Source organism: Apium graveolens, chromosome 5 (genome assembly GCF_009905375.1).
Source record: "Apium graveolens cultivar Ventura chromosome 5, ASM990537v1, whole genome shotgun sequence".
Taxonomy (NCBI): Eukaryota; Viridiplantae; Streptophyta; class Magnoliopsida; order Apiales; family Apiaceae; genus Apium; species Apium graveolens.
The window spans coordinates 208,725,189-208,797,277 of NC_133651.1; the positions used below are offsets into that span (position 1 = coordinate 208,725,189).

A 72,089-nucleotide genomic window follows, 5' to 3' on the forward strand; every position below is an offset into this window, starting at 1 on the left:
TTATTAGCTTTCTTCTTTGGTTTCTTAGGTTTGATCTCATTTGACTTGGGAATTTCTGATTCATCCTTAGTATTTGAGCTGGACCTTTAAAACCAGTCATTAAAACAGAATTATCATGCACATTTTGATTAGCAGAAAAATGCATGTTGTTTGCAAACATGTTATTCCAGTAAGGCATGCTAAATGACATTTGAGGCATACTAAATGCAGCATAATAAGGATTAGGTGCAAATGGCATATTAGCAAATTGTGCATTCATATTTTGAGTAGACATAGCATTCATAGACATGGTAGGCATAAAAGTCATGTTGGGAAAAGTGGGACGCACAAACATAAGAGTAGGCATGGCAAGTTTGCAATTAACAGACATGTGATTTACACAGATTTATTTCTTTGTGATTGATTTTCATATCTTTATCATTCCGCAATATAGAAAAATATGCATAGTTATATTATTAAGTAAGAACAACTTTAAAAACAGAAAAAGAAACTAGAATTACATTCAACCCCCTCTTCTGTAATTCTTGTTGCATTGTTGGGAATAACAATTGGTATCAGAGCAAGCTCTTGGAAAATAAAGAGTTTAAAGATCACCACAATCAACAAGATGAACATAAAAGATGTTGGAGTAAAGATTCCATTTCTGGACAAAGACAACTATGTTATTCCCTAATAATACAACAAGAATTACAGAAGGGGGTTGAATGTAATTCTGGCTTCTTTTTCAAGATTTTAAAAAAAATAGTTCTTAACTCGACAAATATAAATGTGTTTTGATTTGTAAAGTGCAGAATGAAAAGATTAAATAAATCAAACACAAAGTAATAAAAATACAAGTCTTTAAAACTTTCTGGTGGATTTGAATGTATCCACCAGATATATATATTGTAACGTTTGGGAAATTTACGTCTGTACTATATCATATTTATAATAAATTATGTGTGTTAATGTGTCATTTATGTGGAATTATCTTTTAAACCCTAATTGCTATGTGTTACGTGCATTTTGTGTCGTCCCGGTATTTTTAAGATATTTTTCAGGTATTTTATTTTTCACTTATAGCTTTCATTTCAAACGTTTTACGACCCGGATCATGATTTTAAAGCAGGTATTTCAAATAAAACAATGGGACTTATTTACCATCGCATTATTCTGAACATCTATGTATTTTATAAATTTTCTCATTTTGCGAAAAATGACTTTTCCGGGCCCCATTGTGTGTTAAAACCCCCACAAAAATCACATTTTTATTTTTGTAAAATTATAGGACTTTTATTTATACTATTTCTTTGTATTTTTGCATTATTCACAATTTTTGGGAAATTTTGGCATATATATTGCATATATAAAATATTTATAAATTAAATTTTAATACTCAAAAATTATAAAATTAGGGGCTTATTAATTTTAAAAAGTGTAGAATTATGGCCTTAATTTTAATTAGGAGTATTAATTTTACTACTATAAATAGCCTAATTTTTATTTAATTAATTATAAATAATCATTAAAAATCTGCAAAATTCACAAAATTCTCTGAAATTGGGTCGAGAAGAACAGGGTCGGATCAGGAATTCAAGCCGTGATTTCTCACTAACTACAACATCAAATCGTGTGATTCAAGTACCCAAATTGAAGGTTTTGATCTGTTCTTTCTGTTTCTAGTATCAATTTCATGTTTTAATTCGTAGTTTGTGATTTTCGATTTCTAGGATTTATGTCGAATTAGAGCTTTTTGTTCTAGGGTTATTATGATGTTTTGATGATTGATATAACTTCCTGATGTTATTTGCAATCGATTCATGGTGTTTAATTGAACAAACGATACCTGGATAGTAATATTCGATTATTATGGTTTATGTTCAATTTTTAAAACATAGCTTCGTGATTTTTGTGAATATTTGGTTCCTGAATTATTAGGGCTTTGATTATACGTGTTGTAAGCTTTGATTTGCACTATAGAACGTTAAGTTTCACGTACAAATGAAGAAATTCAAAGTTTGGCCGGAGTTTTAAGTCAGTTTGATCGGAGAATGGTATTCAGGGATAATTCTGACGATTGAACGGTGTGGTTGTGTTGTGGAAGTGATTTGGACTCAAAAACCGTACCAAACAATGTTATTTCGGCCTGATTTTTGGTTGTCCGGAATCCTGGCCGGTGGCCGGATTCTGGGTAATTTCCGATCATGTTCTTCATGACCCGGAACCCAACCCGTTTGACCCGATTTTTGAACCCGGTTTTGATCCGTTTTGTCAGAGATTCCGTTTCTGACAAATGTTTCTGGATTTAATTTTTATTTTTATTTTTATTAATTTATAAAAATTAGATTTATTTATTTTATAAATTGATTAATTAATTATTTTAATTAATTGATTTATATTATAAATAATTCTGATAATATTTTCTAAAATTCAGATTTAATTATTTTCTTAATTATTTATTATTTATTAATTATTTAAAAATAATTAATTTTGATAATTAATGAAATAATTTTCAATAAATCATAATAAATTCATTTTAATTCCAAAAAATATAGAAAAATCATTTTTAATTCTGATTTTCTTAAACAATTATTTAAAAATTATCTTAGGGTTTAAAAATTATTAAAAATTATTTATATTGAATAATAAATTGAATAATCCGTGTTTAATTGAATATAAATAGACTGTTAGTCCAATTTGAGCGAAACGAAAGCCCATTGACTCAGAAAAATGAATTATTTTCATCAAAAATAATATTAAAGCCTAATTTCTTATAGAAATTTGTTGACTTTGTTATTCGTTTGATTATCAGTCGAATCGCGTGCCGAGACGAGTCCAAAATATTCCGAAAAATAGGAAACGAGTTAGATAATGATCAGTTGAGCGATCAGCTAGTCGATTTTGATTCTAAAAATTATTTTTCACTATAAAAATGATTATGTGCTTATGTGATTATGTGTATTATGTGGTTAATTAAGTCTTACTTGCTAATATGTAATATACAAGTCAGTCATAAGCGCATGGGTAGACAATAGGAACGATTGTGAAGTCGGTTCAAGACGTAATTGAAGTACGAAATGACTAAACCAGCCTATTTCTCATACAGAAGCTAAGTCAGCAAGGCAGGTTGAGTCGGTGATAGACGAAGGTGATATATTTGCAGTGAATCGTGCAGAAGGCAAGTTTTTCCCCTATTTTAATTTCAGAATAGTGACATTTCTTCATATTCTTATCACGCTTGCACTCTTTTGATTCTTGTTCATATTTAATTTTGATTCTTGATTTCTTGTTTCCATTTGAATTCATTGTTCATATTCCAATTGTTACTCATAAATATTGATATATTCTGGTGATTAGAATATATCAAAGCATACTGATTGTTCCCGTTGTTATTCCATGGATTGTATAGCGATATTTTTGGGGATTAAGTTTACTTAATCCTAAGGACCGGAACATAACCGGATCCTTGAGATGGGCCGTAGTGCCTGGGTGCCCGAAGGGATCTATATAGTGGGATATAGATTTGTACTGTATCCTGGCTGATCATCAGGGTATAGATGAGAACTTATGTCCAGTTTAGTTCGGTTGTACTCGCCGGTAATGGCCTTCTTTCTATTCTCGCGGGGTTATATCTTTGCAGATATACCCAGGTTACCGATTCACTTAAACTATTAAACACTGTTTATATTTTGTAGACTTGTTGAGCAATTTTTGGCTCACCCTTTTTTGTTATTCACCTTATTGTTTTCAGTTAAGAAGGAATATGAAACCCATCAGGACTTGAGTGGTAAAGAAGCGGGTCAAGCCTCGAGATCCTCTCATACCCAAGGTGTTGATCCCAATCCAGGAAGAAAGCTTTGAGTTGCCCGAACAGGTGGAGTGTAGATAGTTATTGTGTGTGTTTGAATAAAAGATGAAATTAGTTTAAAACTGGTTAGACAATGGTTTTTAATAAAGAGAGTTTGTAAGATTTTGAATTTGGTTTGTAATAAAGTAGTTAGTGGTTCTTGTTTTCATACTTCAACCTAAAAATATCCTGGTTAGTGTTAAGGGGGTTTAGATTCATTTCTTTATTATCTGTTAATCAGATTGTACATGTTTAATGATTAGCTAGTAACCCCAGACTTATACCCCGGGTCTGGAGGGCGTTACATATATATATATATATATATATCAATTTGAGAACTCTGTGAAGCTCAAATTGGCTCATAGTTGCTTTACAAGTTGAACAAACAAACTGCTGAGAAATTCTTGATAAATACAGCTTTTTCTATTTCTCTCTTAAAATGTGTTTGCTTAGTTGTTTGTTCTACTAGCTATACTTGGTTTATATCACCAAGTTTACATGGTAATAAGACAGGATAATAAAAAAAACCTATCAAGTCTAACTCCATGCTGTTTCATTACTCTATTCCAGCATATTTGAAAATCTTCATAACTTGCATGGAAATGGTAATGCTTCTTTGTTCTCAATTTCCTGCTAAACAGGCTGCCGCATTCCTTTTGCAAACACCCAATGCATGTGACTGTGTTGTCATTGTCAACAGATATTTGAATTGATCATCCGTCGGTTACATGCTTGTTATCCGTTGGGTAGCTTTGTTGATCATCCATCGGGTAGCTTTGTTGATCATCCGCCGGGTAGCTATTTGACACTTGATTCCATTTCACTTATGCATAATTATAGGACATCTCATATTTACAATTAATCAAACTATTCTGCATATCTACTAGTAGTCAACATGACTCATAATCTCCTACAGAATCTACACAAAGTTGTTTGCAGAAATGTGCTACAATACTTATTATTACATAAGTTACTCACTCGATGGATGTCAAATCATCATCCGTCGGGATTATATTGAATCATCCGTCGGGACTATATCTGATCATCTGTCGAGTGCTGTAACATTCACTAAGTTAAATCTACTAAGGTATTTTGTATAATATATCATCAAGTTCACAACATATTCCTAACAAACTATCACCATTGGAAGGTTAAGATGCACCTGCATCTCCTATCTCAAGATGAAGCATATGTGGACTACATTGAAATAGGTCCACATGTCCCTATGAGAGCTGCTACAGAAAATGAAGCATCAATCACAAAACCACAAACAGAATGGTCAGATTCAGACAAAGAACAAGTTCAAAAGGATAAAAAGGCCATGCATATTCTGTTTAATGGTGTTGACAGTGATATGTTTGATAACATTATAAACTGCAAGATTGCTAAGGATGTCTGGGATACAATTCAAGTTATATGTGATGGAACTGAGCAAGTAAGGGAGAATAAGATGCAACTCTTGATTCAACAATATGAACATTTCCATAGTGAAGAAGGTCAGTCACTCAATGACATTTTCAATAGATTCCAAAACTACTGAATGCTCTAAAATTGCATGAAAGGGTCTATCAAACAAAAGACTCAAACCTCAAATTCCTTAGATCTCTACCAGAGGAATGGAAGCCTATGACAGTCTCATTAAGAAATTCTTAAGATTACAAGAAGTTCACCTTGGATAAACTGTATGGTATCCTAAAAATGTATGAGCTTGCAATAGAGCAATATGAGAAGATGGAGAAAGGAAGAAAGAAGGGAGGGTTCATTGCACTAGTTACTGAGCAAGAAAAGGAGAAAGAGATAAAGGTTAAAGTTGTTGAATCTGCACCAAACTTAAGAGTTTGTGAAGGCAAAGAAAAGGGACTAGTAGCTGAACATGAAGACCAGCTTAGTCAAGATGACATGGATGACATGGATGAGCATCTTACTTTTTCTATCCAAGAGATTTGCCAAGCTCAAATTCAAGAAGAATTTTGGAGCAGCCAAGTCAAACAGAAACATGGTTGATAAGTCTAAATTCAAATGTTTCAAGTGTGGTTTGGCAGGTCATTTTGCTAGTGAGTGTAGAAAGCCTGATTCTGGTAAAAAGAAGTTTGATGCTGTTGATTATAAGCAGAAATACTTTGAGTTGATCAAGCAAAAGGAAAGGGCTTTCATTACAAAAAAAATGACTGGGCCGCATATGGATTGGAAGAGGATGAAGATACAAGCTATGTCAATCTAGAACTTATGGCTAAATTAGACGAAACAGAGACCAGTTCATCAAGAAATCAGGTAATCACAACAAACTTAGCACATTTATCTAAAGTTGAGTGTAATGATGCCATAAATGACATGTCTACTGAACTATATCACCTGCGTGTTACACTCAAGTCTCTCACTAAAGAAAACAATAAAATTAAAGAGAACAATGTGTTTTGAAGTGAAAGAAACAATGTGCTAGAGACTCAATTTGTTGAGTTTGAAAAATTGAAAATAAAATGCAAGATTGCTAAGGATGAACTAACTGAATCCTTAAAGAAAGAGGAGATTTTAAGAAAGCAACTTGAACGAGAACATGAAGTAATTAAGGCATGGAAATCATCTAGAGATGTCCATACTCAAATTACTAAATTTCAAGGTATAGAATCTTTTTGTGATGTAGCCTGGAAAAAGAACAAGGAGAAGCTTGATTCCAACCTGGTTGAAGGATTTTCAATATATGTGAATTCGACGGATGATGAAAATTATCCATCGAATAATCAAAAGGATTATCCGTCGAAAGACAGTGAGCCACATCCATTGAGTGTAAGTAAGCCAGTTAGCAAAGCTAAGCTAGCTAAGCTGAATGAAAAATATGGGTCAGTTTCTAAGAACTTTGTTCCGGGAGAAATAAGTCAAGTGAAACAGAACAAAAGAGTCAATGTAGGTCATCTGTCTATCAAGCAATTGAATGACAGATTGGAGAAAATTGAAGTGAAAGCAGAGTCAAAACAGAAAAATAATAGATAACAACTATACACCTGATAAATATGCACCAAGAAAAATCCGTGTTAAGTGTGGTAGTGTTAATCATTTGTCTGTTAGTTACAAACTTGTTATGCCTACTCCTATGTCTGTACCACCTTAATTTCCCATCATGCCTACAATGCCTGTCAATGTTATGTCTGCACACAATTTGAATGCATAGTATGCTAACATGCCATTTGCACAAAATCCGTATTATGCTACATTTAGTATGCCACAAATGCCATTTAGCATGCCTTACTGGAATAACATATTTGCACAAAGTATGCCTTTTCATGTTAATCAACCAGTGCATGATAATTCTGCAATGATGAATGGTTTCAAAGGTCCAACTCAAATGACAAAGAATGAATCTGATATACCCAAGTCAAATGAGGTCAAACCTAAGAAACCAAAGAAAAAGGCTAACAAGGCAGGACCCAAGGAAACTTGGGTACCAAAATCAACTTGATTTGATTTTGATGTGTGCAGGGAAACAGAAAGAATCTTTGGTATCTGGATAGTGGTTGCTCAAGGCACATGACTGGAGATTCTACCCTACTCACTGGTTTTAGAGAAAGAGTTGGCCCAAGTATTACTTTTGGAGATGACAACAAGGGTTATACTATGGGATATGGCTTGATTTAAAAAGATAATGTCATCATTGAGGAAGTTGCCCTAGTGGATGGTCTCAAGCACAATTTGTTGAGTATCAGCCAGCTTTGTGATAGGGGCAACTCAGTTACTTTTGATGCAGAAGCCTGTGTTGTGACTAACAAGAAGAGTAACAAAGTGGTTCTCACTGGTGTGAGAAAAGTCAATGTGTATCTAGCCGACTTCAACTCAATAAATGCAGAATCTGTAACTTGTATTCTCAGTAAAGCAAGTCAAGATGAAAGTTGGCTATGGCACAAGAAGCTATCCCATCTAAACTTCAAGACCATGAATGAGCTAGTCAAGTAAGAATTAGTTAGAGGTATTCCTCAAGTGGAGTTTTCAAAGGATGGATTATGTGATGCCTGCCAGAAAGGAAAGCAGATTAAAGCATCATTCAAAAAGAAGCTTGATTCAACAATTGAAATACCCTTACAACTATTGCACATGGATTTGTTTGGACCAGCCAATGTGTTTTCCATCTCAAGGAAAATATATTGCCTAGTTATTGTAGACGATTTATCAAACTTCTCTTGGACATATTTTCTAAAATCCAAAGATGAAGCTAGTGAAATCATCATCAATCACATAAGGCAAGTCAACAATCATCCTGATTTCAAAGTAAGAAGAATCAGGAGTGACAATGGAACTGAGTTCAAGAATTCTGTGATGAGATTATTTTGTGAAGAGAATAGGATTATGCATGAGTTTTCTGCAGCTAGAACCCCACAACAAAAGGGAGTGGTGGAAAGGAAAAATAGATCTCTTATTGAAGCTGTAAGGACAATGCTAGAAGAATCAAAGTTACCAACATATTTTTGGGCTGATGTTGTGAATACTGCATGCTACACTCAGAATATTTCTTTGGTCAATCAAGCAAAATGCATGACACCCTACCAATTGTTCAAGAATATGAAACCAACTCTAAATTTTCTTCAAGTCTTTGGATGCAAATGGTACATTCTAAGGAATCAAACTGAATAACATGGAAAGTTTGATGCTAAAGCAGATGAAGGAATTTTTGTTGGATGTGCTGTTGGAAAGGCATATAGAGTCTACAATCTAAGAACAAACATTGTTATGGAATCTGTACATGTTGTGTTTGAAGATTAGAAGATTGAAGGACTAAAAGATGAAGGTTTCCATGATAGCCTCAAATTTGACAATGTTGAGATAATCTATGATGACAATGATGTTATAGTGATCAAGAAATAATGGCTAAGGATAATGCAGAAAAGTCTATCTCCAATGATGCACAAAATTCAGCATCAGTCGAGGTACAAAATGCATCATCCGTCGGAAGACAATCAGCTTCATCCGTCGAGATACAAAGTGCATCATCCGTCGGAACAATCAGAGAAGCTGAGAGAATAGATCACTTACAGAAAGAACTCCTTCTTCAAATTAAAGATCCACAAACTCAGGGGGAGTTTCTTTTAATCAAAACTCAGTCAAACATCAAGACAACAATGATGCCTCTTCATCTACAGCTAATCTACCACAACAGAGAAAATGGACTAGAGATCACCCTTTTGAACTCATTATTGATGATGTATCTTCTAGAGTTCAAACATGAAAAGCAACTCAAGAAGATTGTATGTATTACAGCTTTCTATCTCAGGGAGAGCCTAAAAAGGTAGAAGAAGCTCTGTTGGATCCTGATTGGGTTTTAGCTATGCAAGAGGAGCTAAACCAATTTGAGAGGAATAAAGTATGAAAGCTGGTACCCAAGCCTAAAGGAAAGAATTTTATTGACACCAAGTGGGTATTCAGAAACAAGATAGATGAAAATGGCATAGTTGTTAGGAACAAAGCTAGATTGGTTGCTAAGGGCTACTGTCAACAAAAAGGAATAGATTTTGATGAAACTTTTGCTCCTGTTACAAGACTTGAAGCCATCAGAATTTTCCTAGCCTATGCTGCCCATGCCAATTTCAAAGTCTATCAAATAGATGTCAAAAGTGCCTTTCTGAATGGAGATTTGGAGGAGGAAGTCTATGTCAGTCAGCCTCCTGGTTTTGAAGATCCAAATTTTCCAGAATATGTCTACTAAATTTTGAAAGCACTCTATGGATTGAAGCAAGCACCTAGAGCCTGGTATGATACTTTGTCAAAGTTTCTTTTAGAAAATTACTTCACAAGAGGTACTGTTGACAAAACTTTATTCTTTAGAAATGTTAATGGCTCTAGCATACTTGTTCAAATTTATGTAGATGATATTATATTTGGTTCTACAGATGAAAAACTTTGCAAAAAGTTTTCCAAATTGATGCAAAGTAAGTATGGAATGAGCGTGATGGGAGAACTAACTTACTTTCTTGGTTTGCAAGTTAAGCAAGTTAGTGATGGAATATTCATTAGTCAAACTAAATACATTCATGATCTTTTAAAGAAGTTTGATCTAATGGATTGCACATCTGCAAAAACTCCCATGGCCACTGCAACTAAACTTGAATTAAACACTACTAAAAAGTCTGTGGATATTTCAAGATATAGAGGCATGGTTGGCTCACTTTTGTACTTAACAGCTAGTAGGCCAGATATAATGTTTGCCACTTGTCTCTGTGCTAGATTTCAGGCTGATCCTAGAGAATCTCATTTAATAGCTATTAAGAGAATTTTCAGATATCTCAAGGGAACACCAAAACTTGGCATTTGGTACCCTAGAGATTCTGGTTTTGATCTAACTGGTTATTCAGATTCAGATTATGCAGGTTGTAAAATTGATAGAAAAAGTATAACAGGAACTTGTCAATTTCTAGAAAACAAGCTGGTATCCTGGTTCAGTAAAAAGCAAAATTCAGTTTCTAGTTCTATAACTGAATATATTGATGTTGGCAGTTGTTGTGCACAGATTCTATGGATGAAAAACTAATTGTTGGACTATGGTCTGCAAGTGAATATATTTATTGTGCATGCTTTATTAATTCTATTAAACATAATATCTTTACAAATTAGACTGATTTGTTCACCATATCCAAATAGTTTGAAAAAGCCTAAAAATCAAGAAAACGCATTCATCCCCAGCGTTGTACTCAATATCTACCAATAGGCATAAACTAGGTTCAAGATCTATGTCTGATCTTTTCACTTCTTCAAAAGTTATCTCTACTTTTTTGCTTCTCAAATGACTTTCCAGAAAAGTCAATTGCCGATATGTGACTCTTTCCAAGCTTGCATCAGCTAGGGTTAGGTTATGCATTGTGTTTTCTCTGAAGATCTTGATCACGCATGGATTTGTAAATGCTTGAGGAGATACATTTCTGATGCACTCATAGATTTTATCTCCAAGGTACTCATTTACAAGTGTGTTAAGATGTGGAATTATCTTGGCTTGGAAAAACATCTCAACCATGTTTAATTTTTTCAGAAACCCAGAGGAGATTTTCATTAGATCATCAATTGAATGATTTACAAAAATTCTCCATCCTTTTGAATGGCGAGTCGCTGACACATTAGTGATCACCCGTTCGAACTCGTGATAAAATTCATGAATATCTTTGAATCGTTTTCTCAAGTCCTCCACATAATTTAGGGGAATATAATCTCCTCTGTCATTCTTCAGATATATCGTTGTTTTGTCCTTGATCTTTGGCACTTTTTATGATATTTTGGTACTTTATTCAATGAAACACGAGACTTCAAATTTAACAAATAACCCGTACAAATGAGTTATGAATCATCGGGTCTAAAAAATGTTTTTATTTCATTTTGAAAACGAATCACTTTAAAATAGTCCCCACGAGGTTGATTTCTGTAAAAGAGGTCAACAGTTCGAGGTATGTCGTGTGTGTAATTTTAACTATTAAAAGAAGAGTTGTGTTAGATATTGAATGCTATGAAATGTAACACCGGGGGGGGGGGGGTGAATGTGTTTCTTGATTTTTTCTTGGCTTTAAACTTTTTGGATTATGGTTTGAACAAAACAGTTAAGAGATGTAGATATTATGTTTCACAGAATTCACACACAAACACGCAATATCAAAAGCTCACTTAATTGTATTAATTAAGGCTGTCTTGTTACAAATCCGTGTTCTTAAGAAAATAAGAACTCATCTCCTATCTTGAGAGAATACAAGTAAATCTAGATCTGTTTGTTTCTTATAAACTGAGTACCCGTGCATGCTTTATAGGCTAGCAGCACGGGTTTACCAAACTTGCACAGAAATGTACTAAACCAATTTCTAAAGCAAACTTGTCTATTTTCTTTTCTGGTGTTAGCAAATTTGTGCAGAATCTTGCAGGTCTATGACCACCCTTTTTCCAATTAATTTGGCCCTTGATCTTGTATTCTTCAAGCTGTTTTGTAGACTTTCCAATTTAGTGAATGAATTGTTTGTTGACCGATAATCTTGAATCTTGAGCTTGTCTCTATTCTGAATTTGAGATAGTATGTCGAGATCTCCTTTTATTCTATTAAGAACTGACATATTGATAAGTATAATGACTTATCGATATCTCTGAGATTTCTATAGGTATATTTGACTTGTCGAGGTCTCCAGTTCTTTACATTTGAAATGACTTGTCGATAGGTCTAAGATCTCTACATGTAGAAATGACTTGTTAATATCTCTGAGATCACTATATACAAAATTTTACTTATCGATATCTCTGAGATCTCTATATGAGAAACAGACTTGTCGATATCTCCGGTTCTCTACATCTTCATTTGACTTGTCGATATCTCTGAGATCTCTACATGCAGAAATGACTTATCGATATCTCTGAGATCTCTATATGAGAAATTGACTTGTCAATATCTCCAGTTCTCTACATCTTTATTTGACTTGTCGATATCTCTGAGATCTTTACATGCAAAAATGACTTGTCAATATTTTCAGTTCTCTACATCTTTATTTAACTTGTCTATATCTTTGAGACTTCTCTATAAACCATTTTGGACTTCTCTTCAAGTCATTTTGGACTTCTCGAATGATTTCTCGATATAACTTGATCTGTGACTTGTCGATATCTTGACTTAGAACATTTTTCATAGAAAAACTTTATTCATATCCAAGCTTCTACATCTTTTCTCTGGGGCATGATCATGATTTGATCTTCTTTTAAAGTGTTTTCCTTAGCTTAAAACTGTTCACAGAAAAATCTCTCAGTCTAATCTATCAACCATTTTTACATACTCAAGAAATACAATTACAAAATATAGAATTGATTATCAAACAACTTAATCTTAGGGCTGTCAATGCGGCTTAGTCTTGTTATTATACATGCATGTTTTGTCCAACAAGTTGTGTAATTGTTATTTACACCCTCCATCCCATTTGTTTATATACAAATGGTTTGTGCACAAAATTTAAGAAAAAAATGCAATTTGGTAGAAAAAGAAAAGAAAAGTGGGTAAGGTGGCGATACGAATCAATATTTAATGTATAAATTAAGTGTAGTTGAAGAAAGTAGTTAATTTAGTTAATTTTTATATTACAAAAATTTATTACATTTGATAACTTTTGAAATGTAAAAAAATTGAGAGGAACACCAAAAAAGAAAAGTGTATATATATTTTTTGACTCAAAAGGTTTTTTTTAAATAACAATTTTTTAAACAAAATTAATAAAAATAAAATATTCCACTTTATTGGAGACATATTTTATATCCGGGATAGTTATTTGGGAGTTGGGTATTTGTGAGTTGTATCCAAATTTTAATTTTGAGCCCAATATAATATTTTTACAATACACATTTACGAATAGGTCATCTTATACAAATGTAATACCTAATTGCCAATAGAATATCCCAATTGTTAAATTTCCAAAAATTGTTATTTTTGTTAATACTCACCAAAAATGAATAATTTTAACATTCGTTGGAATTAAAATACTTAAATAATCATCAATATTAATAAAATTTTACGAGCCATCTTCTTTTTTATTTGTCCACCAACTTCTAAAAATAGGTGGGGGAAGAGAGATCGGAAAGTAACACGACACAACAAACATAAGATTCATTTCAGATTCAGATTTTCAATACTCATCATCATCATCATCAAAATGTCGTCGTTTATCAAATTGGATGATTCCCCCATGTTCCAGAAGCAGGTATTGCCCCCTCCCTTCTTATCAATCTCTCTCTCTCTCACACACACACACACACTCATATACACATATTAAATTATTAAATTTGTTTTTTGATGAGATTTTGTGTTATTGAAAAATGTAGTTTGAATATGTGAATATGTGATCCGTACTCTTGTCATATCAAATGCTTGGTATTTTTCCGTAATTGTCGATTCGAGCAACGAGCTTGATGTACACAGTACATTGATGTTGATTGATAGAAGTTAGGTCAGTTTACGAGAAGAAGGGGTTGAATGATCGTTTATAAGTTGTAGGTTAGACGGTAGCCTCGGAGTAGTAGTTATTGTCAAATGACCTTTAGAAGTACGGAATTTAGCTCCCAAGTTTGCGTTTTAGTACCATTCCGTAGTTTTGTAATGGTTTAGAAGTGATGAATTGGATGCAAGCTATGATATTTTGTGGGTATGTATAGGAAAATGCAAAGTATGAAGAGAGAATATTTATTCTTGGGAACTTGTATTAAAGTCGATGGGAGTTTGCGAGGTGTGTGTATACTAATAGATTGAGAGATGTACTGGAGGTAAGTTAATTGTGAGGATAAATTAAAATACTTGATTATGATTGGGAGGATCTGAGGCTGCAGTTGTAGTTCTGTACTATGTTGTTAAGATAGTCTGATCTAAATATTACTTATTTAAATTTCGAGAGTCAAGAGGAGAATACTTCCAGGCTTGTCATCTCACTGCCCTTGTTACCTGATCAAGTTTTATTTTAACTCGAGCATCAACTTTAGCTAAAAGGTTTTTACTTGATATCTTTATTGGCGAGTTTATCATTGGTCCTTCCTAAACAGGGTTCGAAGCCTGCGTTTCAATAAATACTTACTTCCGCATTATTTTTTTTAGAAAACCTTTTACTTTAGCTAAAAAGCTTTTGCTTGATATGTTTTGTTTTGATTCACTCCTTTCCCTTTTTGTACGCCGGAAGGAGTTGCAATCGATTACCTAATTGTCATGGACAAAGGCACAATACGGCCAGATACACATAAATATCTATATGGTTGTTTGATATCATTCAACTATGTGTGTGCTTGAGTATCTGTAGAGTGCTGTAGTGTTCTTATAGTTCTTCTGAATTTTAAAAACACATTATCTTACATTCTTGTTGTACCATCTGCCTACATTAGCACTCTGTTAATAAACCCTACTATATAACAGATGCGTTCACTTGAAAGGACAACGGATGACTTAAAAGATCGTTGTCAAAGGCTATACAAAGGATGTAGGAAATATATGTAAGTGTATCATATAATTCTATGTAGCTCAATATTTTATCTAGAGTATTTCTTCTTCTCGCAATTGTAAGCTAAGAATCTTCTCCTATAAATATGATTTTACTGTGTGGTTTTGAGTTTGTTTGCTCGATATAACCAATTACAATATTTGTGCTTGCCAACCTATTCTTGAATATAATATGCACCAAAAGAGTGACTGTTTTATTTGGTGTTTATTTTGCAAGCACAATCTAGAAGAGTGTAGCAAGTTCATATGCATGAGAGTCATTGAGTGGGCTTAGTTTTGATAGAGTGGTCATGAGTTCTTTTTATTATGTCTGGAATTAATAGGAGGTTTGTTTGTTAACTATTTTTTTCCTTTTCATATGAACAACAATAATAGTTATGTTTTTAAAAAGGTGCAGATTTTTAATAAATATATCTATTAGGAATTTGTGCAAAAATTATAGAATTTATACACATTTTCCTTAGTTCACTCTTTTTCTTCGTAAAGATTGAAGGATTTATTGCGTTTTATCTTGTTTAAAATGCAATAAACAAATAACATTTTGGTTGGAACTTAACCTGACTCTCCCTGTTTGTCAATTTCTTTTCATAGGGAAGTTCTCAGTGAAGCTTGTAATGGAGATAACATATTTGCTGAAGCATTAGAAGCCTTTGGCGGAGGCCAAGATGATCTTATTAGTGTATCTATAGGAGGTTAGTGCATGTTCTTGCCATCTGAAGTGATAGGAGCCTTTGGAGGAGGCCAAGTGGATATGGTTATGTTAATAGAGTCCATTTTAAATAGTTATATCTAACACTTAGGTTTGACTACAGGAATCAGTGTAGCATGCTCAATGATAATAATGTACTGTTACTGTAGAGAGAGAAAGAGATTGCAATCTTATTTACATTATTCTCATTTATGTCAGGTCCAGTCATCTCCAAGTTCATTACATCGTTCCGCGAGCTTGCAACTTTTAAGGAGCTTCTTCGTTCACAAGTAAGTTACTAATACCTGTCAGGCCTTGGGGAATCACGTCTATATCAATTCTCAGATATGTAATGTGAACTTGGCAGAATTTTTTCATCTTTTTTGCTTGTTTGAAAGCAAAAGAAAAAGATGTTTTGGAAGAGGCAAAGAGCGTTGTTTAAACTTTTGTACCTCCAATAATTTTATCAACACTTTGCACTTTTTAAAAAGATCAAATGAACCTTTTTCTGTCACTTGAGTTACCCAGTCTATTGTAAAGTTGTATTTGACTCTGCAGGTCATAATAAATAACTGCTTCTTGAAACCCTACTCTGGTAATTAGACTTTTAATTTGGTGTTAGAATAGCTTTGTGTCAACGACATGTCTTTATTTGTTGATATGGAAATTTTGTGCTCTAGCCTCTAGGCAACAACCTTTGATTGAGAACTGAACCTGTCGCTCTTCTATCTTAATGCGAATGCAGTTTGAAATATAAATTTGTGATTCTATTATGCTCTTTCTTACCGTTCTTATCATAGGTGGTATATGTCTAGTTCATTTATATACCGTGCACATATTATATCTAGGTAGATTGTGTCTCTCACTGAATATTTAATTACAAGCTTTCTTGTATGGCACTGATTTATATCCACAGGTTGAGCATGTGCTAGTTGATCGTCTTGCAGAGTTTTTGTCCGTTGATCTTCAAAATGCAAAGGTACATTACCTGATTAAATGATAAAAACCCATGAACATATGTGCAACTCTTGTTGAGGTCAAACTTCAAAGACAGAAATACTGTATATAATTGTATACAATCTATACATCATACATCATTCGACTTGAACAGTGAGATAGATACTAAAGATATGCTTGCATTTTAGAAGAAAAATCTTCTTGCAATTGCTTTAAGCCAAATGACTGAACTAGGGTGAGGACAAATTTAGAAGTAGATATATTCAGAGAACAAAAACAGTGGAATTTATCATGAGAGACAGAAAAGGTATTGGATTTAACTAATTAGGCACAGTGAGTTACCCTCAGCAAGGTTTATGACAACTGAAGTTAGAAAACAAGTAGTTACGATATGAGACATATGTAAAAAGTAAAAATAAGAATGGTTGATACTTCCAGAATATAAATATGTCCCACCATTGTCGTGGATTATGACAGTGAAGACGAAATTAGGTAAGATTTTAATGTGGTTCCGTGTAGCTGAACTCCACAAGCAACTCAAATATCACTAATGATAATCATGAATCTTAGTCTTAAATGTTTAGCTGAACTCCACAAGCAACTCAAATATCACTAATGATAATCATGAATCTTAGTCTTAAATTTTGTAGAGCTACAAGCTATGTTGCTCACACTCATGTACAGATGTCTGGAATTAGAACGGATCATACTGATATTCTTGAAAATTGGCGAGGATCCTGTCCCTATTTTTTGCACTATTATTGGTCAATTATTAATCTGTCTGTCTTTTTTCTCAGGATTCACGTCGTCGATTAGACAAAGCTTCACATTCCTATGATCAGGTGGTGACCTCAACTATCTACAAAAAGTTTGTTTACAAATTTCTTTGATTCTTGGTTTGCCAGAGTTCCACGTAATTTGGGTTTACTTTATAAAACTTTTTATGTTTCTCACAATTTTAATTTACTGTACATCGAAATAATAACCAGGCACGTGATAAGTTCACTTCTCTGAAGAAGAATGCCCGGGAAGAAGTTGTTGCTGAGCTCGAAGAGGTATACTATACACTCTTTTGTGATGTCATTTATGATATGGTTTCAAAAAACAATAAGAGGTTCAACTTTTTATTTCTTCCTTACCTTTTAAGTATCTCCATAGTTCTTTTCACTACCTCTAGTGGGGTACATAGTTTACTCATTAGACACCAAGGAGATGGCAATCTTGTACAATTAGCTAATTTTTTTTGACTCTTAATCTCTCAGGCGCATCCCAAATGTCTAGTCCTTGTTTTAAAGGCTATAGAGTCTATTTTTACAAAACTCTATTGCTAGTAAGCATTTAGTTATTTAGGAGTTTTTAAAGCTTACTAAAACCTTGCTCTTTTGCTGTTCTTGCTCTTACCTAGAAGAATCCAAATTTATTTTACTATTAAAAAGCTAATTATCTTTCTGACAAACCTGAATCTTCTCTCCTCTGATTCCTTTAACAAAGCATAAGTGTACAATTATTAATTATATTAACTCCAGCCAACTATCTTCCAAATATTTCAATCCCTTTGCCTAGCAAATGTACCTAGATTTTCGTTTCGTACAAATTTCAAATTCAAAATGACGGTTATGAAGCAGCAAGAGATTCTGCTAGTGTAAGAATGGTCATTCATCATATGAAGTGTAAATCTAATTAACATTTGTAATTGGGAAAATAGATTTTTTCGTCACCCAACTTATCGTGTTTTTAGGAATTTACCATTCAACTATTATTTTTTTCCTTTTACTCACTAATGTTAGGTTCGTATTTGTTTTTACTCACTAACGTTAGGTTCGGATTTGATTATTAGCATTATGTCAATTTTTGGTAACATTATTAAAATATAGTGGTAGTCTGTAATATTTTATTGATTTGATATATGTTTATTTCTTTATATATATTACTCCATATGTCCCCAGGACGTTTACCTTGGTGATGGGAGTTTGACAAACATTTTAAGGCTCCTAAAAGATGTAGTTGCATGAATTATTTTTAATTTTTTTTTCTTCTAAATAATAATTTAACGTTTAAATTTTTATATACAAAAAATCTTAAAAATAAGTTATAAAACTATGTTTGTAAGATAAATATCTTGTGAGAGTTGTTTGATTTAATACCAAATTCACATTATTACAACATTATTATATTTTTGTGTTTATATATATACTTGTTTCACAATTCTATTAGAATGGATGGGTTTATAGTTTTGATTTTGTGTCGGTAGGAGTTGCATGAAGGATTTGTGATTGGTGATTTCATTGGATTTTTGAAAGTGTCGTTTGGTAAAATATTGATATGTAATTTTTTAATTTTTTTATAAGTACTTTATGATTAGTTTGCTAATTTGATTATATTAATTTTTTTTATTTTTTTTTCCCAATAATTTTAGTACGGATTGCGATGCCTCTTCCTAATAATTTTGGTTTTGAGCTCGTAACAGACGTATATGAACTGATTTTATGCGTATATTTATAATGTATATACATCTGTTCTGACCAGATGTTTAAAATAATATGTGTCATTCCTATAACATACGTATATAATTAAGACATTATACGACTCCTCCATATGAATCTAGCAAATTCAGACACATATAAACTTTCTTATAAGACACATATGACTTTTTGTACTAGTTATCACTATATTTTAAAAATGCTATAGAAAATTGACAAATTACTAATAATCAAATCCGAACCTAACGTTAGTGACTAAAAAAAATCATAACCTAACATTAGTGAGTAAAACAATAAAAATTATAGTTCAGTGGTAAGTTTTTAAACACACAATAAGTTGGGTGACGAAAAAATTTATTTTCCCTTTGTAATTAATATAGAAATTTTAAAGCCTGGTCTTTGTTTTCATTATTCTTTTGTTGGTGGCGCGGGTTTGTGCAAACTATCCTCGTTGAATATTGTACTTCAGAATTCAGTATTTGATCTGATTTTACCACAGGACCTACAAAATTCCAAGTCTGCATTTGAGAGAAGCCGTTTCAATCTAGTATGTTTACTAAATGTGCAGTGCATTTTTTTATAATTTTCTTTATCGATATAATTTTTTTATATTCGAGATTTTTACTTATTTCCTTGGTGTTTTTAAGAAATTCAGGTAAGTTCCCTCATGAATATTGAATCCAAGAAAAAGTACGAATTCTTGGAGTCACTCAGTGCTATTATGGATGCTCATCTAAGATATTTCAAGCTGGTGCGTATTTTCAGTAAATAAAAGAAACATATTTAAGGTAAATGTAGTTCAGTCTTATAAAGTGGTATACTGGTGTATTTTTTGTAGGGCCATGACTTGTTCAACCAAATGGAACCATTCATCCACCAGGTACTTGTTGACTGCCCTTTTACTTTCCTCTGTAAAGGTGTATGCCACTTTTCCTGAAATTCAGTGTGAGTGCTTATTGTGCAGCTTCATCTTAGCCACTAAGATCTCCGATACACATTTAAATTTAGAATATGTAGTGTAATACTCGTAACTCGTTATACAATTTCCTATCACTAGTCGCTTCATCCATGTTTAATAGAGATGCAGCTTCCTAGTGCACATATTATGCACGGTAAACTAGTGTGGTAACTTTGTGTTTGTACTATTTCTAATAAGGCTCTTTAGTATACAGAATAGCTTACAAAAACTTCTAATGTTGTCTGCTGCACTGTATTAGTTTTATCATTTTGTTTATCTGAAAGATGGAAGAAATGCGGTACAGTAGTGTGAAAGGAAATCCTGAACTGCAGTAGTTTCTCGGATATTTACTCCTTAAACTGATTGTGCCCATTTGACAAATAATTGTGATTGTTAGGGGTAGTGATGTGCATACATGTCACGAATGGTGTCTAAATATAATTATAGCATAAACGGTTTTCCTTCACAATCACTGTTTTCACATCGTTTCTACCCTGCTTAATGATTCATATTCACGTCCTTTGCGGATAAATTATTTAAGCATTACATGTTCGTGTATCAGGTGTTGACGTATGCCCAACAATCTAAAGAACGGGCAACTGTTGAGCAAGACAAACTTGCTAAACGAATTCAGGAGTTCAGGACTCAAGCAGAACTGGACCAGTTACGAGCATCCAGTAATATTGGGGCCTCAACAACTGCTGTTGGTATTAATGGTGTCGGGATGAATTCTGATAAAAACATAGAAGCAATTATGCAGTCCACTGCTACAGGGAGGGTATGTAAGTTTAATGTTCAGTTTTTTTCATAGCTACACTGGGAAAGTAAAAAGTTAAAGATAAGGGAATGCAAAATAAGATGAGGGCTATAAGTATTTCCTTACCATGATTGGAATGGCTCCTTGGCACTTGAGGAACTTCAACTATATAACAAGGCGTAGATTAATAAAAAAATATTGTAACTGCTAGCTGCGTAAATGTGCGTAGAATAAACTGAAAACATTGTTACTTGAAGTTATAAGGAAACTAACAAGTCAGAACTCCTTAAAGCATAGCTAATGCATATCTTAAATAAAAAGTAGTAAATTGTGACAAAACTAAAATACAAGTAGATAGTCGGCAGAGTATCACAATCAAATAATCATCAATCACTAAATTAGCTCCAACTCCAACATCACTTCCACCTTCCTCATCGCTACCACTTTTGCGAGAAATGGATGGTGCTCAGTTATCATCTTCCACCATCATATTTTTGGGATTATTTTATTATTTTATTTTTTTGGTTCTATTTCCGGGCCTGACTCATCTTGCAACCTCGAAGATGAAGCATCTTCTTCACGAAAGTGACACTGGGTGGTATATCATATATGTTATGTGGCGTGCCGATGAGAGAATGCTTTGGTTATTTAAAATCTGCAACCCATAAACTGCAGCTTCAGTTCAGTAGGTTTGTCCTTTTCTCTTATCTTTTAGGGTGTCTGTGGAGAACACTGTAGTACATGAATCTGAGGTGAGCTGGAAACCTTATGGTTTTTGAGTGCCACGTGGTGCATTTGGCGTCCGGCGGCTGACACCATAAACAACTATGGTCCTCACTGGGCTAGTGAAGAGATGAGAAGGGAAATTATTTATTGTTTTACAGAAGTGGAATTATGAAAACATCCAACTTCTACTTTGTTTTTCCCATCTTTTCATGGTAAAGGTCTCCATAGCGTAGCATCAAAAATATGGAAATCTGCTGTATCTTAATTTAATAAATATAATAAAAGCGACTCCTTGAAACAAATTATACAAGACATTGCGATATTTCATCTATTGAGATAATGGGCCTGTACTAATTACTAGTGAACACAACTTTTTGTTTGTAATTTTCCTATTCCAGATTAGTTTGCTAGAACTCTGAGCATTGTTTGGCTTAGTTATTGCTATTTAGAAGTTCAACATTTGCATGATTTACAGGTTCAGACAATCAAACAGGGATATCTCTTGAAAAGATCTTCAAGTTTGAGAGCAGACTGGAAGAGACGTTTTTTCATCCTTGACAGTCATGGGGAGCTGTATTATCACAGACAAAATGAAAGCAGACCAGGGGTATGTATATATATATGAACTTTTGTATCTCCGTTTCGGCCTGGCTAATAGGACAATGAGGGCCTACCAATACGTAAAAAAATGGAGATGCTAATTTTGTTCAGGAACCTTTAGGAAAATTGTATAGTCATTCTATTAGGTTTGTACACATGCTTTTTAGAAACTGTATTAGAGGTTCAAATTGATCATATAAAGTGTTCACATTTCTCGCAACAATGTCAACCACAAAGCACAAAAACTAGCAGTAGAGTTTATAGATATTAAGGACAAGATTGAAAGATATCATGACTGTTAGAATTTGCTTAGATAAACAATGTTTTTAGTGGAAGATTTTTCTTTGATTATTCAACAAACCTAGATACATGTTACCATTGAAAGTATAGAGCCAAGGCTTCTCTACTGGATATACCTCTCTCCTGGCCTATATATAAATTTAAAACTTATTTTACACAAGACAATAATCACAAGTCCCAAAAGACACAGGTCTGCTAGGCTCATATTTGTCAGTGTCTGAACTGTAAAGTTTAGTTCCTCATAGCTCTCACCCATGTCCTTCATTGCAGACACTATTCATCTCAGACAAAGTCCTTTGTAATACAACCTTGAATTGCATAAGTTGTATGTCCTCCATCAAGATGCATACTGCATTTTGACATACTACTCAACATCACAAGATATATTGTGAGACTTCAAATTTTTAACATGCAACCTATATCCATCTTTCCTGTCTGCAAGCATTTATACATCCAAGGACACATTACTCTATAAGAGTCTTTGAGATTAGTACTATGACTTAAAATGCTCCACAAAATGCTACATTGGATATTTGGATTGAGTCCTGACTTCTGATCACCTGTACTCATTTTTGTCCCATTTGTTCACAGGATTCTCCATCATATCAGTCACTTGGTTCACTGGAACACCATGGTCGTGTATTTGGTAGGTTTCGAGCAAGACACCAGAGGTCAGCGTCCAATGGTGAAGAAAGTTTGGGATTACGGACTGTTGATCTTCGCACTTCAACCATAAAGCTTGATGCTGATGATACTGATTTACGACTATGTTTCAGAATCATTTCTCCCTCAAAAACTTACACACTACTGGTGAGTTCATTGGAGGGAGCATCCATGTGCAAAATGGACGGACCCTGCCTTGCTTAATCTTATGTTATTGCAGAAAAAATGGAATCATATTACTAATGACTGAGCTCATTATGCGAATTAATTATTAAATTGTGATCTTGGTACTGTGCATCTTACTTTCTCTCGGTCATGCTAGTAGAAATTTGGCAGTTTTAGATTCATGCTTTTCATCTGTTTGTAATGTTAAGATCTTGATATAAGGTAACTATATATGAAAGAAGTATGTATACTAGCTAGTAGAGGAATATATTTTTAAATTGAGTATATTGGTATTGCTTCCGTATATCCGATGCTTTGTTATAAGTATCCTATATATATTCTATGTATATATTTGTAACATATTTATCTAGTGGTATTCTTTGTAATGCAGTTACGTTTCTATAGAGGTATAACAGCACGTTTTCTGTTTTGAGCAGGCTGAAACAGAAGCAGATAGGATTGATTGGGTAAACAAAATACAAGGTGTTATTGCTTCCCTTTTGAACTCTCAGTTGCGACAGGTCAAGCTCTTTAGATCTTTTGCATGCCCTGTTTCACATTGGCATTTAAATATTTACGTCTCTGACTAACATGAATCTTCTGCAGCTGAAATCTGGGGGTAACGAGTATAACAATACCTCTTCTGGATCACATGATGAAAGCGCAGACCAGAGTTCGAATCGAGCAGATAATGTGTCTAGGATCCTTAGAGAAATTCCTGGCAATGACATATGTGCAGAATGTGGTGCCCTTGAGCCTGATTGGGCGTCCTTAAATCTTGGTGTTCTGATGTGCATTGAATGCTCTGGTGTTCATCGCAACCTTGGTGTTCATAGATCAAAGGTACAGACAAGTGCCAAAACATAATTACCTTGTGTCTGACTTGTCTTTTGTTCCTTTATGCTTTGCGAGTTGGGCTGGGATAGTTAGATTGTTTCTGACTTGCTAATCATTTTTGGCTGGGGGTTGGTGATTCTTTTTACCAAGGGACCTATTAGGCAGCCTTACGTAATCTACTTGTGTATGAACTATTTGTGCTCTTGACTTGAATATTGTGGGTTTACAGAATTACAAACAGTTGTCCAGTCCACATCAGCCTCTAGTATTCTCTTCGCTGAGTAAAGTATTTTCATTGGTAAAATACCAAGACTCTCCCACAAAAGCTCTTTTGTCATTCACTTCTTCTGGTTTCCATCTATATTAACCAACACTTAGATTTTTCTTGTATTAAGAGTTAATGAGTGCTTACGAAAGTCCTGATGCAAACCATAACATTGTCATTAATAAGTGTTGACTAAAGCATAATTTATAAACTTTTTGTGTGCCTGTTTCCTGCCTTTCTCTGAGATAGGTAATGTAGTATTCCCATTATCGCAGAAATCCTGATCTTTGTGTGCTGGTCTCCTGCGTATGTTAGAGATGTTTAAGTTGGTCATGTTCTGTCAAGTATCTCCTTTCTAGAATTTACTGCTACATAGCTTATAAAATGAACTTAAGAAACTCTACTCTGTGGCAGTGTGCTTGGCTGATATGAGCCTGTTGGGAATCTTATATGTGCTAGCTATTATTTACTGACAGGTCAGGTCCATAAATCTTGATGTCAAGGTTTGGGAACCTACGATGTTGGATTTATTTCGCACTCTGGGCAACGCTTTTTGTAATTCTATCTGGGAAAGTCTTCTTCAGGAAGACAGGTTAGCTTTAATATTAAATAAACGTCAAATTCACCATGTCATTGAACTTTCTATATATTGTAAACGTGTTGCTATCTTTTCTGTAGCTTAAGAGTTTCGTCAGGTATATCTATTTATCTGTTGCTAAACTTTAGAAGATAAGAGATTCGTCCAAAACTGTATATTTTTGCACGTGTAATTTTCTACTATTTTAAGCTTTTATTTCTTTGACATATATCAGTATATGTCTTTATGGTTTATATAGATTTTGTAGGTTTTTATTCTTTAACATCAGGGAAATAATTTTTATGCAGAACAAATGGCTCAAATGCTGCCATACCAATCAGAAAACCAAATCCCGAAGATGGAATTCAACAGAAGGAAAAATACATTTTAGCAAAGGTATTGTTGCCTAGTGAATACCCCTCTTTTCTTGGTTACAAAGATGAAAGCACGTGTGTGTTGTGTTTAAATTTGTTGTAATTGACCTCCCCTCTCCTTCCCCCACTCCCCAAAAAAAATAAAAAGGCAAATCCGAAAGAAGGTTTCTCAGTTTTGAAGTACATTCACATGTTTTGTTTTGGCCTAATTGGGAAAGAAAAAGTGTTAGTATCTACATTGCTTCTGCTGCTGGTGTCAAATATTATATATTCCCACCTTATTCTTTGCTTTTGAATGTGCTATAGGATGTTATTGGTGAGACTTTAGCATTGTATTTCTCCAAGCTGGTAGTAGCACTGAACTACCAACCCCTCAAATGTAATAACATGTTTTTTCACCGGTTACTTAAGGTCTTTATTCCCCTCTATTACTCTCCTTCAACACAACGTGTGTGTGTACGACTGTATCTGGTATATAATTGTACACACACAGTTAGCACCTCCTTCAATGTTATAATAGTTAAGTCAGGGTTCTTTATATCCCACATAAATATTTGGGAAAATTAAATGATACGTCCCTGGACTATTCCTGTTTTATTCGATAGGTCCCTGAACAAAAGATTCCGCAAATCGGATCCTTTAACTTTCAAATTTTTTTGGATCAGGTCATTCCGTTAAAAAAATTCTGACGCCGTTAGAATCTTGCTGACGTGGCAGTTAACTTTGACGTGTAAATTGAGAGAAAAACGTAATTAAATAAAAAAACAAATACTAGTTCATATACAGATGTTAATAGAATCCACTATCCATATACATACACATAACATATTATCAGTGCGAGCTACTTTTAATATTAAGATTTTATTTTTATATAACATTTATTTTTTATTATGAAACAAATAAACTATAAAAGATAATAAAATACAATATATACGTATTTATGAAGTTAATGACATAAATGGATTTCATACTATGAACGGGTTAAAAAATCTAGATAGTTATGATCTTAAATTTGAAAATAAATCTGTATAATGCGTCTAATGATATATAGTTATTTAAAATTTAATAATGACATAACACATCTATATTATATTATTAAAACAACGATTGGTAGGACGGTACTCATATTTTAATATTAATACTTTATTTCGTTTGTTTTACAATTAGAATTTTATTGTAATTTTTGGTTAATTGAACTTTGACACTTAACTGATTTATTAATCTTATTATAATTAAATGGATTCTAATTGTTTATTTAAAGATATCTCAATTGTGTAATACTATTTTTTCATTGAAATTATACATATCATTTCACTTAGAATAATATAGTATTTGAATTTTAGGTAATTGGAATAGATTCCACGCTGTATTTATGTTAGACCTAAAATTTTAGTATAAATTATATTAAATTAATTAATAAAAATAATAAATTTTTAGGTTAAAAAATTATATTGATTTGAACATTATATTGATTTTAAGTTACAATATAACGTTTTAAAAGTCATGTGATGTTATTTTTTATGTCTTAATTTCATTTTTTTGTGTCTAATTTCATTTTTTTTTAATTTTAGTCAAATTCACTGCCACATCAGCAAGATTCTGACGGCGTCAGAATCTTTTTAACGGAAGGACCTGGTCCAAAAAAATTTGAAAGTTAAAGGACCCGATTTGCGGAATCTTTTGTTCAGGGACCTATCAAATAAAATAGGAATAGTTCAAGGACTTGTCAATTTATTTTCCCTAAATATTTTGGATATGTATTGACATTTGACGTTAAAAGGGAACATGTCAGACAGGTGTTTTGGTCAGCACCTTGATCCTGTATTATATATTTCTGTCGTACTCTCAGTGGCGCTTCGATAGATACAGTCATTAGTCTGTGTAATATGTGAATGTGTAAGCTAACTTGTAATTGTTTTGGCACTTTTATTCTCACTTGAAAACTTGTGTTCACTTGAAAACTGATTTTTTTACCATATGTTTGTTTACATGGAAGCTGAAGATTTTTGTATAACTTCCCCAGGACAAAGAACTTTACTTAAGTAGTTTGCATAATATTCTTGCCCAATAGCTGTTGCTGTTTTAAATTGTAAGAATGACTAAAGTGGATCTTACTTTGTTTCATATATTCTCCAGTATGGTGAGAAGCTACTTGTCAAGAAAGAGGCTATCATTTCAGGTATTAGTTGTGCTGTCCGCATCTGGGGAGCAGTTAGCACCAACAAATTGCAGGAAGTGTATCGCCTCATCATAACGTCAGAATCAAATATTATCAATACCACCTATGATGAAGTGGCCGGTACCGGTTCTTCTCAGGATTTTTTAAACCATGATTCCAAAAAAGATTTTCATGATAAGGAAAAGGAAGTGTATGATCCCACCAATTGTCAGACACACGAAAAATCCAACGAGTCTGGGATAGGTCTTCAAGGCTGTACTCTGTTGCATGTAGCATGCAGCTCTAGAAATTTTGTGATGGTTGAGCTACTACTGCAGTTTGGTGCTGATATAAATAGATCTGATCACCGTGGAAGGACTCCTTTACACCATTGCATTTGCTCCGGAAACAACGAATTGGCAAAGTTTCTGCTTAGGAGGTAATTTTCAATGGCGGTGACGGCACTATTTGTCTAAGATATGATTATTTTGTACTGAAGCCATTAAATAAGTCCACCAATTGTTTCATATTTTGCAAATTTGCATCATGCGAACTTAACAAAGATTTTAGCTTTTGATGTGCATATCCATAGATGTCCTGGATTTAGTATTGTGATTTTGTTGCACCTATTTGTTATGTGACCGTCCTTGTCGTATGAAGCTGAGTGAGTTAACGAGCTTGTAAGTTCTGTATCTCAGGCATTGTTTGTTAGGCATAAAATATTATGTTAAATAGAATGTGTTAGGTAGAACAATTAGATGTTTGTATGATATTTCCCCAACCTTAGATGTATATATATTCCTCACTTACCTTAGTCTTTTTCCTATGAGTTGCACATTGTTTTCCTTTTACTAACTTTCTTTAGCAAACATAGGAAAATTATGAAGATAATTTTACAAGCGATGCCCAAGTTCAACTAGTGTCAAACTCTCTTCCATGTAACCTTTCTAGATTACATGTGTTCTTTTAGTTTTAAACAACATGTAATTTCTATTCATGGTTTTTAATTAAAATTATTGGACAACATGCAATGGCTACTTTTATTTTACTGCAATGTGAACCTCAATTTGATCGAGTAGTATAGTGAAATTCTTGATTACAATCCTCCAGTACTTTTAGGTTTATTTTATTTACATGTCCTTCAGTTAGTCTTACTATTAAGAATGTGTGTTCGGTATCTGTCTTGTATAAGCTGAATATATCACATACCTGCACCCATCTTTCTCCCCCGGTCTTACATTGGAAGTTCTAATCACCAAGCATTGGGATGTTTCAGAGGTGCACGAGCATCAATTAAAGATGATGAAGGTTTAGGTGCTTTGGAGAGGGCTATGGAAATGGGAGCGATAAGTGATGAAGAGCTATTTGTTTTGCTTTCAGAGAGCATGTAAAGCTAAAATGTTCAATTCATGTTTCTTCAATCACATTTAATCCGCCAAAACTTTCCAATTGTATTGTATCTGGTAAAGCCTTTTCATAGTGTATTTTATTTAATTCAGTGTACTATTTTACCACATAAATTGAAAACATATATAATAAATTCCATTTTGTGTTTGATTGTCCAATCTCTTGCATACCTCCTTACAATTATGACAAATGTTGAAACACCTCCCTGAATCCTAGAGAGTAAGTGAAGTTCTTCATTAGTTCCATAATAATATGAATGTGCCAAATTGAAGCACAAGAAACGCTTGTCATTCATGTTAGTGAATACCCTTCGCTGCAACTATTTCCGCTGTTGATCTGGACTCTTCAGTACTCTGCTTCGTGCACCAGTTGAGAGTCAAGACCGTTAAACCAGATCAGAATCGCCTAAAAGTGGAACCCTGGGAAAACAATGGTGAAAATAGAAAATAGGTGATAATAAAATAAACATTGACGGTGAAGAGTGATTCCAATTATCAATTTTCAAACAAATGCTGGTGTTTGTAGAAGCTCGTATGTGTCACCCTTACATGAAGTTTGTAGATAGGATATTAATATAGTTATCATATATAATACCATGGAAGCCACCGACTCAGCAACTGCATTTGTTATCTATAATATATCTGGGATTTTCCTTTGTGTTGAGAAATCTTTCATCTTGTGAGTGTCAAAACTTTGTAGTCGAATACAACATTGGACTTTGTAAATCAACAAGTTAGGCTGGTGGGGTTGAATTAATTAAATCAGATATTCAAGGCTATTGGGCTATTTACATCTTTTTACCAAACACCTGCAACTCTGGAATAAAAGTGCTATCATATATCAAATGTCAAGGAATCTTCTTGGATTCGGTGGCTGCACTCGTGTATTCTTCTGAGAAATAAACCATTCTAAACGATGAATTTGCCTGAAATGTCCTTGGAGCCTAACGAAAATCTTCAATATTCTTCGAAGGGGTTTTTTTTTGTGCTTATTAATATTCGAGGGTTTGCTTTTAAAAAAAATTACTGCATATGACATTGGTAGAAACTCTGATTTCTTACTGTGGCACGGGTGAGGGGGGCAAGCATGTTGTGCACTTATGTATCTGGAGACATTATTGGTATTATGGATTCTGACTAATCTAGCCAAGGTAAATTCAGTGCCTAATGTTCTAACTTTGGAACTCCGTCACCTAATTTGGTCATGTATTACTCCTTGCGTAGATACCCATGGTAAGGATAAAGTCTGTTGTCTGTTATCCGCCCAATGAATATAATCCTCCTCTATGGATAAAAATGGTGTGGCATATCTTTGCTAGTCCGAAATGGTTGATGCTACTTTTGTTAGTTATATTTGGAATGGAATGTGACTCAAGACTGTTGAATTTGAGCTTGGAATAATGAGAGTCTGTGAACATCCTTTTTCATTGGGAGGGAATGTCTCAATTATTCAAATGCATATTATTAATTAGTTAACTCCTCCTTATTCATAGCAGTTAACTTTCCACACTATTTTAGCTGAGAGGAATGCAACAATTCACATGAAAATCAGACTTGGAGAGAGACCATTTTTCACATGTCAAAGTTGTGCCAGAAGAGACATTTCATTGGGCATGTACTAGTCTAATTTTTAAACAACATTTTGGGGTTAAACATTGAACCCTTATAAATTGTGTAAAGTAATTAGTTTATAACTAAAAACTATTAAATACTGTAAAAATTTCGAAAATAAACCAAAAGGCCGCTCGAGACACAACACGGGGGGGAACAAGGCAAGGAGATGAAGCCATCACCGTTGGATGAAAATTTGAAAAATCAAAGGCAACTACTTAGATTAACACTCCTGCACATAACACCCACCACCAACATTATCCCGCCTAAAACTTTCCACTACATATAGGCAGCTACATACACCACCTAGTGTTCACTCCGATAACTTGACACACACTATTCTCATTTCAAACAAAATGGATCCACGAGATGGAAAGTTCTGGTTCGGTGTTGCTGTTGGAGCTACGATGGCGTTGGGATGGATGAAAGCTATAACCATTCAGGATTCGGTCCCTAAGAAACGTGATGACTTGAAACCGAATACGGCAATGTTTCCCAAAGGAGATTCTTCGGGACCATCGAATGCCCTACAGGCTACTTATCAACCACCTATCACCCCTGTGGACAAGAAAAAGCCTCTCGCCGACGACAGACTTCATCCATTCGCCGACGACGGACCGTTGTGAGACTACTTCCTGGTTGTTATCTTATTTGGCGGGAGGGAATGGAATGGAATGGAATGGAATGGCGGTGTTTGTTTTTTTTTTAGTTTAGTTTTATTAAGGGAGGCCAGTAGGTGGAGTCTTATGTATGTAGTATAATATGCACAAATATCATACGCACCCCCACACAACTTAAATGTAATACATGCCTACTACCCATTTAAATATATATATATATATGTGTGTTTGTGTGGATCTATTGTTATTCCGTTAATCTTACTCGCGCGAGCACGCTAGCTAATATATACGTATGCCTACTGTTTGAATCTGCTTTTGTTCATCTGATTTTGTATAATTGCAATATGATTAGAGGGGAATGGAGGACTAAGGCTCTATAATTAGATATGTGCTCTTTACATTTTTAATTTGAACTGTTTGATGTTTTTGAGAGATTATATAAGGCTTAATGTCCATTCATGTTGATAAACAATAATTAGGAGGGAGTGAAGAGGGGAGTGGGAAGGTCTATCATGTAGTGGTTGATAATCCCAGATCACCCCGGGACCTTCTCCTTGTAGGGTCCGAACTCAAACTCCTTTTAAGCTGTAACGATGGCCGTGTGCGGTGTAGCTGTAGGGTGGGAACCTGCAAAACAGAACCGGAGGGGGGTGGCGTCCCCGCGGCACCTCCGGCGTGAGGATGAGAAAGGGTTTTGAGGAGAAGAAAGGCAAAGTTGGGATTATGCAGATATGTTTGTGAGGAGGACGTGTATGCATGTAAGTATATGCGAGAGAGAGAGTATATATGCTTGTAACCTGTAACTTTCCTTCTGTTCCACCTTTTATAGGCCTCCTACTAGGGTTTAGGGGTTTGTCCCTTTTCATCTGGACCGTAGGTTGGCCTTTTGGACTGTAGGGCATCTGGACGCCTGGGATGCGTCAGAGTACTATCAGATCTGGACCGTAAGAACGTCCTGGATTCCGGGTGCCTGGAAGGTGGTGATGTTGCCACGTGTGCTGGGCTCCCCAAGGTCAACGCTGAATCCGTCAGAGTACTATCAGATCTGGACCGTAGGAACGTTCTGGATCCCGGGAACCTGGACGGTGGTGATGCCGCCACGTGTCCTGGGGTCTTATGTTTGGGCCCTGGGCCTCTTCAATTGGGCCTGACTTATTATGGGCTATCATTTGCCCCCCACTCCCTTATGCGGGTTTACCCGGATGGGGGAGTAGAGTAATTGTCCTTGTGCCGCGGCGCCTTTGTAAAATTTTGGGGGTTGTTTGATTTGCTGCCCCCAAACCCCGGGGTAAAATGGGGATGAGACTCCGGGGTTAGCTTGGTTAGTCATTTGATTTTAGTTCAAGGTGGGGTTCCTTGAAATACTTTGGAAAATTTTGGGGGTTTGATTTATTGCCCCTAAGCCCGGGGTCACATGGGGATGAGACTCCGGGGTTGACTTCGTTAGTCATCTGACTTTAGTTCAAGGTGGGGTTCCTTGAAATACTTTGGAAAATTTTGGGGGTTTGATTTATTGCCCCCTAAGCCCGGGGTCGCATGGGGATGAGACTCCGGGGTTGACTTGGTTATTTGATTTTTAAGTTCGAATTTTGGGCACGGTTTGGTGGGCAAGTACACTCCTGACATTTGATTTAACTGGACTCTGAAAAGCTGTCGCTGCAAACCCGGGATGCCAGACGGCTGTTGGGATTCCAGCCGGGGTCAGAGATATACACCTGTTATGCGTATCGTTTGAGTGTACAGTTTTTTGTTTCCCCCCCTTTTTTGCCTAAAAAGACGCGCCGTGACATGATTGCAGTAGTGGTAATAACTGCTGCGGTTATTAATTTATCGTCAATCAATTGGTGCCACGTGGCCCCGACGGTTTCTTTAACCCAAAAACCGCTTACACCTTCTTTCTTCCTTCTATAAATACCATCCTCTCCTTTTCTTTTTTCATTTACGCAAACACTTCTGCATAGAGAGATAAGAGCATTTTACAGAGATTTTTGGAGCGTTCGCTGTTGAAGCCGCATTTCCTTCTCCTGCTACTTTGTAAGCATCTTGATTTCTCACCTCTCTCCTTTACTTCTTTTCCATTCGTTATCGCCATGCATGTAACCATTTTGTGAGAGTTTTGCTTCGCTCTTTCGTATTCCTTGTTCGAATTTCATGACTGTCTTGTTCATTCGACCTTTAATCTCTGTAGTTTGTAGATTTTGCATGGCCTTTGCAATGGTTTTGTGCTTGATTTGCGTATTTAGCACGGATTTTGGTAGTATTGTATGCGAGTAAGTGGGTTTTTGTAGTGTAAATAGTTGTAGAGCCCGGGGCGTGTTCTTGGTATATGCTTTCTGTTGTATATGTATGTATATGCTGCAGATCTTGTTTTTGGGTAAGATACGTACATGATTTGTTTCTAAACTTGTTCTGTTTTTTTATCTTGTTTTGTTGTTGGGTTCGGGTTTGGCATTGACTCCGGGTTGCGTTTACATAGACACGTGTAGTATATGCCAGGTAGTCGTTTTAAGCGTATTGCTACTCTTAGGAATCGGTATCCCGAGCGTCCTGTCGGGTTAGGTGAACTTAACTCCTTCTACCCCTCTTCCTCTTCCAGCTGCAGTTCAGTAGAAATGCCTCCCCGGGTTAACCCGCCTCAACAAGTTTTAGCTCAGACCCTAGTATTAGGTCCCGGGGGTACCTTGTCGAATCCGGATGGGTCGTGGGAGGATGTAGATGAATATTTTGTCCAGTGCCGAGTGAACCCCAAGCCCCTGAGCTTTTATTACAGAGATTTATCCGAGGCATATGGGGGCCCGGATGGTTTGGGAGGCCGGGAGCCTTATAATAAGGATGAGATGGATAGGAAGTTCTTCACCGCCCCGGGTACTAGGTATGAGTGTGGGGCAGTTCATAGAGAGGTTCAGGAGAAATACACAGACGCCGAGGTAGATGGTGCCCTTAGGCTTGCCTTTAACCTTGATGACACCTACCAGTGGAGATGGCCTGAGGAGCATGAAAGGGTATACCACCGACCGGAGGGGGGATGGGTTGGAATTCCACTTGAGCATCTCCGGGGCATGCGCCTCGGACTACATCAGTTCACCAAATCCCTATGCCGGGATGTTTATGGTATCCCTTTTACTCAGCTGGCCCCGAACTCGGTGAAATGGATCAGCTGGTTTTTAGCTTGCTGTCATGCCAAAAATTACCTCCCCACCTTCAAACTTTTTCATCATATTTTTAAAATTAAGAGATCCACCGCTCGGCCGATTTACGAGTTTATGTTTAGGATAGAGGATTGTGGGTATCCCTCTGATAAGATGGTGCTCTCGGTTAGTATGTTGACGTCGCTTAAGGGATGGCACCGGGAGTTCATTTTTGTCCGGGGTGGGGATCTGGAGTTCATGCCACTCCATAAACTTGAGATTAAAACAGATAGGTTTCCGGTCCAGCGGCTCGGGCAAGCAGCTCTCGCGATGGTTTATGCCTTCTGTGGGGCACTTGGGACGCAGTGGACCCGGGACTATTTTACTAGCAATGAGAACATGCATGCTGCCGGATGTAAGTCTATTGCCTTTGCTTTATTTTGATACTGTATCTGTTTATTGATTGCTTGTATCCGGGACTGATTTCTTGCTGTTTTCCTTTTCAGGTATTCCGAAGTTGATCCCCTATCCCCCAAATATGTCTGCCCAACTTAAAGATCTGTCGGTCAAGCTGCGAAGGATTGGGGGAATGACTAGCGTGGATGTTGGGAAGAAGAAGGTTGGAGAGGGTGATGATGCGGCCCGGAAGGCGGCGCCGTCTCGCCCGGGGAGGACGACAATCGTGATTGATGAGCCCCGGTCCGAAGACGTGCAGCAGGGGGATGTGATAAGAGTTCCAATGCCTCGAAAGAGGAAGGGTGTCCCTGCAAGTTCCGGGGATAAAAGTGGCGATGTTTCTGAGGGCCCGGTTTCGAAGAAGGCTGCTATTGATCTGGCTCCGGACACTCCGGAGACTCTGAAGGCCTTGCTTGCTAGTTTTACCCCGGAGGCTCGCCGGAGGGAGTTGTTCGAGAATTATGCCAGCACGGCGGAGAGGAAGAAATACAGGAATGAGCCCCTTGATGACTTCCTGGTCGGGCTTCAGGAGGACATCACTGCTGTAAGCATTTTTCTTGTTTTCTTCTTGTACTCTTGTTTTTGTGTTGCCTAATCATGACTTTTGATGTTTTCAGGCTAACTCCCGGGTTGCTGGACTGGTTTGCATAACCCGGAGCCTTCAGGCGAAGGCTGATGCTGCCGAAGTCTATCAAGTTGAATCTGAGAGGCTATCCCGGGAGATCCAGGAGTTGAAAGAGGCCAGTGCAAGGGAGGCTGCTGCTCATAAAAAGATTATATATGAGATCCGGGAGAGGCAGAACCGGGCTGAGGCTTCTGTCCGGGAGATGAGGGCTGAAAATCAGAAGTTGAAAGATGATCTTGCCGCCCGGCCCACCCCCGAGGAGGTTCTGGCAGGGTTCCGGGGGACTCCCGCGTATTTCGAAGAGCTGAACGACAAAGCGCTGGAGAAGATCCAGATCTGCTGGAATGTTGCTTCGAAGTATCTCGGCGAGGAGCCTCAAGGTACAATAGACGTCTTCCTGGAGAAGTATATAGAAGAGGAGACCCGATTGGAGCGGGAAAAGGAAGCTGTCCGGGCAATGGAGTCTGGTGTTGGGACGTCCAGCAATGTTCCCTTCTTCTCCGGGTCGCCACTTGCTGAGCAGCCTCCTTTACCAGAGGGCCATCCGGAGCAGCCTCCTTCGCCTCCCGCCGACTCTGCCGCTGAAGCTTAAAGATTCTGCCATGTCTTGGCATGTAATTTTATTTCATTATTTTTAGCTTAAGTTATTCCGAACTAAGCCTTTTGGCTTTTTAGACGATTGTAATTTGAATCTTGGTTTGCCCCTCGGGGTATGTTTTTCCGGGGTAGTTTGATGTTATTATGCTCTGTTTCCTTCATATTGATTCGCATGTTTAGAGCTTCAGACTTGGACACATGGGCTGTGTTTTAGTGGACCCCGGGATGGGGTAAAATTTTAACTTTACTAAAGTTTTATGAATACTCATGTGGCTGAGCTTTTATAGGACCCCGGGTAGGGGTAATTTTCAACCTGATAGAAAAATATTTTATAAATACACGTTGGTTGTGTTTTGCGGTCCCCGGGATGGGGTAATTACATTTAACTCATGGGTTGAGTTTTTATAGGACCCCGGGCAGGGGTAAATCTCCATTTGATAGAAATTTTTAAAGTACACATGGGCTGTGTTTTTGTGGACCCCGGGTTGGGTTAAAAACATTTAACTTTGAGAATTTTTATAAGTACTCATGGGTTGAGTTTTTATAGGACCCCGGGCAGAGGTGAATCTCCATTTGATAGAAATTTTTAAAGTACACATGGGCTGTGTTTTTAAATCTGATTGTCAGTAAATAATCGACATAATGAAATTGATTCGAACTATGGAACGCTTAAAGCAGAGTTTTTCATTCATATTAAGAGCAAAAATTACATTCTGGGGTGAATGAGGACAGTGCTTATATCAAAATATCATAATATAGATGTAGATGTGTTTCCCGGGTGTGCACCTTTTCCTTATTGGTAGAATTTCCTTAGGCGGGTTCCATGCCAGGTGTTGGGGACCTCGGTTCCGCTGAGGTAGCTTAGCTTGTAAGTTCCTGGACGGATCACTTCTTTGACTATATAAGGGCCTTCCCAGTTTGGCTGTAGTTTTCCCTGGTTAGTTGGGTCCGAGGCTTCAGTGTCCCGGAGTACTAGATCTCCTGCCACATATTCCCGTATTCTGGCTTTCTTCGCAAAGTAAAGCTTTGTTTTTTCCGTGTAGCTTTCCATTTTTTCTACGGCCCGATCTCTTACCTCGTCCAGGAATTCGAGGTTGGTCCTGAGGCCTTCTATGTTGGAGACCTCGTCAAAGTTGGTCACTCTGTGAGAAGGGGATCCGGTCTCTATCGGTAACCGGGCTTCAGTACCGTAGGCGAGCTTGAATGGAGTCTCCCCGGTTCCCGTCCGGGGGGTAGTTCTGTATGACCATAGAACCTTCGGGAGTTCATCCGGCCAGTTCTTTTTAGAGTCTTCCAGTCTCTTTTCCAGACCTCGGAGTATAATTCTGTTTGTGACCTCAACTTGTCCATTCCCTTGTGGATGGGCAACAGATGCTTTTTTGTGTCTGATCCCGAGTTCTTTTAGATAGGTTTCAAAATCTGAACCCACGAACTGCGGACCATTGTCCGAGATTAAGACCATCGGGATCCCGAACCTCATTACAATCGTGTCTACAAACTTGATGCAGTCTTGTTGGTTAATGGTTCTCATAGCCTTGGCCTCCGCCCACTTAGTCATATAATCTATTGCTACCAGGACATAACGGAGATCCCCTTTCTCTCGAGGGAAAGGACCCATGATGTCAATTCCCCAGACAGCGAATGGGATCGGTGAGAGAACGGATCCCGGGAGGCTTGACCCCTGTTTTGGTACGTTGCTGAACTTCTGGCACTTACTGCATTTTTTGACATAGGCGAATGAATCAGCGTGGATTGTTGGCCAGTAATAGCCTTGTCTGATGACTTTGTAGGCTAGAGCTTTAGCCGCTAGGTGATCCCCGCAGATCCCTTCATGAACCTCCCGGAGGCAGTAATGCGCTTCCTCCGGATCAACGCACTTTAGAGTTGGTGCAGAGAAAGTTCTCCGGTATAACTGATTGTTTTCTAGAAAGAAGCGTGCAGCCTTATACTTGAGGTACCGGGCTTTGTTCTGATCTTCCGGCAGGGTACCGTCCTCGAGGTAGGCTATGTAGGGCGTCATCCAATTCTCGGGGCTGCTAACACAAAATACTTCTTGTCTATCGGTGCTGGGGGCTCCGAGTTCCTCGAAGTAAACCGAACTGCTTAAATCTGAAGTATTCTGGACGAGCTTGGACAGCTCGTCTGCTTTCGCATTTTCCTCTCTGTTTATCTGCAAGATGGTCGAGTCCGGGATGGTTTCCAGGATTGCTCTAACCATTTCCTGATATCGGGCCAATTTAGGATCTTTTGCGATATATTCACCATTGGTTTGTCTTACCACGATCTGAGAATCGCTGTAGACTGTTAACCTCCTTACTCCAAGGGATTTGGCTAGCCTAAGCCCGGAGAGTAGGGCTTCATATTCAGCCTGGTTGTTTGTTGCTTTGAAGGCGAAGGTGATGGCCTGCTGAATTACGAATCCATCCGGGCTGGAGAGGATCAGACCGGCTCCGCACCTTTCGGCTGTGGCCGAGCCATCAACATATAGCGTCCAAAGATCCCGGTTCTTAGACTCTTTTTTTTCTTTGGGACTGGTTTCAGGCGTTTCGGGGGTTTCTGGGAAAGTACATTCCATGACAAACTCGGCCAACGCCTGGGCTTTTATGGTTGTCCTCGGGATGAATTTGATGTTGAATTGGCTCAATTCAATTGCCCAATTGACTAATCTCCCGGAGGCGTCCGGTTTGTGGATGATTTTGCGAAGTGGTTGATTGGTGATTACTCTGATTTCCCTGCCTTGGAAGTATTGTCTTAGCTTTCTGCTCGAGTGTACGAAGGCCAGTGTGAATTTTTCCAGGTTGGGGTACCGGGTTTCGGCATCTTTCAGGACTTGGCTCGCATAATATACCGGGGTCTGTGTGCCATTCTCCTCCCTGATGAGTGCGGAGGATACTGCTCTCTCCCCGGCTGCGATGTATAGGTAAAGGGGCTCCCCGGGCTTTGCTTTTGATAAAATAGGCGGGTTCATCAAATGTCGCTTTACTTCTTCGAACGTTGTTTGACAGTCCGGGGTCCACTCTATTAGCTTTTTGTTTTGGGCCCCTTTCAACAGTTCGAAGAATGGTAGGCATTTTTCTGCCAACTTTGGAATAAATCTTCGAAGTGCCGCTAGGCATCCTGAGAGCTTTTGGATGTCTTTTTGAGTTCGGAGAACTGTCATTTCCATTATAGCTTTGATCTTCTCCGGGTTGGCCTCTATTCCTCTTTCGCTGACCAGAAAGCCTAAAAACTTCCCGGAAGGGACCCCGAACGTGCATTTTTCCGGATTCAGCTTCATGTTGTACTTTCTCAAGTTTTCGAAACACTCCCGAAGGTCCTGGATGTGTTCTGAGGTTGTGACCGACTTGGCGATCATGTCATCAACGTAAGATTCCATGTTCCTGCCCAGTTGCTCTTTAAAGATGGTATTCATCATTTTTTGGTATGTTGCCCCGGCGTTGATTAACCCAAACGGCATCATAACAAAAGCGTAGACGGCCCGGTGTGTGATGAATGCCGTTTTTGCAATGTCTACCGGATTCATCTTGACCTGGTTGTAACCCGAGAAGACATCCATAAAACTTAACATGACATGGCCCGAGGTCGCGTCTATCAGCTGGTCGATATTGGGCAGGGGGTAAGAGTCTTTAGGACATGCTGAATTGAGGTTTGTATAATCCACGCACATTCGCCACTTGCCGTTGGGTTTTTTGACCAGCACAACGTTTGCTAGCCAGTCCGGATACTTAATTTCACAGATTATGTCTGCCTTTAACAACTTCTCGACTTCTTGGTCGATTGCCTGTTGCCTTTCCGGGGCGAAGTTCCTTCGCTTTTGTTTGATTGGTTTTTGCTTTGGATCTACATCCAGACTGTGCATGGCCACAGATTCATCGATTCCTGGCATGTCTTCCGGGGACCAGGCGAATACGTCAGCGTGTTCTTTTAGTAGGCCGATAAGCTCCTTTTGGAATGTGGTTTCCAATCCTTTTCCGATTTTGATTTTTCGGGTGGGGTTCCCGGGTTCCAAATCTACCTCGATTGTCTGTTGGGCCGGTTCTACCTTCGTCTTCTCCTTGCTCTCTACAAACTTTTGAATCCGGGCGTCAGCGTTGGTTACGCTGTATCCGGAGTCTTCGATCATGTTCACATCCAAACGGGGCCTTTTACTAAGGTGTTCTCGATGCTTCTTTCTACTTTGTCCCTTGGGCAGGGACATTATTCTCTTCCGGTTTTCGGGTTCCGTTTCTGCCATGACGAGTGCTTGACCATAGCATCTACCAGCCATTTCCCTATCTCCTTTCAGTTCTCCAGTGCCTCCTGGGGTGGGGAACTTGAGTTTCAAGTGGATAGTTGAGGGGATCGCCCTGAGCTTGGTGATAGTGGGCCTACCAAGGATCATATTGTATGAGGAGGTTGCGCTTATCACATAGAATTTCATCATATGGGAGACCACTCGGGGTGCGGTTCCAAATATGATGGGAAGATAGATGATACCCCGGATTGGAATCATGGTGTTCCCGAATCCGTACAAAGGGTCTTCAAGACAGGGATCCATTCTGAGGTGTCCGAGCTCCATCCTGTTAAGCGTGTGCTCGAATACGATATTAGCAGATGAACCATTATCAACTAGGATTCTTTTTACCTCGTTGTTTGCGACGTCGAGGGTCACCACTAATGCCAAGTTGTGATCCGGATCGAGGCCCTCATAATCAGAATAAGAGAAGCAAATCGGTTCGTCCTCCTGAGTCTGGATCATCATCACATCATTCTCCCGATCCGGGCTCCGCGGTGGGGAGACTGTGCCACCGAAAACAACATTCACCACATTCTTCCCTCTTCCCGTGGCTCTGTCTTTGTCATTCGAGCCCCTTTGAAGATACTGGTTCATGTTTCCTTTCTTGATTTGGTCTTCTATGAACATCTTGAGGGAGAAACAGTTTTCAGTAGTATGGCCATGATCTTCGTGATAGCCACAATGCTTGTCCCGGGCCCTGTTTTCGGGCGGCGCTAGCAAGGGTTTTGGCGGATAATAAAATGGTTTGCCCTTGACTTCACGCAAAACATCGGCCCGGGGCCTGTTGAGGGGTGTCCACTCTGGTTCCGGCTTGGGTTCCTTCTTGGCCTTTTGTTTCCTTTCGTTTTTTCTTAATTCGGGGGACATTTCACGGGGTGGGGTTCCCCGGGACTGTTGAATGTAGTTGGCTTGTCTGTCAAGCTTGTATCTCTTGTCTCTCCGGGACGACGAGCTTCGCTCCGGAGACTCGTCATCGTCTTGTATTCTTCTGTTCATCTTCATTGATTTGAGGAAATCATTTTCCTTTATGAACTTTGATGCCAACGCGTATGCTGACGCCAGGCTTTGGGGCTCCCTGTGAATCAGGTCTTTGACATAGCCTTCACAAGATATCGGGTGCAAGTTTCTTCGAAAGATGTTTACTGCCTCCTTTTCTTCTAGGTTGGAGAGTTGGTTGATTGCTTCCTGGAATCTTTTGATGAATTCCGGAAGGGGTTCCTTGCTTCTTTGTTGGATTGTTTCTAGGTGACACATCTGCAGCTCGTTCATTCGGTTGGCCCTAAATCTTTTCAAAAATATCTCGCGGAAGTCTCTCCAGGAGTCCACGCTCCGGGATGGTATGCGGCTGAACCATTTCTGAGCGCCCCCCTTCAGTGTTGATGCGAAGAATCGGCATCTAGTCAGGTCGCTGTAATCATAAATATTGGATATTTGCTTAAAATAGTTCAGATGCTCTTCAGGGTCAGCCAGCCCGTCAAAAGAGTCAAAATTGAAATGTTTCAGCCCTGACTCTCTAGGGGTGGCTTCCAGACTCTTTGTGAACGGGGTCGCTGCTGCCCCCACTTCCATGTCGCCCTCCACTTTCCTTTTAAGGTCTTGAAGGGCCCGGGCCATTTGTTCTTGCTTGGACTCCTTCTCCGGTTCCGAGTCTGAGGAAACGTGAATCCGGTGGGCCCTTCTCTTAAGTTTGGCCTCCTCCTCCCGGATCCTCCTTTCTATAGATTCTTGGGCTTTAGCCTCTTCTTCTTTCCGGATTCTCTCCCGGAGGGCAGCTTTTCTTATTTCATCTCTGGCGTCCTCTGGTGGCTTTTTTAAATTCTTCGCAATCCGGTCGAAGACGGATCCCCGAGATTCTCCGGACTGTTCTTTAGACCGCTCTCGCTGATCCCCTGGGCGGGTCTCCGGCTCGGCGTTCTGCTTTTCCTTCCACAAGTCCATAGCCGCCTGTATCTGTTCCGGGGTCATGTTTCCCCATGGGCTTGTGGTGATCCCTGTGTGTTTGTGGGCAGCTTTTTCAATGACTATTCTCTGATCTCCTGGTTGGAGATTTTGAGAGGGAGTCCGGGTTATGGGGAACCCTTCGTCCAGGTCTTCCGTGTCTCCATCCCTGGGTTGGGGAGGAGGCGGTAGGAAAGAGGTGGAAACTGCTGCTTTGCTTTTTCTTGTAGTCATGGTTACTTGGAAATGCTATGAATTTACAATAATAAACCTTGTAGAAACGGGTCTGAGAGATGGGTATTAGGGTTCTTACTGGGAGATGGTGTTTCACGTTTCTGGGAGGTTCGCCCCTCCTTCTAGCGCCAATGATAATCCCAGATCACCTCAGGACCTTCTCCTTGTAGGGTCCGAACTCAAACTCCTTTTAAGCTGTAACGATGGCCGTGTGCGGTGTAGCTGTAGGGTGGGAACCTGCAAAACAGAACCGGAGGGGGGTGGCGTCCCCGCGGCACCTCCGGCGTGAGGATGAGAAAGGGTTTTGAGGAGAAGAAAGGCAAAGTTGGGATTATGCAGATATGTTTGTGAGGAGGACGTGTATGCATGTAAGTATATGCGAGAGAGAGAGAGTATATATGCTTGTAACCTGTAACCTTCCTTCTGTTCCACCTTTTATAGGCCTCCTACTAGGGTTTAGGGGTTTGTCCCTTTTCATCTGGACCGTAGGTTGGCCTTTTGGACTGTAGGGCATCTGGACGCCTGGGATGCGTCAGAGTACTATCAGATCTGGACCGTAAGAACGTCCTGGATCCCGGGTGCCTGGAAGGTGGTGATGTTGCCACGTGTGCTGGGCTCCCCAAGGTCAACGCTGAATCCGTCAGAGTACTATCAGATCTGGACTGTAGGAACGTTCTGGATCCCGGGAACCTGGACGGTGGTGATGCTGCCACGTGTCCTGGGGTCTTATGTTTGGGCCCTGGGCCTCTTCAATTGGGCCTGACTTATTATGGGCTATCAGTGGTGATGAAGAAATTAGGACTGTGGTTGGGAGGTGAGGAGAGATGAAAGTATATGTTTAGGTGTCTATAATGCCATGCATTGCAGAAAATACTACCTGAACATGCTTTAGTTCTTTGTTAGTAGGACATTAGAAGGTTCGACGATTGAGGAACATGCTTCATTATTTGTTATTATTATTATGATTATTATATTTGCAGCGGACTATATTCATGAGATTCCTCCATAATGATGATGTTACGGTATATGCCATTATAGGTTTTCAGTTGGTTTCGCGTCTGTGATTTACTATCAAAACAAAGTAGTTTTAGACTTGCTAAATCATGAGAATGTCTAGTGACTTTTGAAAGTTCAGTATAGAGTTATGGGAAAATGGAGCCTTTCGCTCTAGGATGTTTTACTAGGACAGTAGGACTTGACTTTTGTTGAGACAAAAATTGCCTTGATATAGCATTTCTTGATTTCTTCTACTTGAATTGTGTCCATTCTAGGCAGTAGCTTTGATGTATTCTAAATTTTATCTATAATACCATCTAAAGACACTATTACACATTATTTAATGTTATAGCCTGTGGACTACGAGCCTCATTTCTTCAGATGCTGGCATGCTGCACAGAAGATGAAGTTAACAAACCATGGAATACGAATTTTCTGAAAGTGGAGGGTGGCATTGTCAATGGCAAACATTTTGTATTAGCTCTTAAGGTAAGGCGAAGATTATGGGAATACTCAATCCCATAGATACCTGTTCTTATCATTTTGTCGGTACTTTCTTTAGGTTTAAGGTGTCCTTGATTTCTTGTGAGGATGATAATTTTTACTTTGAAAATAGTGGTGTCAGATCAGGGAATAGTTTTGCTTAATACTCTCCAGCAAGTTAAGTTTAGTTGTCCATATTCATCATACCTCTTATGAGTACAGGCCCTGTTCACGTATGTGTATGTAGCTTGAACATCTTTGACTTCAGTGTAAATGTTTTATGTAAGATTTCATCATCCCACCAGAAAAGTCATTTAAAATTTAAAATTTTGTAGTTATTGTCAACTTAATTTTTTATTTCACATTTTTATTAACCATCAACCTGGTCAAGATATAACAGCATGCATACAAGAAGCTACTTTTTGGTAACTTTGATAACTACAGCTTGCGGAGGGGTGTTTGTGAAAGCTGCAATCTCGACGAATGTGGTTTTGCAGTATGAAGATTGAAGTCATTTAATGATGTTCTTGTGAAATTAAATGGTCAGTTCGATCGATAATCCTTTACATCCCATTTATTGTCCAAATGAACAATTCAACTTCTATTATAGCCTAAAACTGCAGGTCCTCTGTTGACTTCCTGGTATTGTTTTGGAATCATAGTATAACAGTTGTGTGTGTGAATGCATCAGCAAGTATTGCACTTGTTTATCATCTAAAAGGCGGGCTAGCTGCTTAATTAGCATGGCTTTTTTTTGGGAGCAATTTTGCATACTAAGGACTTTTTTAATTACTCTACAAGTGTAGGATTATAATTATGTATATATATATAATTTGCTTTGTGTTTGTTGGCCTATGGCAGTTGTTATAAACTTTTGAAATTGATAGTTTGTGCAGAGAAACCTTTCCATCTTCTTGATGGAAATGGAAAGAGCTGGTGAAATAGTTTCTTTTCCCCGACTTTATAGTAGCAATTTAATGGTCAATTTTTTATACTAACGAGCCACAAACGCATTACACATGATAAATGACAAGGGGGAAACGAACATGAGAACATAGGATATTGCCACTACAACATTAATCAGTTGCTCTATCTAGTTTTACATCCCCAAAAGTCACAAATGAAAACAAAAGTTGCCAACAATAGGATAGTTTAACAAATTAAGAGGAAGATATCAAATGTTGGCGTAATTAGTTCCGACAATTGGAGGCTTTAACCAGAAAAATGTGTTCATGCAAGTATAATGCCCGAGTCCCAGTAGATGTCCCAACCAGGATCCATGACGTCCAAGTAAATTACCACCACTAGCAAGATAATACGTAGTTGTATTCGGGTTGGTAAAATTTGAACTAAAAAACTCATGCTCAACCAAGGCACCATTATTCAAGGAGTAGATCATGCATCCAGAAGCCGAAAAATAATATACCTTGTTGGGGAGTACTTCATTATGTCTTGCTTTGAATGTTCCAACTGCATGAAATATATTGCCAACAAAAAATGATTCATCCCCTAAACTCCTCAAGGGAATCCAAACATTATTAGACCAATCAAACCTTTTTATACAAGGATTCCCTGGAAAGTTATTGTTCGTTCCATGTGAGGAACCATAGTATATGAGCGTGAGATATCCATTAAACTCGAAAACTACGTGTCGGAGATAACAATTATAATTCTGTGCAAAATGATCATCTATTTATGGATGTTATATGATGCTATCTGACCAAGTGAAGACACAAGGTAAAAGAGTCCTCGAAAGTAAATTGGAAAGCAACTACACGGGACAAACTGCTCAACTCTATTATATTGCCTGGTAGTCCATTTTTTATCTCCGTTACGGTAAGTTAAAACCGCGATTTTCTGGGAATCAATACATCGAGCATCCGAGAGTAGATAAGCACAATCTGGAGAATTGGGGTCGGTGGAAAAGGTTCGTGCAAAGATAAAAGGAAATGGATAGTCTGATTGAGGGAGTTTGATGACTTGTTTTGTGAAAGGGGAATACAATAAAAAGTTTCTACGATAAGAGGAAAGCCGTGTAATTGGTTTCCTTGTGCAGAAAAATAACCAATTATTTATGCAGGCCGCCCCATTGTCAGTGTAACAAGGAGGAGATGGAATGCCTAATTTAGTCAAGGATATCGTGTGAGCTGATGTTGGGTCGAAAGTGGATGATGGTTCATACAGTAACATCTCTAGTGTACCGGTGAAACATGGAACAGATCGATTGTATCCCACAAACCAGGGTAATAAAGCAGGTGCTGCTGCTGTTGGCTCCACTGCTAGCCAGCTCTGACAAACTGCATGAAAACGAGCCTGGTCGGTAGGACTAGTGACTCTGCAAATTATTTCTCCTAAAAGATTTGAATCAAGTTCGGACCATAAATCCTTGATACCATCTTTTGCTTCTGCCAACGACATAACCTGATTGATTTCTTCTTGTTTTGGTTCAGGTAACGACTTGTAACGACAAACAAACACATCTCCGTTGAAGAATCGAAATATCTTTACAAGACAATATAAGCTAAACATCAGCATCTCGTGCTTCTCTTTCTAACCCTAATTGTTGAGACTGTGCAGGCATGCGTGTCAAATTAATCACACTTTTTAATCAAATATCCGATTAACCAATAATAAAGACTGCTATTTATTTTGGGATGGTATATTTTTCGAAATTTTAGTTAAATATAACATGATTCCCAATATAATTTAAACTCCATTTAACCAAGATTAAACACCAAAATCATTTACAAAGTTTATTACAAATAGAATAGAATTACAGTAAAAAAAGAATTGGAATATACATAAAATTCACGCAAACTGCAATTTTCCCAATCCGTGAGTTAGACAATTATCGATAAAAACAAATTATAAATCAAAAACTAAGCAGGTGGTAAGAAAAACTAAAAACAAAATTATTCCCTCCGTCCCTTTCAATTGTTTACATTTTTTTTAGAGAGTGTCCGACACACATTTTAAGGTGCATATAAAATATAGTTCTGTAATTTTTTTTACAATTTTGTTTTTCCATATAAAAATTAAAACATTCAATTTTTATTCATAAAAAGAAAATTGTAAAAATAAGTTAAATAATTATACTTTTTATATACCTTAAAATGCGTGTCAGATACTTTTTCAGAAATATAAACAATTGGAAGCGACTGAGGAAGTATAATTTAAAGTCAGCTATAACGGTAAAATATACTACCATAATTGTATGCACATCAGAATATAATCCCTCCTCTTTCCCTCCCCAAATTTTTCAATAAAAGTAAGTCCGAACATGTTGTCATGTCCATTTTACCCTTGCTACATTTTAATAAAAATATCAACATCTTTTATATTTTATGATTACATTACACAATTACTTTTATATTTCATTAATATAAATATTATTTGTACGCAATTTTATCACTACTTCAAATTAAATATAACACTGTTAATTCAATTTTAAATATGTTATTTTTAGATATTATATCTTACTTGAAGATAACCCTTGTTAAGCACAAATCCGAGAAAAAATATTTCATTTTTTCATAATAATATAATCGAAATAATGTATTTATAATACGGTGAAACAAGTATCGTATCGTAGGGGTGAGTATTCGGTTCAAATGTCCAATACCATTTTGGATTATCCGAAATACCCAAATTATTTGAATTATATTTTATTTTTGAATTATATGTATAACTATATATAAATAGATATAACTGCTATATCGGTACTTACTCATCATCCATATCAATCTTTTAAATTATTTAAACTTCAACTCCTAATTTGTCACTGAATACATAATACTAATCGCTTTCTATACAATTATGTATAATAATAAATTTTAAATATCATGTTTCCTTCCATTTATATTGAAAATTAGTATAATAAATCTATAAACAAGTAAATTTGATATTGAAATGATAAATGAGTAAAAGTATAAACGAGAAAATGGTTAAAAGTTAAAAATTAGTTCGAGACAAAGAGATAGAAGCAGTATACAAGTTTACGTGATTCTGTAATATAATATAATTATTCTATTTTTGACTTATTTTATATTATTTAATATTTATTGTAGATTTAGATATATTGGCAAACATTTTACTTAGTCATTTTCGTGATTATTTCAATTTTCCGAGAAAGAACTACAAAACTCTAAAGCTATTTTCATGGGAAAAAAATTGTGTTTCGGAAAATTGAATTCTGATTTAATATGTTATTAGAAGTCCAGTTTAAACTTGTTAATACAATAATTGTGTAATTTTTAGTTAATTAAACATATTTAAATTTTGGATTTTTGTTTAATTTCGTAATCAGACCGATTTTTAAAATATGGTTAGGTAACCGACCAAATATAATTCGGTTCGTTATTTTGAAAATGAAAAACTTTTTATTTGGATATTTGTATATCCGAAATAATTTTGGTTCGGATTTCAAATATCTGAATACTCACTCCTACCGTATTGTCAATAAAATAATATAAAGTTCTAAGAGAATTAGAAATATTGTAATTATAATATGAATTGTTTTTTTTTTAATGAAAAATAATCTAAAATTCTATGGGAAGTAAATTTGTTGTAATTATAATATGTTTTCAAGATTTCATTAGTTCAATTATAAGTAACATATAATTCTATGTTAAATAGAAATTTAGAGGTGAAATCAAATTACGGTAAACCAAAATACACTGAAATCAATTACCACTAAAGGGGTGGGGAGTATAGGCTTATACGGAAAATAAAGTATTGTAATCATAGTATGGTTCGAACAATTTTATTATTTTATTAAAAAATAATAAATTGTAATTATAATATGATTTCAATAATTTTTTATATTTCATTAAAAATTATCGTATATCAAATAGGAATCAACAAGTGAAACTAAAATACGGTGTAATAATGATACGATGAAATCAGGTTTCCTTTCAACAAATAATATATAGTTCTCCAGAATAGAATCATCATCATCATTTTTTTATAATAGTTGAGTTTTCAAGAATTATAAATTATTTTGGACCAATCATAAGCATTCCTAAATTTTAGACTTGTTATATTAAAACTTCTTTTAATTAGAGTTTGTCTCGGTTAGGGCCGAGCAAAAAATCGAAATGAAACCGAAATCGAATCGAAACCGGTAAAAAATTATGAAAATCAATCCGTGTAAAATTGAATTGATTCGAAATCGAAAAATTAAAAATCGAAACCGAACCCGATTGTTCGGTTTCGGTTTTAACAAATCGAATCGTAAAAATCCGAACCAATCCGAAAAATTAAACTTAATAAATTAATAATAAATTATATATGTTAACAACTAATTACTTTATAAATCATATTCATTTTTGAGTGTAAAGTCACATAATAAAGATATAACTCTAATTTAAATCCTTAAATTACATGTCATATACAGAAGGAACTACTTATGTTCTTGGCTAAATAGAGAAATTCAGAGATAATATTGACAATATACATTTGCTTAGATAAGCTGTTTACATTTATATCTGTATCTAGGTAGTTATGAAAAGCAAATATTTGTAAAATAGAAAAAGAGATCCCATGTAGGTAAATCCCGGGAGTCTGAGACATCATTGGCTCACTGCAGAGAGAAGTGCAACATCAATTATTGCCGTTAAAACACACACCAGTCATAAATTTTTTGTTACAGTTTTGTTTTGTAAAATTTTGTTTTTATAAATTTCAGCTTTCTAAACTTGGATAGTAAAGTGTTTTTTATTTGTTTTTTTATCAAATTTATAATCATTTTTAAATTTTATGTGATTTTATAACCAAAACCGAATCAATAAAACCCAAATAGAACTTTTAAAAACTGAAATCGATCCGATGGATCGGTTACGGTTTTCGATTTTAAAAATTGAGAACTTGCGGTTCCGGTTCCAATTTTACCTAAAAACCGAACAGATTCGAAGTTTGCTCTATCCTAGCCTCGATATACATGCATTTAACTAATTATGTATTCTTTTAAATCAATCAAAAAATATTCCTAAATTTTATCTTTACCATATTAAAATATACACATTCATATTTACCCATCTCTTAACCAAAGATCGACTCGACTAAAGTTAAGCCAAAAATTATTTTACTATTAATTGAAAAAACTTACACTCAAGGCACAAGTTTAAATCATCGTTCGAATTTATATGGGGCCCGTTTGAGATTTCTTAAAAAATGTAATTTTTGACTTAAAGTTGAAAAATGTAATATAAGTGATATGAACATCGTAACTTATAAGTTATTTAAGTGTTTGGATAATTTTAGGCATAAATTACTTATAAGTTGATAATGTGTTTGGTAAATCGTAACTTAAAAGTTACATTTTTTTTGAAAGAAAATAAAATGTAAATTACAAATTACAAAAATTAATAATTTTAATATATGAAAATAAAATAAAAATCTAAAATCTAAAAACAAGTATAATGATATCGGGAGAACTATATAATATACTCTATTCAACCCGACTAAAGTAAAATTATATAATGTGGGGACGCTGTAAAACATCAATATAAATCAATATGATTATATGTTTTATGAATTATGAAGACTATAAACTAAAGTTTTTTATAATAATTTTAATAAAAAAATTTCAAAGAAGTAAGTAATATCGCTCGAGAATGAAGATGGTGAACTAATCAATTTTATTTGATAGTAAAAATAAAAATATATCTTGGTGGTCAACTACCTGAACACAATATAATCTTTAGCCTGCGTGAAGTATTGATTTGTTTTGTGTGTTAAAAACGTTATCAGGATTATTTTGTGTATTTACGTTGTAAATGTGATTGACGATAAGTGACCCGACACTTAATTGTGATAATTGACTCGACACTTAATTAAGATACAAGTTTCTTGTGTGTATATATACACACAATTTAAAGTCCTTAATTTATTATTTTTATATAAATTTAAATTTATTTATATCATAAATATATAGTATTACTTTAAATTATGAAATAGGTATATATAAATATTTATTCTCTTAGAGATATAAATGGTTATGCTACACATACCATATTTAATAAGTAAGTTTTTCTGTTAATTTACTTTTTAATATTTAATTTGTTAAAGTTTATAGGGAATCTAAATATTAGTATTAACTAGCTTAAAACCCGTGCGATGCACGGATCACACACATCGGACAATTTTTTTCTAATATTATATAAATTTTTAAAAAAAAATTGAATTCAATTTTTAATTTTGTTCATTTAAAACTTTAAATGATATGACTTCATAATAATTATATTAGTAGACGTATATGTTCATAACGTTTTAGAACATTTAAACTTATTTAAAGTGATAGTATTAGTAAGAGAAACGTTATTATAACGAAATTATTATTTTATTGAATGTAAAAATATAATGTCTTCATTATGTTGGGACCTTAAAAATATTATTTTTGCATGACAATTACTTAATCAATTAAAATTGATAGTATTATTATTTTATCTTTGTCCGATTCACATGATATATCAACTAAATCTTATTAATTATATTTAGTTTGCTTAAATTTAATTTAGTCTGAAATAACAAACTAGAATAACATAGAACTCGATATGAATTAAAATATAAATTGGTAGAATTAGTTGAATTTCATATAAATTATAATGATATAGAGTTCGATATAAAATAAAATTAAAATTGATAAAGAAAAAGAGAAAGTTGACTTCAATATCAATTAGAATTAGAATATTAGTAGACGTATATATTCACAACTTTTTAGAATATTTAAACTTATTTAAAATGATATCATTGGTAAGGAGGGAAACGTTATTATAACGAAATTATTATTTCATTTAGGGTAAAAATATAATGTCTAGCATGTTGATTACTTAATCGATTAATAGTAATTCTATAAAAGATATTTAAAAAGACAATATTACTAATTGAACGATATAATTTTATTGATAATTCTATGTGTATTTAAAAAAAAAATAATATTATGTTTTAATTAAAATTTGATTTTTAGTTCATATCAATAGGATACGAATTATACTTAGTCTAATATTAATTTGATTTATCTCGGATAAGTGGTTTATATTATTTTATTTTAGCCTATGACCAATACACCGACTAAATCAAACTAATTATTTTTAGTTTAATTTTATTTTTTTAAGTGTGGATCAATAAGATAATTTTATTTTAGACTGATAGTATTATTATTATTATTTTTTTATCGTAGGTAACCCGCAGCCGCTACCCTTTGGGTGCGCACTGGGTAAACCCTACGGACTCACGTAATAGTCTGCAAATCACGTGAAACAAGGTAAACCCCATTTAAGCGACATATCAACTAAATCTTAATAATTATATTTAGTTTGCATATTAATTTAGACCGAAGTAACAAATTAAAATAACATAGAACTCGATATGAATTAAAAAATAAATTGGTAGAAGAAGTTGAATTTAATATAAATTATAATGATATAGAGTTCAATATAAAATAGAATTAAAATTGGTAAAGGAATAAAGGAAGTTGACTTTAATATCAATTAGAATTAGAATTGATTGACCCCAATAATTAGACCCCAGTAATTATAATTGAAATAATTAGGTAAGGATAATTAAGTAATTTTACCAAGTACCGACCGACCGACTACCAAACTTTTAATGTTTCGTCTATTATAATATAGTATAGGTGTGATACATGGTAAATGTCATCCAATTATCGGATGAAAAATCATTGGTATGGTGTGACGATATCGTTGAGATTGATGACGAATAATAATATTTTTCTAGTAATAAACTCTATATTAATTTAAATGTAATGTCACTTTTCATAAAATTAAATGATTCTGTACTCAAGTTTTTCACGTATAAATATTACATATGTTATTATTATTATTATTATTATTATTATTATTATTATTATTATTGTTATTGTTATTTTATTATTATTATTATTATTATTATTAATATATATGTATAGACCTACATTTCAAACGTAAATTTAATTTAAACAAAATATTTTTTAACGTTTTAACGAAATTTAAAAACATAAATAATAATATTTATTTTTACTAAATATTTATAATTTACTTATTTATATTATTAATTTATTAATTAATAATATATAAATTCTAGTTTTTAAAATTCAATTTAGGTTTAAAATAAGTACAATCATAATTTTTCATCAAAAAATTAAATCACTAACTAAAAGTATCACGCATGTACATAAAGATACACAAAAAATCCAAATCCAAAAATTCGATCCGGTCCTATTCGATTCGGAAAAAATCCGGCAAAAATCCGATCAGAAAAAAGCCCGGTCAGGTCCGATGCAGTCCGCGGGCCTAAAAGGGCCACATATTTTTTGTAAAAATCAGACCATGTCCGATCCGGTAAAAGCCCGAATTTAAACCCGATCTGGACAAAAGCCCTGCACGATCCGGATAAAGGCCCGACCCGATTGGGCCCTTTAAAAACCCGTGTTTTTATGTTGATTTTTGATAAATATTTGAATAGAATATTGGTAAAATTATTCCTTATTCAACTTTATTTTATAATTGAATATAGTTTTGAATAAAAGCCCTAAATTTATGGTAAACTCTTAAAGGAATTGATAGTTACGCGTACTTTACTTATACGTGGACACCTTTTGTTAATATTAAGATCAAATTAACGAGATGTAAATTTAAAATTCTAAACTATTCTAAGATATAAAATGAATAGTTTGTCCTGTGTACATATAAATAAAAGCCTAAACTTACAAATATTATCCAAAAAATACGAAAAAAATATGTTATTACTTAATAATAATAAAATTATTTAAAAAAATCGGTGGCTCGGCCTGGTCCGATCCGCCCGATCCGCAGGCATAGTTATTTTGTACGAAATCTAGCCCGGCCCGTCCGGATTTAAAAAAAAGTCCGGCTCGGCGCGGTTTCTAAAAATCCGGATTTGGTAAAGCCTGAACCGAATCCGAACCGATCTGGTTTTTGTACATCTCTGCATGTACGTATGCCATGTATATATAAATATGTATATTAACGATGCAAATATGTGTGTATATATGTATGTATGTATGTATGTATGTATGTATGTATGTATGTATGTTTGTATGTACATGTGACAACCCGGGTTAAATTCCGAGCCTTTTTTGAAAACGGATCAAGTCCCGATTCCGATTCTGAAATAAGCCAAAGCCTACGGTCCCAAATACAGCCAACTTGGGTAACGACTAGCCCACCAAAGGCCCCCAAAAGATCATGATTTGTTGGTGCAAGTAGTAGTAATACTTTATCTTATAAACTAAACAAAAGTCCCAAATCTCCTCGATGTGATACTGGGGTTTTATAAACTGCCCCACTTAAACTCCTGACGTCCTTGTCAGGCCAGAACATACAGCCCATAGGTCCGGATCTTTGCCTCTTTAGCCATTGTAGGATAATACCGGCTGGCTTCGTGTCCCCGCCTCCAAATCTTTATCCATTGCGGGATAATACCACCAACCTTCGTGTCCCCACCTCCGGCAACTTGACGAATCAAGCTTTCGAGAGTCGGCTCTGATACCATATGTCACAACCCGGGTCAAATTCCGAGCCTTTTTCGAAAATCGGACCAAGTCCCGATTTCGAGTCCGAAATAGGCCGAAGCTTACTATCCCAAATACAGCCAACTTGGCTAACAACTGGCCCACCACAGGCCCCAAAAGATCATGATTTGTTGTTGCAAGTAGTAGTAATACTTTGTCTTATAAACTAAACAAAAGTCCCCAATCTCCTCGATGTGGTACTGAGGTGTTATAGTATATATGTTTGTATATATGTATATACATATATACGTATGCATGCATGCATGAGATAAATATGTATATTAATGATGCAAAAATTAATAGATATTAATAAATCAATGATGAGATAACCTAAATATTATATGAATCTTAACGTTTACACTAATTTTTTTTATAATGTATATTGTGACGCCCTCAAATTCGGGGTCTAGATTTGGGAGTCACTAACCGATAAACAATACTATAATATGCACATAGGAATAAAGTAATAAATATGAACCCTTGTATGCAACTGGATCGATCACAAGTTATAGTATGGAACAGGAACTACGACAAACAAAATGTTATTACAACCCATAGTCTATTTAGTTTTACAAACAATTCATATTTTATTACAAACCACTAGACTAGTCAAGCGTCCCAAAACAGTCTACCTGGAAGACACACCAAAACTATTTACAAGCACATGACTCTTGATCAAACCTGGAACTCAGGCCTGCTCTGGCCAAGCTGAAAGATCAGAATAATAAACAAGTTGAGCGAAAGAAATACTCAGCAAGCAGTATATAACTTATGCTTGAAACAACAACATCAATAAATCTGAAGAATAAAACTGAACAATAGTATCTGAGTAAAACCTAAAGCTATTATAAGCTTTAATGATAAACAATACTTTTTAATATTTTAGATTGGAATCCTGGAACGACGGTGTGTTGCCGTCGGTGATCAGCCGCGGAGCAACACCGGTATGCGAAACATAGCCAACTAAACAAAGGGGCACCCAAGGCACACATCGGCCCAACAAGGTATTATAAGCAAGTTTAATACATAGCTCATACTGGAATGCCGCCACGGCCTCTTACACAACCATCCAATCCATAAAAACATTTTTAATTAAAGGAGTCGAATCAAACGACATTCTCAACAATATAACTCCCCATTTCACAAGGTCCAGAGTCACCACAATAACTGATGACGAGATAACTAGAATAAATAATTATTCGCTAATCTCATGACAAGGTTCCACTGTATAGAATATAGCTGGATAATATAGTTATTCATTATCTATTAAAATAAAAGATTTTCTCTAGCATAATGATTATTAGAATAAAAGGCTTTCAATAATTCACTAACTGTCTGTATGCAATAGCTCGCGAGAATATTTATAAACAATTCTAATATTTTGGATATGTAAAATAATAAACTATTCTAGAATTAGAATAGATAAAGAAGAATAACATGATTATAATTAAACAATCTGATAGGTAAAACGTTAAACTATACCGAAATTAAAATAGTGTAGGGATACTTGCATCTGGTATAAGAATAAATAAAACAATTCACTATTATGAATTTAGAATAGGGGAGAAAACTTGCCTGGTATGCTCAATAACTTCTCACTATAACCTTGACTTATAACTGCTGGCTACCAATTCAGTCTAAAACCTGATTGCGCTCCTCGCTACTCAATTCTATAAACAAAAGTACTATTTTAATTAACAAAACCAAAGTCAATCGTTGTAACTATACGTCTCAACATTTACCCGATCGTTTATATCTAATCATGACATTGAAAATTGTAAACAGATAGCATGCGGGTCACATAACGCGTAATCATATTATTCATAGTAAACATATATTTCATGTAACACATAAGCCAAATTGTCAAAAGATAGGACTCAGTACTTTTAAAATTGAAATCGGGTCAAAAATATGATTCACCGATCAATAACCGACTCAGAATGACTCGCAAAACAAGCGACCTTTCGATACAAAATGATTTAGGTCTCGAAAGTATTTTTATTGAAAGCTGAATATTTTTCTGAGTCTATACACGTTCGTTTCGTATTAAACGGACGAACGATATATTTATTATCAGTAAAATAAGAATAAATCAATTAATAATATTATTAATTGATTTTTAAATATTTAAATATATTTTTAAAAGCTTAAAATAATTTTTAGTAATTATTTGAATTAATTAAAAATAATCATATTTTATTTAACTATTTATAAATAAAATCAATTGATTAAATGAATTAATCAATTAATTAAATTCATAAACAACTAATTAAAATAAATTATGAATAATTTAAATCAAATTTAGATTTTTGAAATTAAAAAAAGAAAATAATTTTTGGAATTATATTAATTTTGTTAATTATTTAAAATATTTAACTAAATTAATTTTAAAATTTAAAATAATTTTTGGAATTTAAAATTGAATTTTGAATTTATTTTAAAACGAAAAAGGCAGAAACAGTTTTTGTTTTTCAGCTTGCCAGGGATGTGGATCAAACGGTGGGGGAGGAAGGAAGAAGAAGCCAGAATCTGGAAACGTTTCCAGAAACAGGTGAGTTCTTCGAATTCCGGTCATCCTTCGGCGAGACCAAACACCGGCCAAAACCAACCGATTCAACTCAGTTTTTATGCAAAATCAATCAGTAACAACCCTGAAACGTAGCAGAATAAAAAACAACCACAAACTATCCCTAAAAATCAAAATCCGATCAAAATCAAATAAATTTCTGGCGAAAACTTGAGCTCGACAATTTTTTAACCAAAATTCGAGTTCCAACTACCTAAAACGAAGCTCAGATAATATACAATCATTTCCTATAATAAAAATCAACCAACCTATCTTTAATAATCCATAAAATTGAAGAAAAAAACTAACAAAACCAAGAACTCGTTCATATAATTCCGAGACTCGAATAATTCGAGTAAATACATGAATCGATTCACTGAATCATTTTAAAGCTATTTCTAACATAAACAATAATCACCAATTCCCAAAATCAATTAAAGATGTTTTTATCCCTTAATAATAAAAATAATAAATAAATTTCATCTATTTATATTTTTTGGAAAAATAAATACCCCAAAATCAATTAAGGGTATTTTTATTCCTTAATTAAAATAATTATGCCCAAAAATAATAATTATGAGGAATAAATTTTAATCTAATAAATATAAAATTTATGTCAAAATTCACCAAAAATTATGAATAATCCAAAAATGCAAACATAATGGATATTTGAAATATGCATGATTTTATAAAAATAAAAATACGAATTTTATGGCCTTTGACGTCCCGGTGGGGTCCGAGTCCATTGAGAAACCGAAACATTTCCTAAATTAACAAAAAACCCCGAAAACACATATAATGCATGCAAAACGCACATAAAACAAGATAAAACATGTACCTCGATAAAAATGCTAATAAACACGCGTCCAGATTGCTGATTCTTTCATACGATTGTATTTTAAACACGTAATAAATTATCAAATTTTTTTTGGGTCCTTACAGGACCACATATAACAACTACTACATGTCAGATCCTGGCAAATTTTGTTTATAATGTGTGTAAATGATGTTTTAATTGAGGTAATAAAAGTTATATCTTATTTAATTTGTAATAATTATGTAATAATTAATGAGTATTAATGGCCGAAATAAATAGTTTATAAATATTAACTAGAGTATTTATGATTAAATTTACTCAACGAACCCCCTGTTGTTGTATTATATATATAATATAATAGATAGATAGATATCAACATTTTTTATATTTTATGATTACGTTACACAAATGCTTTAATGTTTGATTAATATGCATATTATTTATACATAATTTTATCACTACTTTAAATTAAATATAACACTATTAATTCAATTTTAAATATATAAATTTTAGATATTAAATCTCTTGTGGAATACAAACTAGAGTGCGTTAGTATTTAATACTAGGGTTTGTGAGCTTCGAGCTTTAATGGCTGCTCTTGCGTTTGGGACTATCGGTCCTTGCAAGATGCCTACGTATCTCTGTGTGGTAAAGAATCAAGCCAAAAAACGTAGTTCTAGGTTGAGGGGTAAAGCCCTTTATGTAGAGGTGAGTCTAGGGTTAGACTTGTGTTGGGAAACTTGATGAACAAGTCTCCAACTTAGATGGTGATTAAGAGTCTTATAAGGGAAGGAACTCCAGAACATTCTGTGTAGGACTTTGAGTCCGTTTAGGACACATGATTCTTCTCTTCCGGCCGTACTGGGCCTAGTCCGTGAACATCTTGTGTCGTGGACCTTGACGACCTCTGCTGGTGGGCCTTGTCTAGACGGGCCAAGGTCGTCTTGAGTCTGCTACGAGCTCGAACCAGACATGTCTTTATTGGACTTTAGACAAAAAAGCCCGAGTGCAATTAATGTGATATTTAATGTGCCTTTAGAATGTATTTTCTATCCATATCATTTTCCCCCAACTTCCGAGGATAGTACTTGAGTTTTTGTGGAAGTTATAATGGTCTTTTAGTGACTCGGGGTACTTTCGCCCTTCTCGGGTATCGGCCCTTCATCGGTATCGCCATTTTATCATAAAGTATGGAGCGACCTAAACATTTACAATGACTTATTAGTGTGAGTATACACACTTAAGGCCTTTGCACAGGCTATTTGTATAGTGTTTAACACTAAACGGTCCTGACCAGGACTAAAAAGCGAGCATTTATCGCCCCTTAACCTTCGTCAAGGTTAATTATAGGGTGAAAGCTGCTAAATGACCCTAAATCGGGGCTCATCGGCCCTAATCGGGGCTGATTTCCATTTACAAGCTGCTAACTAAGCTTAAAGAGACTAATTTAAGCTAGAATGCACTAATTGGCCTTAATCGACGCTAATCTGGCCTAAAGGGGCTAATCAGGACTAATCAATATGCATAAGACACTAAGTATCCCTAATTCACACTAATCACAAGAGTGAATAGATTAAACGGCCCTAATCTGGGCTAATTTTATCACACGAATCACTAATTCCTCATGGTTCGGGTTAATTACGCTTAATATACACTAATCGGCCCTAATCTAGGCTAAATTTCACTAATCGGCCCTAACCGGGGCTTAATCCTAAAATCCTGAAAATTTTAAAAAAATCAATTTTTTTCTAATTTTTTCCATTTTTTCAAAAAATTTTGAAAATTTTTGCAGGGGGGTCACTGGGGCCGAGCAGAACCTCCTGTTGTAGGAGACTCTGCTCAGCCACATGCCCTCACATGTGGGCTGCTCGGCCTAGGAAGGTCAGCCACCTCCTGGTCGGCCTGGAGCAGGTCCTCCTGCTCCGTGCTGAACAGGGGTGTTCGCTCCAATTTTTATTTTTTATTAGTAGAAACTCTTACTCAGAGTCAAGTCCTTTGTGCTTTTTTCTAGGCCATTCTCACTCTTAGTTACCCATGAAATTAATCCTATGGTTGTCCTAGAGTCCTCAGGGGTCTGCTACGCTTGCTTCAGTGAACGTTCCGTACTCATTCTAGCGAACATTCTGTACTCGTTCTTACTGAGCGTTCTGTGTTCTATTGAACTTGTTCTTATAGGAAGTTCTATACTTCACCAAGTTTGTCAAAAATTGCTCTATAGGATGTTCTGTACCTCAATAGACTTGTTCTCGTAGACGTTCTAGTCTTCACGAAACTTAGCTCCGCTGAGAGTTATCCTTTTTAATAAATCTTCAAAAGACTTCTCAGGGGGTATCCGGAACAACTTCAGAAGACCTCAGGGCTCTCTTACAGGAGCTCCTAGTCGGTCAAAAGGCCCCAAATATAGCCTGGTCGGCCATGAGTTATCTTAATAGGCCTTGTGGCCACTCTCAGTGAGGCCTGATCAGCCGGGAGGAAAAGTTCTCTGAACTCGTCACGATGAACGCTTTACTATTCACGAAACTTGTTTCCGTGAATCCTCTGGTCTTCACGGATCTTGTTCTCGCTGGTGTTCTGATATTTATAGAATTTGTTCTCGTGGACGTCCTGGTCTTCACGAAACTTGTTTTCGTCGGGGATCAATTCTACCAATTCGCGCAAAATTTCTTTAAGGGAGCTACCAGAACAACTTTGGAAGGCCTCAAAGCTCTTCTACAGAGGCTCCTGGTCGGCCATATGGCCTCCAATTATTGGCTGGTCGGTCAGGAGTGGTCTTAATAGACTTTGAGGCCCTCTGGGCTGTCGTACAGAGGATTATGGTCGGCCATATGGCCTCCAATTGTTGCCTGGTTGGCCAACAGTGGTCTTAGTGGACTTGGAGGCCCTCCAGGGTCTCCTACATAGGCTTCTTTTTAGATATATTTGAGATGTCATGTCTAATCTGTTGTGTTTAGTTTCAGAACTTAATATCAGGAATTACTGGAAATCAGAACTAATTGAAGTCAGAACTTATATCAGAACTTAAGGCCGTCAGGATTTATATCAGGACTTAAGTGCGGATACTTTAGATAAGGAAAGCATCTGATTTACAGGAAAGGATCGTGACTAAAACAATAGAAGATATGCATGGAGAGTTAGAAGACTAGAAGACTTGTAGAAGATAATATCTGATTGATATATTTTAGGAGACAGAATTATATTCCATATCAATTAGAAGATATCTTGTAACTGTGTACTATATAAACACAGCTTAGGGTTTATACTACATGTGTTATTATTCACGAGAAAGATTATACATTGTAACCTAGCAGCTCTTAGTGATATTATTCATCACTGAGAGAGAACAACTGTTCTATTGTAACAGAGTATATTGAATATACTTGATTACTGTTACATACTTGTGTTGATAAATCGATTTGATTGTATAAACACTATATTCAACCCCCTTCTATAGTGTTGTGTGACCTAACAAGTGGTATCAGAGCCTCTCTTTTGATATACAAACAGTGAGATCAAGTTTACAATCATGTCTGAAGAAACACAAACCCCAACTAAGCCCACCAAAACTCAAGATACTCAAAACAATCAAACCCACAGTCGATATGAAACCATTAGGGTTCCCTTACTGAGAGCATCTGAGTATCCTATATGGAAGGTAAAGATGGCTATGTTTCTGGAAGCCACATATCCAGAATACCTTGATAAAATTAATGATGGACCATATAAGCCTACCAAGCTTTCTATTGCAGTTGCTGATCAACCAGCAAATATGATACCAAAGGAGAAATGTGAGTACACAACTGAAGACATCTCATCTATTGCCAAGGATGCAAGGGTAAGGCATCTGCTGCATAGTGCAATTGACAATGTCATGTCAAACAGGTTAATTGGATGCAAGACTGCAAAGGAGATATGGGATGCTTTGGAGACAAGATGCCAGGGAACTGATGCAATAAGAAAGAACAGGAAGACAATACTCGCACAAGAGTATGAGCACTTTGACTCAAAAGCTGATGAGTCATTAACTGATTTATATGACAGGTTTGCCAAACTCTTGAATGATCTGTCACTGGTGGACAAGGAATATGATCTTGAAGATTCAAATCTTAAATTCCTTTTAGCTCTTCCTGAAAATTGGGATTTGAATTCTACTACCATAAAAGATAACTATGACCTTACTGAAACTACTCTTGATGAAATTTATGGTATGCTCAAGACTCATGAACTTGAGATGGATCAAAGGAGCAAAAGGCATGAAATAAAGTCAAAGACAGTTGCTCTTAAAGCTGAGGAGGAATCTCCTAAAGTTGTTGTCTCAAAGAGGGGCAAAGGCTCTCACCATACAGTCTGATTCAGAGTCATCATATTCTGATGATGATGATTCAGAATCTCAAAATTTATCTGAAGTTGATGTTGATGCAGAGATGATGCAACTCTGTGCTCTTATGGTGAAAGGTATCACAAAGATAGCCTACAAGAAATTCAGAAAGGGCAAGAAGTTTTCCAGGAAAGGTGGAAGTTCTGAAAAGAAAGGGTTCAGAAAGTCTGACAGAGGAGACAACTCAAATGTCAAATGCTACAATTGTGGTGAAAGATACCACATCTCTCCTGACTGCAAGAAAGGAAAAAGTGATAAAGGCCAGACACTTATCACAAAGAAGAAAAACTGGGCAGACACTTCAGATTCCGAAGATGAGGTGAACTATGCCTTGATGGCAAATGCTGATATCAATACTGATGCTGCTGAATTGAAGGTACCTCAATCAACTTCTGCTTTTCATACTAATGATATTTCTGAGCTAAGATTATATCTTAAAACCATGTTCATTAGTTTTAGAGATCAGACTTTAAAAAATGAAAGATTAACATCTGAAAGTCTTGCTCTTAGAAACAGAAATGACTATTTAGAAAAAGAGTTAGTTATGTTCCATCAAACTCAGAAAGAAAGAGATGAGGCTTTGTATGTTAGAGATGAAGTGCTAAAATTGAATAAATCTCTTAAATCTGAACTGGAAAAGGAAAAGGAGATAATCAAAACTTGGATTAACTCTGGAAGAACAACTCAGAAAATCATAGAAAATGGAAATTGGAAAGAAGGACTAGGTTATCTAGATGATAAAGAAGAAAAGAAAACTATGTCATCTAAACCAAACTTTACCAAGAAAGCTGAAAAGCCTAAAATTAATCCTGTCAAGTTTGTGTCAAATTATGATAAGTCAAAATCTGAAAAGGTGATAGACTCTAACACAGAAGTTAAAGAAAAGTCAACTTCTGACAAATTAAAACAGGATAAACCAGCTGAAGTAAACATAGGCTTAACGACAAAGAAGCAGCTTAAGCATAAGCTGAAAGAGATTAGAAATGTGAACAAGGTAAAGGAAGCTAGGAAAAATAAGAATGGAAAGGAAGGTGTGAATAAAAGCAATAATTATATGCCTGTTCCTAATGCTCCTAGAAAAAAATGCTATAACTATGGAAACTTTAACCATCTTGCTTCTTTTTGCAGGAAAAATAAAGATATAAACTCTTTACCTCCTAGATCAGGAGTTAAGAGTCGGTCTGTTAGGTTTAAACCACAAAATCCTTGTTTTCATTGTGGTAGTTTATGGCACTCTATTTATACTTGTAATGAATATCATAGTCTGTACTATGATTATTATCAAATAAAACCTTCTTTGAAGAAAGTTAGTGTAATTCCTTCTAGTGTAAATTCTGATGCAAAGTCTGATATAAAGTCTGATAAGAAGCATGTTAGCATAAACTCTGAAACCAAATCCGCTGCAAATGCTAACAAACTTAAAAAGGCCAAAGGATCCAAGCAAGTCTGGGTCCTTAAAACTAACCAATAGTGGTCTCTTTGATTACAGGGAAACAGGAATAACATTCTAGTTCTGGACAGTGGATGTTCAGGACATATGACTGGAAATAAAGCCCTTGTAAGAACCCAAATTTTTAACGTCAGTAAAAGACCTTTTTGAATAGTAATATAACAACTTGAATTTTTGAGACCTTGTAAAACGCCTAATGAATAGTAACCCTGACATACGGGAAAAACTTTTTAGCCCACACTATGTTGCGCATGAGAAAATGAGATTCGAAGTTGAATTTTATGATTATACGTACCAAATGAGTGTATGTAAACGCTATTAGTTTTCGAAGAAAACGAACTTTGAAAAATGACCATACTTACGAATCATCGAGGATTACGGGAATCACAATATAATTACGAATTTAAAACCCTACGGATTTATATCCAAGTATGATAATTCAAAACATAAGGAATAAATACGAAAGGAATTACGTCGCGAACCATTTACGAGGAAGTATTACGAAAACATTTAAGCGACCGAGCGAACGCGTAAACGATTAAATAAACGTAACACACTAACTAACCATGGTAAGAAAGTAACCGTGGTTACTTTCTCAAATAGTGAGCTAGAGATAGGATGATCAACCAAGGTTAAGCAAACAGTGAGGTAAAGGGGTTAAGAAAGTAGCTTAGCTTGTAATATACCACAAGCTAACTAGATTTGTCTCCAAGATTGGCAACATAAATCAAATACTAGGATATAAACTAGAGAATAAAAATCAATATAAGATATCACAAGCTATCACTTGCATCATTCCAAGAAGCAACCAAGAAGCATCACCAAAAACTCTCTCTTTCTCTCCCACTTCTCTCCATTCGGCCCTTCATCAAAAACCAAGGGAATCAAAATCAAAACCTCATGCTCTAGCCATGAATAAATCCTCCCATTAAATTCTCAAGCTTCCTAACAACCAAATTAAGGTAAGATAAATATTTGAGCTCTTTTTATCAAGGTTTGAGGGGTGAAATAAAATCAAGAAAGTTGAGAATGAATAGTCTGAATAGTAACTCTTATATGGTTTCTTGATTTCAATGGTTGTTTTTGGTTCCAAAAACCATACTAAGCACTCCCAAGACTTCACCATCATCAAGAACACATCTCAATCTCTCAAGAAAGGTAAAAATATTTGACCCAACTTTATTTAAGATTTAAGTTCAAGATCCTTTTAGTATGTAGTTGTAAACATAGTTGTGGTGGGAGTATTGTTGTAATCTTGATGTTTAGCTAAGTAGATTTAAGGTTGATTGTTATTGCCTCAAAAACATGATGTTCTTGAAAGGCGTTAGTGTGTTGATGATTATATGTTGATTGTTGGTGGTAGTATAATGATTTAAGGCGTAAACGAAACTCCGATCGTAACCGTAATCTCGTTAAAACGAACAAAACATAACTTTAAGTTTCTGCAGAAAGTCCTGAAGATGTAAACTGTAGTTTATTGAAAAATAACCCTTGATTATGATAGAAAATATTATAAGGATCGTTTAGGTGCTTGAATCGATCAATTCCGATTTACGGATCAAAAGTTATGGCTGTTTTACTAAAAGTAATTTACGCGACAAAAACTCGTACGAATTACGAACTTTGAAAATATAAAGGATTGACTTAAAAATGTTAATAAATCATGAATTTTTTTCAGAGAGTAATAAATAGAGTTTATTATCTTTCATAAAAATTTCAAGTAAAAATACTGATTTTTAGATCTTATAAAAATGTCGGAGTCGAGGTCGAGCGGAGTACGAATGTCAAAACAACCCCCAATTAGGAAACTGTCACTTCGGGATTTTAACTTATGTTACCAGAAAACTATTTTCAAATTACATGTTCTAAATTTTTTTTAGATAGCGCACGCGAAAACGGTGCGTCAATTGAGTTAACGGTTTGAGAGATATCAACGTTTTAGTGAAAGCGGTTTGAATAGTAAAACTCCGTAGTTGACCAAACTTTTGAAATGATTTTCACCTAATTAAATTCATTTTATCAAAATGAAACTTTTAGGATAAATATTACAATCACTCAAGAAGCTCCTCGAGGTGGTTTCGTATAAAAATATTAATTTTAAGATTTATTAAAAATGATAGAGTGCAAGCCGCGTAATAGTAATATTCGGTAAAGTCAATTCTAGAAGACCACTTTGACCGTCCGTTTCGACCAAGGAGTGATACTTATTTCGAGTCGGTCAAATAATGAAAGTTATGAAGTATTGAACTTATTAGAAATATAAGTTGGTGATGAGAGTAGGAATACTGATTAAGATTATGATGTTTGTTGATTAGAAAACCCGGAATGAGAGGAAGTCGGGGAAACGTGTCTTGGACTCCAGGCAAGTTTTCAAACCCTACCATTGTAGAACTGTTGTGTTGTGATTGCTTTTAAATACTGCAATATATGCATGATAAATGTTTTACGATGATATATAAATTATTATATATATTGAATCATAAGATATGATGATTTTGGTATAATAAAGTACTGGATTTGAAACGATATATTTAGACCGAGGATTGGTCGGTGAAAGGTTATAAAAACCCGGAAGTATTCCGGAGTTGTTATATTTGAGAAATGTTAACGTTAGAGAGTAGCGTGACATTTATATTATAGACCGAGAGTCAGTCGGTATGTATATTATAGTAAATACCCGGGAATCGTCCCGAGGATGTTTTGGACGATCGAAAGTCCGTATTTATTTTATTCCAAAGGACTCGATGTCCACTTGCGAATTATTAAATACCTCGAATTTATTTAAAATGATTTCCAAAGATCGTATTCCCTCAACTATATTTAATCTCTCGAACAATGAATATTATTTCGGATATTCATTTTGAATAGGAGAAGTATACTCCAACAATTATTTATTTTAAACTCGATTACTTATATCTACCAAATATTACTTTAACTACTTAAACATAAATAAGTTGAGGAATATTGTTTCAATATTCTTTTAAAAGTAAAACTCATTTGAGGTTAAATTATTCATCTATTATCATTTAATAAATTATTATTTATTAAAGGATTTATTTATGATTTAAAAATCGTAGAACCTGATTTAAAATACTTTCTGATTTTTGTAAAATTATTCGAATAATTACAGATCGTCGGAGAATATTATCTCGACTTATTTTTTATATTTTATATAGTTTCAAAGAGAAACTCCCCCCCTTATTTAATTATCTGTTGACAACGGTCAACTCACATCCTTAGTACTTCCTCCGAAAACTTTTGGAAGTACATATATATATATATATATGAAGTAAAGCTATGCCTATCAACAAGCAAAACCCTTGGGGAAACTTCGATGTGGTTCGAGTTCTCGAGATATGATAGGATTTCCTAAAGGATAAGGGAGGGGTAGGATCCAAGTACTTCGTGTATTGGATAGACTACTGGTACCGTAGGAGACGGTACAATATGTACCTAATGACCTGCGAAGTGTGTGTATACCCGAAATGAGGACACATAGCCCGTATGCGGCAAGGGTGATAACCGGGATACGAAGGTGTCGTCCTTCTACTAGTAAAAAAGGTTACTTTTATCGTAGTACGACTGATCATCGTATGCGGTGGCTCCAATGAATGTCCTATTCTTCCAATTGGAATTGTGATGCAATACCGTAACCCAAGCCTAGGTGCTGGGTTTACTATTAAGGTATTCGCAGGTTAATAAAATCCACCAAAAGGTGTGTATCACCAAGGGAAACTATTTTTGAATAAAACGTAATTATCAAATATGATATTTTACGTGAGTTTATCATACAGTCATTTTTATACTGTTCATTATTATGCTGGGCATTATAGCTCACTCTTGCTTTCTTTTAAATGACATAATACAACAGATAACCAGTATAACGGTGTGGGACTTAGTCGCTTGCAGTCATGGGGAGGATCTCTGACAGCTTTATCTCAGGTGTGCCAGAGTATCAGATAGGTATAAGATATCAGTCGTAATTATTGTAACTTCATGTAGAGGTTATGAATAATTGTATGAGATCCTGTAAAGTACATTTGAGTTTGAATAACAGATTATACTTGTTGTATGTCATTTCTAAGGCTATAACTTGTGAGTTTGTGAGATTGGGGGTTTGGGATATGGAATTATTGGATTATTGAGTTAATGCAGGTTACACATGATTGAAGGATTGTATGACGACCCAGATTCCAGACCCCATATTTGGGGGCGTTACAGAAATTGTGTCAGAGCATTAAGTTATAGTACTTAGAGACGAGAGTGTTAGGATTTTGTCTAGATGTGAGATTTCGTAAGAGCTCATGTAGAGTTCATCATTGGACTACCGGATGTAGCCTCAATGTGTAGGTTAGATTAAATGTATATTTGAGGTACTAAAGTGTGACTAATAGAACCATTAGAGATTATCAGAATGATGAGAAGAAAAATTATAATCATATATGATTTGGCAAGGATGTGTATGTAGAACTCGGAGCTGAGTCTCCGGGGCATTTGGGGTAAAGACGATATTACCAACACCATATGTAAATTTTGATAACACGAGCCTTGTTACTCATAGTTCTTTATAGGTTGCCCATGAAGGGGCATCATATTTGAGAACCATAAAGTCTATTATTAATATACAGTTGAGGTTATTGACCAAAACTAGTTAAAGGTGTCATTTTACCAAGGAGGATGTGAATATTGTATTTATCCTGAATTCACCAGAGATAGTGTCCAATATACCCCTAAGGATATTTTCTATTAAGGAAGATTTGAAGGTAATATAAGAATGTTAACGTAAGACGACTACACTACATGATATTATTAGTGTGCTTAACATGTAAGGATATGATGGTTTAGATTAAAAATTAAGAGCATAGATAATCGATGGCATGTCTATAAATAAATGGCGTAAGATTACGATAAGTGATGGTTCGATCTTGGAACCTTCTAAAAGGATAGACCAGTGAGTCTAGAGAGGAATTCTTCGGTAGAAATGATGTCATAGACTACGTATATATAATCGTAGACCTCTAATATATTTGGTAAAGTATGTTCAATTACACACACATGCCACTGAACTTATGGACTGCTTTGAGATCCCTAAGAGATCTCTTTGATCTATTCCCAGGGGGAACTGGCCACTTATAGTTAGTAACGGATGCGTGTAGCAGGCAACTATCGGCTTAACAGATGTTTTTGGAATATTTCCTGAGTAAGGTCTTCGAGGTAAAACACCGGAATGACAGATATATGTGCGAAAGTCAAGTTAATAAGCGATTTTAAAATGATGTTGAAAGAGAAACTAATTGAAACATGGAATTGCGAAAATGAAGAGATGGGACCATCCTCGGACGGATGATGACGAGGGTTAGGATAATCAGTGAATTATTTTGGCATCTACTCACCGTCACGCTACTCTCTCCAAAATGTTGATCATTCGTATTGCCTTGATAAGTCATATCAGATAACCCTTTTCGTTTCCTACTTTGAACTTCTGATGTGACCATCTTGAATAGTCTTTCTCCGTATCAGGACTTGTTCAATTCTTTTAGTTAATCCATGAACTTTCATTCATAGATTATGATCTTCTTGTTCAACTCAGAGATATTTACACTTCATTTCAATTATCTAAGAGATTTTGTATTATTATAAATTTTCCCTCAATTCATCGACGAATATTTATAATGAGTATCTTCATTTGATTCTTCTTTCATACTTACTCTTCTCAGTCGAGATTATAAATATCTAACAAATTTTTGAAAACATGGATGATCTAATATCCATATATTCCTCGGGAATCCTTTTCTTCTAATCGGGATGAAATTATATATTAAACTTTGAAATCATAGTAAGGTTATCAATTTGGTATTGGTATTCCAAATTCAATTCTATTTGAGAATCTGACAAAGTATATGAACGAGGACACCTCTGAGTGTACCCTTTTAATTGGCAAGAAATATTTGATAAAAGGCTATCGATTGTTCCGATGCCAAGACCACACGATTCAGAGTTATAATTGTCTTTCTCGGCCCAAATTTGAAAACTCTTTATTTCAAAATCGTCATCCAAGTAGCCACAAATTTCTTCAGTGGTTACGATGTTAAGATTTTTTTTTACAAACAAACTGAGATATGCTTAGTTGTATATATTCTCATGAATGACTAGTTAATATACTAACTAGTCGAAATTTTAATTAATACGATGAAAGCTTAGCTAATCGTTCTAGCTGGTTGCTATGGGCCAAACCAATTAAGCTGGCCATTTTCTTAGTCAGTTTATAATATTGCTTGATATGGACTAGTTATTATTTTTCTAAGATCCAATTCCAATCAATTTTTTTTTATTTTACAGAGTGCATTATATATGCAAAAATTTAATTGTTGATGAAATTTTCAAAGATTGATTTAATTGAGACCTAACTAGGTCGCCCACTCAAACGAGAATTCATATTCAATTTTATGAAATAATTTGTTCATGAAATATTTTATTCTTTTGTTTATATAATGAATATCCAATTAAAATCATAAAGTGATTGAAGAACAATATACTTCCTTATTTATTAATCATTGGATAAAATTTCTTCTTTCAAAATAGCACCTCTTTGAGACCTCAATGGTTAACCATTGGTTGAGGATGTTATTCGATATTTCTTTCATTATTCGAGAAGAAAAGTATTCTTTCAATGGGAAAATCTTACAAGTATCATTCGTATGATGTTATTATTCAGCAATCATTGCTTTCACTGGATATTCTCCATAATATCACAATATAGAATTCTAAGGACATGGATGATTAATCTTTGTTATATTCTTCCTTCCAAGTTATAAATCTTCCAAGTGTTGCGAATCTTTTATTCAGAGCTCATTATTTATTCAGATGTTAGATTTTGAAATCTTGTTAAGATTGTCTAAATTTCATCGATATCGTGAAAATCATTTTTCCAAGGCTAATTGCCTTCCCAACAAAGAAGAGGTATAGTTGAGAACCAATTGTTGTAATATGAGACTGAAAGCTCAGTGCTATGATGGTGCAATCGGAGCATTGTGATGAGTAAGTTGTTTTAAAAAGGGAATACCATGTTTAGTTATTATCATAAGTATCATTAATATGGTTATAGAAGAACGAAAATAGGGATACAACGTGATTAGTGAGGTACACTTCTATGGAACATTATCGGGATAGGTGCTAATAAATTCGGGAAAGACCAAGCATGTATGAATTTGAGCAATAAGATTTTCAAAAAAAGTGAAGGTAAGGTTAGTAGCAATCCCGTGCTAGAAATACTCAACGATAAAAATAGGATGTTGCGTGAAGTCTAATGATATGTCTACGCAGCTTAAGGACCGTGACATAAGGCGTCCTAATAATGATCTAGAATAATTGCGATAAGGTTCGCATGGAAAGGGACAAGGAGTTTACTTATGAGGAAATTTGGAAAAAAAATCTTCTTTTACTGAACACGAGATAGAGGCTATAGTCAAATTGATCAAAGGCCATGATTGAGAAATCTATTATCATCAAGGAAAGGCCAATGTGGTGGCTGACACTTTAAGTAGGAAAATATATATTGAGGATGACAAATCTCAGAATAACTGATGAGAAGGATCGCACGAAAAGAACGCTTTATTACTTAACAAGAAGACTTAAAGGTGCCTAAAAACGTAAACGGATATTAGTCATGACAGAATATGTAAAGGGATGTCATTGAGTAGGTAAGTAAGTATTCGACATGGTTGAAAATAAAAACGGAAAGGCGAGGGTTAAAATTTTGGCGATTATAACTTGTAGATGACCCAAATAAGAGTAAGAGTTAATTATAATAAATTTTGAAGGAGGATTATCAAGAACCAAGTTAGCCGTCGTGCTATTTGAGCATTTTGAGTGATAGATTAAATAAGACCGCTTATTTTATTATGCAAACGATAGATGTCCACTCTACAATTTTTATGAACTCAGAAGAGATAATTGGGACAGAAAGACCCCGTGACGACTGCGCCGCGCAAGGACCCAAGGTTTAATTAACGGGACTATTTCCCAAGATATTTTGTGAAAAAGGACGGACAGAGGCATGAATTAGAGTTCTCAAATCGACAATTAGAATGAGAGGACTATCCCGATAATTGAAGATACGTTTAGCGGCTTACCTTTTATTTGAAAAGGTTTGGGGAATCGCCTATTGTTGATAGATAATTCGTATAGATGTACTTAGCACGCTAGTATACGAAAAATAGTCGCCGATATCCCTTACGAAGGGCAACGTGAAAGAATGAATGATGTCATTGTCAGAACTGATAGAAGGCAAAGAAGATCGTACACACCCTATAAAGGCCACTGGTAGCAGGTACCAATAAATGTGAATACGTCTAAGGCGCTAGCGAGAATAACAAGTACGACCCAGAAGGTATCGTAGTACTATAGATATTATACGGGGAATGATTAAAGAAGTCCGACCGATGACGGAAGCTAAACGTTCCACGATCCTAAAACGTGTCAATCAATTGCGTATGAAATGGTGCTTCCTTCAAGATGGCAACAGGACCCGACGTGCCTTACATTACTACGGGAATAAATGTTAAATCTGGTGCTAAGCGTGTAGCAGGAGACGAGCGTGTAGAAATGCAACGAGAACTTCTTACATGACTTAATCGACAAAGAGGATGCACCAAAATGGGAAAATGTCAAGGAATGAAAC

The 72,089-nt window shown here is 35.6% G+C and overlaps 1 protein-coding gene across 3 annotated transcripts; it reads left to right on the forward strand.

Annotated features, from left to right (window-relative positions):
• The first annotated feature begins 13,346 nt into the window (after positions 1–13,346).
• Positions 13,347–28,854, forward strand: LOC141724758 (ADP-ribosylation factor GTPase-activating protein AGD4-like). Of its 3 annotated transcripts, none has more exons than XM_074527011.1 (19): positions 13,347–13,515; positions 14,712–14,788; positions 15,387–15,487; positions 15,703–15,773; positions 16,400–16,462; positions 17,238–17,282; positions 17,430–17,495; positions 19,420–19,467; positions 19,576–19,671; positions 19,759–19,800; positions 20,441–20,656; positions 21,837–21,968; positions 22,853–23,071; positions 23,527–23,610; positions 23,696–23,932; positions 24,668–24,783; positions 25,077–25,164; positions 27,279–27,739; positions 28,577–28,854. In XM_074527011.1, exons 1-19 carry the CDS (start codon positions 13,468–13,470, stop codon positions 28,689–28,691), a joined length of 2,325 nt encoding a protein of 774 aa, XP_074383112.1. In that variant the 5' UTR covers positions 13,347–13,467; the 3' UTR covers positions 28,692–28,854. The 3 variants fall into 3 exon arrangements, with proteins under 3 accessions (XP_074383112.1, XP_074383115.1, XP_074383113.1); XM_074527012.1 differs by lacking the exon at positions 13,347–13,515 and adding an exon at positions 13,566–14,294; XM_074527014.1 differs by lacking the exon at positions 14,712–14,788.
• The last annotated feature ends 43,235 nt before the right edge of the window (positions 28,855–72,089 follow it).

Coding starts and splice junctions, on each gene's coding strand:
- LOC141724758 (XM_074527011.1), top strand. CDS start 13,468: ATGTCGTCGTTTATCAAATTGGATGATTCCCCCATGTTCCAGAAGCAG. Junction 13,516..14,711: donor CCCCCATGTTCCAGAAGCAG/GTATTGCCCCCT, acceptor ACTATATAACAG/ATGCGTTCACTTGAAAGGAC. Junction 17,496..19,419: donor TTGTTGCTGAGCTCGAAGAG/GTATACTATACA, acceptor ATTTTACCACAG/GACCTACAAAATTCCAAGTC.